Below are 72089 nucleotides of genomic sequence, written 5' to 3' on the forward strand. Positions count from 1 at the left end.
TTGACACTTTTAGCTCCTCACATCACCTTAAAAAGATGTTCAACTCTGAATCCGGCTACTCTGTTGCCATATCCAGAGACTCAGTCCCAGTCACAAGAACCTCATGATTGTATATTCCTTACTGAGGAACAGACAAAGGGTTGTGTCAACTTGCAAGATACACCCCTCTCAAATGTTGATGGGGAACTGTGGGTTGATGGGACTCTTTTGAAATGACCAGATGGCGCAACATCAGCTGCATATGCAATCAAAACACTTCATACGATAGTTGAGACAGCTCGTATCCCACAGAAGTCAGCTCAGGCAGCTGAGCTAATAGCATTGACAAAAGCGTGTGAACTTAGTACTGACTTGTCTGTGAACATCTATACTGATAGCCACTATGCTTTTGGAGTGGCTCATGATTTTGGGATGCTCTGGAAGGAAAGAGGCTTTCTTACATCCCATGGGACGCAAATAGTGCATGGAGAGTTGGTACACAATCTCCTGACTGCCTGGACATATCCAAAGAAAATAGCGATTGTTAAGGGTAGCGCACATATGAAGGTGACAGACAGAATAGGACAAGGCAATGCATTTGCAGATCGCATAGCCCGTGAGACTGCAATGCAGTGAAGCACCACATCTATGTATGTGGTGAAGTCACTGGCTGAACGTTGGCATGATGCTAGGCAGGAAGTGCTTGATATGCAGCGATCTGCTTCTGCAGAAGAACTTGAACAATGGTCTATGGAGGGAACATTGAATGAGGGGGGCTGATGGAGAAATAAAGACATGACTAAGTGGAGACTGCACACAGCCTACTTACATCCTATGATTCATATGGCACATGGGCCAGCACATGTTGGAACATCCTCAATAACGAAGTTGCTTACTCAAGTTTGGGAGCATTCAGAGATTGCTGGCATAGCTAAGAAAATAGTACAGTCTTGCTTGATTTGTCTCCAGTACAATCCTGGAAAAGGGACACAAACTCCAACAGGAGGGTTTGCTATACCAACTGCACCTTTTGAAGTTCTACAAATGGATTACATCCAGCTTGAACGTTGTAACAATCTGAAATATGTACTAGTAGTGGTATGTGCCTTCAGTAAGTGAATAGAGGCGTACTCTACGAAAGACACTTGAGCTCCTACTACAGCAAAGGTGCTTTTAAAAGAATTTTTCCCCAGATTTGATGTTTGCAAACTTTTGTGGAGTGAGAGCGGACCCCATTTCATTGGGCAAGTTGTTGAGTATGTCCTGAAAGGATTAGGGATTAAGCAGAAGTTTCATGCTGCTTTTCAACCACAATCAGCAGGGCTAGTGGAACACGTGTCCAGGGATGCCGAAGATAGCGAAGATAGCAGATAATCGAAAGAAGATGCATCGCGGAACACGTAACTACATTGACCACAGTCCAAAGGGGCGATACCGCTGGTGTGTGAGTAGTGTGCAACCCCACCCCCAATTGTAATGTTAAAGCTCCCTCGAGCAGTTGGCTGACGAGCCTGGGACCCCGCACCTGCGTGCCTGAGTGGTACTAAACCTGGCAGATATTTGGCAGCCACCGGCAACCCTAGAACACGGCCTATCCCTGCTGACGAGGGGTGATACCCCGAAACACGTGTCCAGGGATGGCGAAGATAGCGAAGATAGCAGATAATCGAAAGAAGATGCATCGCGGAACACGTAACTACATTGACCACTGTCCTTAGGGGCGATACCGCTGGTGTGTGAGTAGTGTGCGACCCCACCCCCAATTGTAATGTTAAAGCTCCCTCGAGCGGTTGGCTGACGAGCCTGGGACCTCACACCTGCGCGCCTGAGTGGTACTAAACCTGGCAGATATTTGGCAGCCACCGGCAACCCTAGAACACGGCCTATCCCTGCTGACGAGGGGTGATACCCCGAAACACGTGTCCAGGGATGGCGAAGATAGCAAAGATAGCAGATAATCGAAAGAAGATGCATCGCGGAACACGTAACTACATTGACCACTGTCCTTAGGGGCGATACCGCTGGTGTGTGAGTAGTGTGCGACCCCACCCCCAATTGTAATGTTAAAGCTCCCTCGAGCGGTTGGCTGACGAGCCTGGGACCTCACACCTGCGCGCCTGAGTGGTACTAAACCTGGCAGATATTTGGCAGCCACCGGCAACCCCAGAACACGGCCTATCCCTGCTGACGAGGGGTAATACCCGAAACACGTGTCCAGGGATGGCGAAGATAGCGAAGATAGCAGATAATCGAAAGAAGATTCATCGCGGAACACGTAACTACATTGACCACAGTCCTTAGGGGCGATACCGCTGGTGTGTGAGTAGTGTGCGACCCCACCCCCAATTGTAGTGGAACGGTACAACTTTAATCTTAAGATTAAGCTAGCTAAGAATCAGGCTTCTACATCCTTGAAATGGCCTGACACACTACCCTTGGCATTATTGTCCATTAGATCAGTACCACATTCCTGATCTGGCCTCACACCATATGAGGTGGTATTTAGCAGGCCTATGAATATTTGGGGATTCCTAAACCACGCCCGATACATGATGTACCTTGTATTTTGATGTGTGACTACTGATCACATTTGAATGACAGCTTGCTTTCTTTTCATCAACAGGTTAAAGAAGCTCTTCCTGACAGATCTGAAGGTGAAGGTCACAAGTTGCGGCCCGGTGACCATGTGATGACCAAGGTGTTTCAGAGGTCGTACAGCCTAGAGCCCAGGTGGCGTGGACCAGAGCAGGTTTCCTGGCGACGAGAACTGCAGTCCGAGTGACAAACAGGAGGAACTAGATTCACTCTACACACTGCAAGCGAGTGCCGTCTGCCCTGGTAGAACCTGCTGCGCTTGTCGACTATCGACTGCTCCTGGACACAGAGAGAAGCCATGCTACATCACCTGAAGAACCTGAGGGAGTCTTCCTGGACCACACGATCCCTGGTACATTCCGATACCAGCTGCGACCCCAGAGAGAAACTCTATAGCTGAAAAAGACTGGTTGAGCATCCGTCCTGGGTTAATGAGAAACTTAGCTGAAGGGGGGGGGGGATCTTTTGCGTGGTGAGACCCGTCAACCGCCAGTGAAGAAACCAACGTCTGCCCAGGACTTTAGAGCTCCATCTGCTTTGTTGTTTCAGCATTAAGAGACTATGCATGTAAAAAAGAACTTGACTGCTGCAAGAATCTGTGACAAAAAGATTATGTGCATTGTTTGGTTTACTGTCAGTGTGATCATTATGGCAGTAATTACTTGGGTTGTAGAGCAACTGGCTCCTGCTTGACGAATACTTACTGCCACTACTCCAGCACCCATTGAGCATCACTACTTTTCTCTCCCCTATCATGAGCAGAAACATTGACAATCCTATCTGAATAATACGCTCATCCAGATGATACACCACACACATACTGTTACGAACATTACCAACTGTTGGGTGTGTGGAATGATGCCTGCTCATCAGAAAAAGGGAGGAACACCTTTCATTCCTTTGCCATTCTCACACAATGGTTCTTGTTGGGCCTGGTTTGCACTACTTTGGGCCACCCATGTCGCTAACTTCATTGATTTTGGTGTGGGAGGCCTGAATTATCAGTGGAATAAAGCGTGCTATCCTGATGATGATGGAGATCCGCAGGCCAAAGGAACTGTATGGGAGATGGACGAGTATCGTAAAGGAAACTATTCCACACGCTATGTTTTTACGAACATTCAAACTGCTAAGGGCAATGGACCATTTGTTATAGCTGTGACTAGAGCCCGTGTAGATTTGTGTGTAAACAGTGTTGGTAGAATTCCTGTAGGGAAAAGTGATTGTACTTTGGTCTTAAATATAACAGGAGTGAATAACAGCAGCTTCACATCGTCACATAACACCTATTTTATATGTGGGAACAAGGAGTACTATAATTTACCTGTTGGCTGGTCAGGAACATTTTATGTGTCCTTTTTATTACCACCTGTGTTTCTGGCACCTGCATCATATGACAGAGACTTCAAATTGTTTCTAAAAGCAGATTTAAGAGGACAGCAAACCACAATGAGGTGGATCAGACTGACACCGCACTGCAACAATATGTTGATTTTAATTTGGGGCTGTTCTACTTTGTTGGTGCTGCCTTGAACAGTAGGAAAATCAGACGTTTGACACGTGTCGTACACCAACCAGACAGCTATGGCACTTGGAAATATCAGAGAGGAACTACAGATTGTGAGCATTGTGGCACTCCAAAACCGTATGGTCCTGGACGTAGTCTTGGCTCATCGAGGTGGTGTGTGTCGCATCATCGGTAATAGTAGTTGCTGCGTGTACATTCCAGACCATGCTCCTTCGGTTTTTGATGCGATTTCTAAAATGCATAAGATTGCTGCTGCGATTCATCCTGATACCGGAACGTGGACTTTGGCCAGTTGGTTATGGACATTGTTTACTACTTGGGGCTGGAAATTGTTGACAATATTGTGTGTATTACTTACAATCCTGCTGACATGCTGTTTATGTATACGATGTGGAACGGTGCTTTGCTCCCTCTATATCACTGCTTGTACACCCAGCAGACATGATCTTAAACAAATGAATACCCAACGTATACTAAACAAAGAAGTTGATGAAATGATGCAGATCGATGTACATGATGTATACCTAGACTCTTCTAGATCATAAATGTCTTCAGCTAATGCTAAAAGAGCCTGCTGTGGAAATCGCTGTTAGCATTTAGCTGAAGCCATCTTGTTTCCGGCAGCCATCTTGACTGACCATGTGCTTGCCATGTGCTTCTTCCGTCTTCGCTGTAGATGACCCTTGTGCTTTGCTAGAGGACTGTCTATACTTATCCCTTGCTACACTGCACATGCTCAGAAGAAGTCTGTAGCTGCCCATACAGCCGCCCCTGTCTGTTACTGTCAGGCTGTTTTTACTGATGTCACCAACTCCCTTGCCCCTCCTACTTTTTTTGACTGAGCATTTTCTGTATGTCTATATATGTAGAAAGCTATTCCTATGTGTACATGTACCGACTCTTTTGAGCCCCTGTGTGGGTATAAAAGACCCATTATTCTTCTACTCCTTGTGCTACTTCATACACTGCTGAAGGGTGTTGTATGGATGTAGTTCCACCTCATGAGGTTTAATAAATTGTTCAATTGTATTTTCAGCTTCCGTGCCAATCTCTAGTTATCGGTCTGAGGGCTAGTGCTCAGAAGGGCGAACCCTTAGCACAGGTAGGCCTTGCGGAGGTATACTTTTACATAGTGAGTTTTCCTGCTTTGATTGTGCTAAGATGTTCTTGCACTCGAACCTTAATTTTACAAGAAGTCAGACCTATGTAATGCAATCCGCATTGGCAAGTCAGTCTGTAAATCACATTCACTGAATTACAGTTGCTGAACTTATTTAGCTATTTTTGCTCCCAATCTGGCCATTCTATATATGGACAACATTGAAACATCTTGTATCTTGAACACCTAAAATCCTTTCCAGAGTGGCATAGCCCTGTGGAAACGATATATAGATGATATTTTTCTACTATGGACTGACTCTACAGACTCACTCACCCACCTTCTACACTGGCTCAACAACAACAGTGGGGGGCTTGAATACACGCTCTCCATGAGCAAAGACTCAATACCATTCCTTGATCTCGAAATTAAACACACAGATGGCTGTCTCACCACAAGTCTCCACCTTAAACCCACTGAGCGCAATACTTTGTTAACCTACAGCAGCCATCATCCCCGTGCCTTGAGAGACTCCCTCCCCTTTTCACAGTTCCTACGCATCCGAAGGAATTGTTACTTTAAGGAAGATTATTTTAAGGAGGCCAAAATTCTCAGTAATAAACTCAGGAACAGAGGGTACCTGAAAAAACTGGCACGCCGCTCTCTCAAAAGAGGTTGGTACTGCCCCTGTGAGGTCTTGTTAGAACCCAAGCCCAAAAAGAACCAAGACAGACTCATATGTGTGACTACTTTTTCACCAGCCTCAAACTCTATAAGGAAAAGCATACTGAAACACTGGCCAGTACTGAATGCAGGGGAACTACGATTAGAACGCCCCATGTTCGCCTTGAAACGAGCCAAAAATATCAAAGACCACCTGGTACGAGCGTCCCTCCGACAACCCACATCCAAAGTTACGCTAAATGATGAATGGGGACTATACGCACTGACTGGTCACACGAAATGTGGTAATTGTATAGCCTGTGACTCAACTATTGAAGGAAAAACCTTTTCATTTGGCTCAATCAAGTTTGCAAGAAAACATTTTACTAATTGTAATTCGTCAAATGTGGTGTATGCAATCTTTTGCCCATGCATGAAAATCTATATAGGTCAAACCACCCAGAAAATAAAGCTTTGCATTGGGCAGCACCAAAGCAGGATAAAATGCAACACGGAAAACTCCCCCATGGTGGAACACTTTATGGAAAAGGCACACAATGAAAGAGACTTGACTTAGACAATTATCACACAGATCAAACCACCACCACGAGGTGCGGATGTGTCACAACTACTAAACAAGGAGGGGCTTAATTGGATACTAAGGACCAACAGTATCAGCATGGGACTCAATCGCCTAGAGGATTGGACAACCCTCCTCTAATTGTATGTGTAAACATCCCAACGATATGTCCGGATAGAAATTACTGTGTCAATGAGATCATCTGTCTCCATCTCTGGATAGAAATTATTGATTCAATGGGCTCTTCGGTTTTCCTTTTTTTTCAAATTGCTGAATTGTCAAAATTTGAATGTACATTGTTAATAATTTTTGAGAATTTTTTACTGTCTTTCACGTCACCAACACCACTATGTCACTACCTCTTATTCTCCACTCCAAGATGGCCTTCCTACTACTGAGTTACCTTACTACCATTCCATTATGGCCGCCACACATCTAGTGCTAGTCCTTCCTTTATTTTACCAGGCCGCATGCCCCATGCTAGCGTTATAAGCGGCTCTCACAGTACGACTCAACAGCGATCCCCGCCAGAGATGCCGCGTCTTGCGATCCTGCAACCGGTACAACTGTAAGTACACCGCCCTACCCTAACCCGCTAAGTCTCGCTCCCGCCCAACTGTCACATAATCTGAATTGTGCCCGTGCTTCTCTTCCCCAGTGAGCCGGGATCTGGATGGTCTCCTTGAAAAACACACGGGATATCCTGAAAATTACGCGCCACAGATGGTAATGCTACTTCGCTCATTATCTCACGCCTACTCAGCCCTAACTGCACCGGACTAATGAATGCATCCTTTCCCATAGGTCCGACTCCAAAACGTCCATCCTGACCTGAGTTAGCCCCCCGTTTTAAGGATCAGCCTTGATAAATCCTATCTCTTTTCTAATGTCACTACGCCATTTACACAATTCATTCAATGTATAGATAAAATTGAGTACCCAGCACCGCTAAGTCTTCACTAATGCGCCGGTCAATTCTGACGCTCCTACCTCAATTCTAAATACTCTCCCGCACTGCGCCATATGTAACTAATTGTTTTTAAATTCGTCAATTCTCTGAATTGTTTTCCTTATTGTTTCAAAGATGAGCCTTGCCCTTTAACTCTTTCCCCGCGGGGCTAATTCCCCTGCGGTGCGTGGGAGCTGCGCGCTCGCGCTGCACAGTGGAGCTGTGCTGATGACGAGCTGAGCTCGTCACGACTCCGCCCACCCAATGGAACGACCCGCACAGGAGGGGAATTATCCCCGCGTGGGCATTCTGCAGCAGTTATGACGAGCTCAGCTCGTCATGAGCACAGCTCCACTGTGCCTGATGACGAGCTGAGCTTGTCATGAGCACCGAAAGGGTTAAGTACACACCTTTCGCACTGCGCCGTCGACTTTCCAAGGTGGTAGCTCTCCTTCTACTTTCGCCGCCTACGTCGAGCACCGATCACAGTCTCTAGACAACCCAAATTCACTATCTTAATTAAGGTTGCTGCACCGCTGTTCACTGCACAGCATGCCAACTTTGGTCTAGTACTAAGCATGTCAGCAATGAACGGTCCTTGTGGTGCGAACAGCAAACCTGTTGCCATTTATTATCACTACATGTATTCATGTCACGCTTGTTCTCCCTAAACATGCCTGGCCGTGTAATCACATTGTTTTGTCCCTTCTCTCCCTCATTTTTTCCCATTTAATGGTTGGTGTCGCAAGGAGAGTGCAATGAAAAGTGACGCATCGCTATTTTGACGCAGCGATGCGTCACTTTTCATAAATGAGGCCCACAGTCTCTAGACAACCCAACTTCACTATCTTAATTAAGGTTGCTGCACCGCTGTTCACTGCACAGCATGTCAACTTTGGTCTAGTACTAATGATGTCAGCAATGTGGTGCGAACAGCAAACCTGTTGCCATTTATTATCACTACATGTAATAATGTCTTGCTTGTTCTCCCTAAACATGCCTGGCCGCGTAATCACATTGTTTTTTCCCTTCTGTCCTTCATTTTTTCCCCTTTAATGGTTTCTGTATGTAGTATGAAAGGCAACTGTTTATAATTCCAAGACAAACATGATTTATATATTTGTCCTGAAGATGATGCCATGTATCTTAGTTTTAGGCATCGAAACGTCGTCGACATAATAGGATCATATGTACTTAATATGCTTGTGAATGCTATGTTCAATGGTCACTCAAAATTATAATCAAGTCTGTTCACTGATCATAAGTATACAGACCGATTTGTTCGCTCTTGCCTATATTTGTTGTTTTGTCTTGTTCACTGTAGGTCATGGGTTTTGCCCCCTTGACATTACTTTTTGATTGTGTGCATCGGTAAAATACATTCCTGTCCGGCTGGACAAAGGACATAAATACTATCCAGTTTGTGTCTATTCTTATCCTGATCTCCTAAACTACTAGGGTCCACTGTTTTTTGTAAGAACTTAATGAATAGCTGGCCATGGGTAAAGATAAGAATATCTTCCCTATATTGATCCTGCAGATAATAAAACAATTGAGAAAGTGCCTACTAATGCCAGATCTTTTGTATGAACAGAGGATGACAGGTGCCTGAGATGGTATAGTCAGCTCGGAACATTACTTCACGTACTACGGGGTTGTTTGCAACGGGTTTGAATATGGATTGGTCAACGTATTACAAGAGTGACCCTGTTAGGGATAGGGACAGACCATACAGCACTGAAATATGCACAGCTGTTTTCTAATACAGCTCTAATAGTGGCAAGAAGAGATACTGTGGGACTTTGGGGTAGTAGGACACCTCTCACTAATTGAAAAATTGTTCTTGAATATTGTTGGACTTGGCCATCTCTGCATGGTCATCCCTAAATGTTTTGCCTTCACACTTCCTATTTACTTAATTTTGTGTTCATTGACATTAGGACTCTACACTTTAACACTGCTGACTTTGCTAACGTGTGCTGTCTCCCTAAAACATGATATAATTGGCTTACACCTGATTGGCATATTAAATTAACTTATATGCAGGGCCACCAGATTCTGCGATTTTTGCATAGTTATAGATTTGCTGCATTTGCCCCAAAATCCATCATCTGCTGCATTATCTGCAGATTTTGCCCCCCCCCAAAAAAATTGTTTCTTGCTCCAACAGTTCACAGGTAGTAAAAGAGCAGTGACATGTGTTGCCACTCTGTAGAAATGCCTTTGCAAATGTTGGCTGATCACCTTTGTGTAGCTTATTGCTATATTTGAGTGTTAAACTAGTATTAATGAGGCACAACAAATGCCCAGACAGTGTTAACTAGTTTAAAAAGGACTAAATAATGAAGTGATACTATCACAATATGTGCCGCATAATGCCACTTAATTTGCCTTTTTTGCTGCATAACTTACTGAACCCTGCTGTGCAATTTGACTTTCCCCTGATGCCTAATTCCAGTGGCCCTGGTTTTTTGTCCCTAGTATATCGTACCACATGCACCCAGGGTGCATAAATTAAATGCAGGACTCATTGTGGCACCCAATTAAGTAGCATTTTAAAACACTTTAAAATGAATTGCCAATCAGACCTGGCAAACTAAACCTTTTGCTAGGTCTGACCCATCTTTTTTAAAGCCCATACACCACCCCTAAGATAGGCCCTAAACAGCCCACAGGGCATGGTGCATTGTTTTTAAAATGTAGAACATGTGTTTTTAAGTTTTATATGTCTTGGCAGTGAAAAACTTGTACATTAGGTTTTTACAACTGGGCGGCCTATCTTTTTCATTTCATGTCATTGGGTACCTTGTTACATTTAATATGTGCTAACTTTTGATTTGGAATATATAGGGAAGTCAAGTTTGGACTCAAATTAATTGTAATTCAAACTCCTCTTTAGTGGCAAGGTCAAATTTTAAGTCACAACTCTGAAAATGGCAATCCTAGAAAGTTGGCATTTTCTTGTCCTAACCATTTGATGTCTGGTGCCTGTGTTCTGGGTCATATGACTGTGAATAGCTTGGCAGTTGCAGTAGCAGCTGATGTAAGATAAATGTGGTGGAGCGGGGGGGGGCAGCGCAGAGAGGGTGACCACGGGGGAAGAGGCAAGAGGGAGGGGGCAGTGCTAGGTGTCTAAAATCATTTAAAAAAATAAAACGTACCTGCCAGTCTTCCGCTCGACATGCTGCTACACGGGCTTCTCCTTTTGGCACAGGCTTAAGCTCCTAGCTTCAACCGCGGCCAATCCCGACGCTATGAGAGCAGCCTAGGGATTGGCTGGTTTTGCGCTCCATCGGGAGCCTAGAGCTTTGCCTGCCGATCTCTCCACCCAGCAATGCAGTTGGGTTGGAGAGATGTCAGTGCGTATGAGGGTTTGGCTGGCCTGAGAGGACTGGCCAAACCCTCATGCGCACTGACAGCAGGGCCCACCACTCCTCCTCGTCTGCTGCAATGCTGTGGCCCCACCCCCCAAGACTCAGCCGCAGGACGAAAAATAAAATGATCTGCATTAAGATCATTTTATTTTTCGTTTGACTCTGCGGGCAGTGGGGCGACGCTCCTTCGCCATAGCGGAGGAGCCGCCCCTGGGCAGTTGGGGTTTGTGTATTCCTCCCAGACAGTGAGACAAAGGGGGACTAGGTGTTGGCAGGATATGTGGTGTGGAGCTGTTTCCTGTCCCATTTACAGTTCAGAGGACAGCCTCCAGCAGTCACACAAAGGCATCGGTAACCAGTCTTTTGTCACCAAAGACTACTTGGAGTCTTGACAGGGGAAAGGAAGAACTTTCCAGAATCAGATGTGGGTTTAGCCAGGATGTTCCCCCACTTCAGATGCTGGCACCAGGTATAAATATTCGACCCTCTTGAGCCACTCTTTTTTTTTTTTTAATATTTTTATTTGCATTTTTATCATAACTCAACATTACAGTCATGTAGTCAGCAGTACATATACTTCTACTCCCACACCCACCGATCACAAAGTTATAACCCTCTGTCACAATACTTAACACACTGGTTCAACGTCTACAGATTCAAAGTACAATCATCTCTTTGTGTCCCACCCGGAGTCCTCCTGTAGGTGCTCTAGTGACCGAATAGCCAGATATTTAAGTCCCCCCCCCCCCATAAACCCCCGTCCAATCCATGGTAGTGCCACCACTTGGCCCAGACCCTATGAAATTTCTTCGGGCACCCACTTGCTTTATAAGTCACTCTCTCGGCTGCCATGTAAAGGTCCAACCCTCTTCTCCATTCCTCTAATCCTGGCGACCCCGGCGACCCCCAGTACTTCGCTATATCTCTTTTCGCTACCACTAGTGCTAGTACCAGGAAGGTGAGGAGTGGACGCGGTAGGTCCACGTCATTGGTCATACCCAGTAGTGCAAGCTTGGGTTCCTGTTGGAGCGGGACCCCCAAAACCTCCCCCAGTTCTGTGAAGATGCGTGCCCAGTAATTTTGTATCATGTCGCATGTCCAGATGGTGTGATAAAAGTCTCCACCATCTTGGCGGCATCTAAGACATTTTGTGTCTTCTATTTTCCCCATTCTATGGAGTCGTCCCCTATCGTAATAGGTTCTGTGAAGCACATTAAATTGAATAAGGCGTAGTCTGGACTTAATTGCCACCTCCCGGGGATGCATTAGTACTATGTCCCAGTCTAGGTCATCCATACTTCCCACCTCCGTTTCCCATGTCTGTCTAAGCTTTGCCAGATCACCTAGCATATTGTTAGTTAAGGTTTTGTATGTGAGGGAGACCGCCTTCACTTGGATTCGGTCTTGGAGGAGCCGTCCCTCCAGAGGTGCATATTCTGGGATGTCGCTTAGTTGGATATTCTGGGCCTTCCAAGCATGTCGCAGCTGCGTATATTTAAAGAGCTGTGAGTGATGAAGCCCAAATTCCGACTTTAGGACCATAAAGGATTTCAGTTCCCCTTTGGCAATCACGTCCCCTATGGTGGAAATAGCTATGTCATCCCATCTTCGGAAGCCACATCATTTATTTAGCTCTGTTAACCACTGACAATGCCATATCGGTGTTTGCCTGGTGGGCTTCTTCTCCCATCCCATGCGTTTGGTGGCCTTAGTCCATGCAAGTAGCGTAATAACCGTCGCTAGGAGGAGCGGTACCCGTCTAGTGCCCCCATAAAGATAGTATAATAAGTTCTGTGATGACATTTTAAGCCTTTCTAAGGCATAAGTGGGATGATCTGCCGGGGCATGTAGCCAATCGTTAATTGATACCATGTGTTCCACCCAGTAGTAGGCCTCCAGGTTAGGGAGTGAGATCCCCCCACTGTATTGGTGTCTTTGGAGAGTAGTCAGGGCCACTCTAGGTTGCTTACATAGCCAGAGAAAAGCTCTCAGATCCGAGTGAATTTTAGCTATCAACGTTGCCGGAAGCAGATAGTATTTGTTCTGTAAGGCATATAGATACTTGGGTAGGATAATCATCTTATACATGGCCGCTCGACCTAGAAGCGTAAGTGGGAGCTGTCTCCAGCGGTCCATATCCGCCGTGGAATTCATTATGATCCGCTCCAAGTTTTTTTGGAATGATAGTGTCTTATCAAGGGTGATGATTATCCCAAGATACTGGAAGCCCTCCACCGTCGTCAGTAGTTGCCCCGGCAGCCTCCCCCAGCGGCCTCGTCCCCCTGGGTCATACAGGATCGATTTGTGCCAATTTATTGTGTATCCCGCTTGCCCACCGTATTGCCCTAATTCCCGGAATAGCTCCGGGACAGTGGTCTCTGGTTTTGTAATATACAAGAGTATATCATCCGCATAGAGGGATATCTTTTCTTGTGCGGGGTCTGTGTCAGTTCTCCTAAAACCGGAGATGCCTGCATTTTGTCGGATCTTGGCTGCAAGTATCTCAATAGTGAGTGCAAAGAGGAGGGGGGACAGAGGGCAGCCCTGACGGGTTCCTCTCTGGATCTGGAATTCACGCGACAGCCTCCCATTCACCCTCACCCTGGCTCTTGGTCCAGTGTAGAGGAGCTGGACCCACCTCTGGAACCTAGGGCCAAAACCAAACTTTTGCAAAACAGCATGTAGAAACAGCCAGTGAACTGCGTCGAAGGCTTTTTCAGCGTCAAGGGAGAGAAACAAGTGTGGTTCTTCTCTTCCCCGCACTTCCTGCAGCCAATTGTGGGTACGTCGAAGGTTCAGTCTAGTTGCTCTGTCCGGCAGAAAACCCGTTTGGTCCAGATGTACAAGGTCTGGGATCACCGATCTCAGGCGGAGCGCCAAGATAGTCGCTAGGAGTTTCACCTCCGTGTTCAGGAGGGAAATGGGGCGGTAGGACGCACAGTCCTCTCGCGGTTTACCCTCTTTATGTATTGGGACGATTATCGCCAGGGAGAGGTCTCGGGGGAGCCCCCCCTCCTGGTAGGCCCCGGCGAAGAGACCCTTCAAGTGGCGAGCCAAGAGGTCCACCGTACGCTTAAAAAATTCCGCCGGGTAACCATTTGGTCCAGGTGTTTTACCCGGTCTCAATCTGGCTAAGGCTCCCGATATGTCATCTACCATCATTTCAGCCTCCAATGCCAGAAGGGCCTCAGGAGACAGCAGGGGCAGGTCCGTCAGCACCATATATTGTAGAGCTTCCTCACATGTCCCCAGATCCCTGGCTGCGTAGAAGAGTTCATAATGTGTAGCGAATGTCTCAGCAATTTGTGCATCAAAACTAACAAGCATCCCATCTGCATTCCTAATGTGATCCACCCATCTAGTTGCACGCTCCTTTTTACTTAGCCACGCTAGTAGTTTGCCTGACTTATCCCCCACGTCATAGAGGCGGTGGAGGGTGGCTAGGGATTGAGTTTTAGCCTCATTTGTCACCAATTCCCTATATTGTTTCTGGTTATTAATCAATCTTCTAAGAGTCTCAGCATTTTTCAAACTCTGGTATTCCCTCTCCACGCCCAGGACAGTCTGTTCCAGTGCAGTGACCTCAGATTGGAGTTTTATTCTTTCCTCCCCCAATCTACTTTGTATTCTGTCCCACATTACCGGTTTCAGAGCTTCCCAGAAGGTGACCCCCGACTCCACTGTTCCCTTGTTTTCAGCAAAATAGACCTGTATATCTGCTCTCAGGCCTCTCAGAAAAGTCGCATTTTGAAGATCCCAGGCTGCGAGGCACCAAGTGGTCCCCACAGTACCCCGAGTTCATCCCACCCTTACTAACAAAAGGGAATGGTCAGAGATGCCCCTAGCTTTATAGTCTGCAGTGTCGTCCACTGTCAAGTACTGTCTAGACATAAATATATAGTCCAATCTCGAGAATACCTTATGTGCTCCTGAGTAGTATGAGTAGGCCGTCTGAGTAGGGTGCAACCATCTCAGACATCCGGGAGCCCTATATTGCCAATCTGTTGGGATAGGGTGGTCCGGTTCCCTCCCCTAGCCGCTGTCCCAGATCGGTCCTGCCCTATATCCATTACGTCGTTGAAATCTCCTCCTAAGATTTGAATGGTGTCATCTGTTTCCAGGAGTATGTGAGCGAGAGCCTTGAGCGCATTTGCCTGCAACTTGGGTGGTGCATATACGGAAATGATCGTGTATGTGCGTCTATTCCATGTCCCCTGGACCCCAACATAAGTCCCCAAAGGATCTATCCAGGTGCGTGTAGTACAGAATGGGGTAGTTGTCTTTATAATGACAGCTACCCCTCTCGAATCAGACGTGTAGCCCGCATGAGCCAGAACTTTGTGGCGACCCCTGGCTATGAAGGCACAGTTAGTTCCCTTATGATGGGTTTCCTGCAGGAGGGTTATATCCGTATCTAGTCTTTTAAGGTAGGAGTTCACTAGACCTCTTTTAATTTTAGAACTCAGCCCGTTCACATTCCACGACAGGACACTAACCCCCTATCGCACTCCTGTGACGCAGCTACATCACTTGCCATTCGAGATGTGGATACTTCAGTGTGGTCGGTCTCTGGTGTGGATGCATAGTGTGAAGCACTGAGGCACATGACTGAATTATTCCGACTGCTACCCCCTCTCCCCAACTCACCTCCCCTCCCAAACCTGAGGTAACCTGGAACTCCCCTTCACCACCCCCACCCCACCTCCCTCCCCTTCCAGTCCCATCCCCTCGCAAGGTAGAACTGTCAGTAGGAGAAGGTCTGTCGCCCTCCCGTGCATCCCCCCCTTCAGCCTGCTCTAACCAACTCCTCCAAGAGCATGCAACACTACTTCCCCCAAACAAGCTCTAGTTTCAAAATTGACGAAGTCGTGAAATTGAGAACGAAAACCAGTAAAGAACAATAAGTATAAGTATAAAAGGGCGTGTCAACTTGTGTGCTCCCCATCGACGAGCTGCAGTCTCTATAGCCTGGCCCGCCATTTTTCATGAGTGGGAGTCCTGAGTGTCTGATCGAGGGACACTATTCCGCCCGATGCGTCATGTTCCAGATCTCGGATCACCTCTGCCAATGGGTGAACGGAGTGCGACCCCCCTCCTCTTCTTCTCCCCCCGAAGTACGGCTCCCAACATCGTCATCCTCCTCTCCCTCTGAGCGGGCATGTCCTCATAGACAGTTGAATCTGGATCCCGCCGTGTCTCTCCTTCCAGGCGAGGCCGAACATCCATGCAGTCTACCCCCTGAGCTATGTCCCTGATAAGGTGTCGCCGGGGTTTGTCTCTTTGCCCTTTGGGACTTCAGTCTCTGTGCCTTTAGTAGTACCCAGTGGGGCCTGTGGAGCGGCGACCTGTCTGCCATTCCGCGCCCAACGGTCTCCCTGCTATGGAATATAGGGCGTTCTTCCAGCCATTGCCAGGCATCTTCCGGATGGTTAAAGAAGTGTGTCTTTTCCTTGTAAATCACCTTCAGCTTCGCCGGGAAGAGGAGCATATAGGAGATATTCATGTCTCTCAGTTTCGCCTTCACCGCGTCAAAGGAGCGGTGTTGTTTCTGCACCTCTTAGCTGTAATCCGGGAATATCATAATGTTCGTGTTTTCCAGTCGGATCTCCCCCAACTTTCTGGCCTCTCACAGAATCAGGTCCCGGTCCAACAAGTTGAGGAAGCACGCAATGACCGGTCTAGGTCTCTGGCGGCTTTGCCAAGAGGGCCCTGTGCGCCCTTTCGATGATAAAGCAAGTCGAGAACTGCACCGCCGGGAAGGTTTTGATCAGCCAGGAGTGGAGGAATGCTGCCATGTTTGTCCCTTCAATTTCCTCTCTAAAACCTACGAAGCGCAGGTTGTTGCGTCTCGCCCTATTTTCGGCATCGTCCACCTTCCACAACAGTTGGCGATGGGATGGCTTCAGTTCCGCCATGTCTTTTCTCAGGGTGGAGATCGAAGCTTCCACCTCGCCTATCCGTGTCTCAGCAGTAGTTACCCTTTCCGTTAACTTTCGGAAGTCTTGCCTCAGCAGTGTCACCTCCGACCCCACCTCGCCAATTTTGACTTCTAGGGCAGCCCGAGACTCCGGGATGTCAGTCCGCGGCGCCTGGTTGGCTCCCATTAGCAGGTCAGTATCAGAGCGCACGCCGGGGGCAGCGGAGAGGGCATCCGCCGACTGTCTTGTCGCAGGAAGTTATCCATGGGCCCCTGTTTGGAGGTTTTGGGGATTGTATCCTTCTTCCCCATGGCTGGTATTACCGTGAAGCCATTCTCGCGGGGAAACTCGCTTTTCACGCCACCTCTGTCGCTCGGGCCACGATCAGAGGTCAGCGAGCTCCTCAGTCTGCCACTGGGGAGGGCAGTCCGGCCACTCCGCACAGCCGTTGCCGGAGGGCCAAGCGCGTCCTCTGCTCGTCCCCTAGGGGCCTCGGTTCATGTAGTCTGCTGTGTTCCGGCTAGGACTTCGATGCCTGTGCCGGCCCAGTGTCACAGACTGCACCAAAAGCCCCACTGGGTGTCCGGGTCCTGCCGCTCCGTCGCAGGGTCTGGTTAATGCAGGATGTATTTTCCCCCCTCGGCCCTAGGACCGTATGTCTGACCTCCAAGATGACCAGGTGGCTCTCTCGGGGGGGCAAGGGCTGCCCAGTAGGGTGCGGGGTGGAGGGGACACCACAGGTAGACCTCGGTTCGAGCAGGATCGATGCGGGGCCGGGGAAAGCCCAGACAGCAACACCAGGCAGGTGGTTGTGGGACGCCTTTAGGTCCAGAGGGGGTGCGCTCAGCTGCGGGGCCGGGATCAGCTCCAGAACGCACTCGAGCTTCACATCGTGGCTCCGGCCTCCATATTGGTAAAGTGCTCGTGCCCTGCCAGGAGCCCAGACGCCTCAAGAGGGGTCGTCCCCCGGTTCCGCCCGGCCACGCGGGTCCCGTAGAGTGCCTCCCTCGCTCTCACGTCCCAGGTGGCAGATCAGCGGCAGGACGATCCTCGGGCTCAACCTATCTCCGCATCGCGGCTCCGGCTGCCATCTTAGTGTAGTACGCGGGTTTCGCCGGGGGTTTCGGACGCTGCAATGGGGTTCCCGCCGACAACGTGGGCTCCGCACAATGCCCTACATTCACAACCCCCACAGCGGCAGCCAGCTGCAGGACCTATGGTCCGGACCTCAGTGCAGTCTTCGATCTTCGGTTGCAGCGGCCGCCATCTTGTCGCCGCCGGTCCTCCCGTATCGATGTTACAAGGTCAGCGTTTTGCCGAATACCGTCACGCTAACTTCAATTTCGTGATCCCTACGGGGTCTGGGATCTCTGTACTGACCCTCCCGTGGTTGTGGTGGAGTAGGGCTGAGTAGAAAGTCGGATTTGGATGCAGCTCGCCGGGAGCTCTGGAGAAGCACGTCTTAGCAGGCCATGCTGTTGGCCACACCCCCCCTCTTGAGCCACTCTTGACTACATTCCTGGACCTGTGGACTACAGAGGAAGGACTGTCCTGTTCCCCACAGGGCTGTCCTGCTGCTTAAGGCCTGCCTTGTTTCTCAAAGGACTGCCCTGCTGCTAACAAAGGACTGACCTGCTGCTTGAGGGCTTCCTTTTTCTTCGGAGGACTGCCCTGCTGCTTGAGGCTTGCCCTGCTCCTTGAGAAGGAAGACTGTTCCTGCTCCCTTCTTCCCAGACTATCTAAGTGACTCCAATGGTCAGTTGGCTGACCTCCTGTTCGGAGCTACAGGGAAACAAAAGGCTGCAGAGGCCTTCCTGCAACTGCCCAACTGACCTGTTTCACCTGGACCTGCCTGAGCCCTGCTGGCCTCCCCAGATACTGGACTATTGACTTGTAACAGAGTGTACTCCTCTGGAAGAAATGGAGAAATCCTGAGGTTTTAGCCCTTCGTGACTACGGACGGGCCCGTATGCGTTGAGATTCTGCCACCCATGACAACCGCCAATGCGAACCTCCGGTGAGCTCAACTCTTCGTGTTACAACGACCGCCAGCGATGACCAGCAATGCAAGATCTCCACTTTGCTTTACAGCAATTACTGCCCATGGTAACTGCCAACGCGAAGCTTAGCAATGCCCACCTGCAACACCTGACTGGATCATTATCATTTTCTTCTTAGTCATGTCTTTTTTTGCCCAGAGGCTTCCCGAACAATAACATTTTGTAAAATGTAATAACCATGACAAAACAAAACAAAAATTGCAAAAAGACTAGCGGTCAACAACAGACCTATTGCCTTTACTAATGCTTGTTTAAATTGGCAAAAAGAAAGCTGGATAAATTGAAGAAATTACATATCCCTCAAATAGATATTAAAGGTCGCCTTCATCATTATGCAGTTTTTGTGTATTACTGGAGGGTGATTAATAAGTTGGCAGATGGAGGTTTGGCAGTCAGGGTGAGGGAGTATTTTACTGCGTTGCCTTGACTGAACCTCTGCTTTCCAAATTATGAAATAACCGGCAGTCATTTCTTCAAGCATTGCCAGGAACCGCCGTCACAGCGGATCCTGTCAATGCTTTTTGCAGTCTGATGCACAGCTCCATCAAGCATGAATGAGCCGTGTGACAAACTGTTTTTTTTTATTTTCATTCAAATTCCAATTCATATTGATGGAAAGTCAAGACAGGCTCAATGTCACTCTCATAGCATAGGGCCAGTTGACAGATATTCTTGAGGTACAGTTATGTACATCTTAGTTTTCCGGTGCAATGGAGTGATGTGCTAATGTAGTCTGTATCTGATGGCCTGTGTGATGATTGTTCTCTGTGTAAAGGGATCTTGCATCACAACTTTCTGCATGGTGGCTGTTCTCAGCCTCAATGAGAGGCTTGCAGCCCAGCTACCTGCTGCAGGATGTGTCTGCGTGGAAGAGAAGATTGCACTTGTGATTACTGGGTCTCTTGGTGTGTTGAACCTGTTCCTTGCGTGTGAGAGAAGCTTGCACTACAGCTGACTGTGCTCCTCATTGAGTGTTGGGGGAAACTGCACTGCACCTTAGCTGTGTGTAATGGAAGCTCTCACTGCAGCTACCTATGTTATACCAGTTCTATGTAAGAGCTTCTTGCTCTTCAGATGTCTGTGCAGACTCTGTACTCTGTGTGTAAAGAGATCTTGCATTGCCAGTGCCTGAGTTGTTGCTGTTCCCTGTGTGAATGGAAACGTGCACTGCAGCTGTCGGATTTGTACCTCTTCTCTGTGAGTTAGGGGTACTTATGCTACAGCAGACTTTGTTGTACCCAGTCTCAGTGTGTAAGAGAAGCTTGCACTGCAAGTTCCTATGCTGTGCCTGTTATGTGTGCAATGGAAGTCTGCACTGCATGTGCCTATTCTGTGTCTGCTACCAGTGTGTAATGGAAGTCTGCACTACATCTGCCCATTCTGTGCCTGTTACCTGTGTGTAATGGAAGTCTGCACTACATCTACCCATTCTGTGCCTTTTACCTGTGTGCAGTGGAAGTGTGCCCTGCAGCTGCCAATGTTGTGCCTGTTACCTGTGTGTAATGGAAGTCTGCACTACATCTGCCCATTCTGTGCCTGTTACCTGTGTGTAATGGAAGTTTGCACTACATCTACCCATTCTGTGCCTTTTACCTGTGTGCAGTGGAAGTGTGCCCGGCAGCTGCATGTGCTGTGCCTGTTACCTGTGTGTAATGGAAGTCTGCACTACATCTGCCCATTCTGTGCCTGTTACCTGTGTGTAATGGAAGTCTGCACTACATCTGCCCATTCTGTGCCTGTTACCTGTGTGTAATGGAAGTTTGCACTACATCTACCCATTCTGTGCCTGTTACCTGTGTGTAATGGAAGTCTGCACTACATCTGCCCATTCTGTGCCTGTTACCTGTGTGTAATGGAAGTGTGCACTACATCTGCCCATTCTGTGCCTATTACCTGTGTGTAATGGATGTCTGCACTACATCTGTCTGTTCTGTGCCTGTTACCTGTGTGCAATGGAAGTGGGCCCTGCAGCTGCCTATGCTGTGCCTGTTACCTTTGTGTAATGGAAGTCTGCACTGCATCTGCCTATGCTGTGCCTGTTATCTGTATGTAAGGGAAGTTTGCCCTGCAGCTGCCTGTTCTCTTCCTGTAGGAGACTCTGCCGCTGCATATAAGGTGCCTGATCTTTTCGTGTGCAAGCTGCTTGGATTGCAGTTGAATGGATTGTTGCTGTTCTTGGTGTGGTAGTGACGGCATCTATCTATGCTTTGCCTGTTACCTGTGTGTAATGGAAGTCTGCACTACATCTGCCCATTCTGTGCCTGTTACCTGTGTGTAATGGAAGTGTGCACTACATCTGCCCATTCTGTGCCTATTACCTGTGTGTAATGGATGTCTGCACTACATCTGTCTGTTCTGTGCCTGTTACCTGTGTGCAATGGAAGTGGGCCCTGCAGCTGCCTATGCTGTGCCTGTTACCTTTGTGTAATGGAAGTCTGCACTGCATCTGCCTATGCTGTGCCTGTTATCTGTATGTAAGGGAAGTTTGCCCTGCAGCTGCCTGTTCTCTTCCTGTAGGAGACTCTGCCGCTGCATATAAGGTGCCTGATCTTTTCGTGTGCAAGCTGCTTGGATTGCAGTTGAATGGATTGTTGCTGTTCTTGGTGTGGTAGTGACGGCATCTATCTATGCTTTGCCTGTTACCTGTGTGTAATGGAAGTCTGCACTACATCTGCCCATTCTGTGCCTGTTACCTGTGTGTAATGGAAGTGTGCACTACATCTGCCCATTCTGTGCCTATTACCTGTGTGTAATGGATGTCTGCACTACATCTGTCTGTTCTGTGCCTGTTACCTGTGTGCAATGGAAGTGGGCCCTGCAGCTGCCTATGCTGTGCCTGTTACCTTTGTGTAATGGAAGTCTGCACTGCATCTGCCTATGCTGTGCCTGTTATCTGTATGTAAGGGAAGTTTGCCCTGCAGCTGCCTGTTCTCTTCCTGTAGGAGACTCTGCCGCTGCATATAAGGTGCCTGATCTTTTCGTGTGCAAGCTGCTTGGATTGCAGTTGAATGGATTGTTGCTGTTCTTGGTGTGGTAGTGACGGCATCTATCTATGCTTTGCCTGTTACCCGTGTGTAATGGAAGCTGCTGCTGTAGCTCACTGTGTTGTACTCTATGTGAAAGGGACGCTTGCACTGCAGTTGTGCAGTTGACTGTGCTGGTCCTGGTCGCTTTGTTTCAAGGCGCACAGCAGCCTTCCATGTTGTGCCTATTACCTCTGTAAGGGAAGCTTGCACTGCAGCTTTCTGTGTTGAACTTGTGCCTTGAGTGTAAGTTAGGCGTCCATCCAACCTGTCTCTTCTGTTGTGTTCCCTGTGTGTCTGAAGTCTGCACCGCTGCTGTGCATTTGGTACCTGTTCTGTGGGCCTTGGTTCGGCTCAGGCACACAACTCTTAAAGAAAAAAAAAAAGCTGTTGATGTTGTCAATGCTTGTTCCTAGGGTACTGTCAAGGCGTGTTTTTGTTTACTGTCTATTCTCTCTTAAGACATGGGCACTTGGATGACCTTATGTGTCATTGTCACGTGCTCAAATCACCTTTCAGTGTCTGAAGTTCAGAACAAGAGAAGAATGGACGGGGGCGCGTTTAATAACAGATTAGGCCTCACCCTGCAAAGAACGGGCGGTGTCATTAGAAGCTCTGGTGCCTGGAGGGAAAGCGTCCTCGGGCCGTGCAATCCTATTTTCCACGTTGTCAGCGACGTCCACTGTATCCAAGCGAAAGGAATCCAAACACCGCAGGGGTATATAAGGCCCAGGGCCGGGGCAGGCAGCACATCAGCTCCCAGGATCCGCTCAGCATGAAGGTGCTTCTCATCTCCCTGCTGGCTGCAGCCCTCTGCGCGGGGATAGGTATGAGGTGTGTGTGAGAAGGGGTGAGAGGTGGTATGCTGTGTATGTGACTGGAAGGGTGAGAAGTGTGGTAGGAGATGTGTATGGGGTGTTTGCAAGAGGAGGGGTGAGAGGTGTGAAGATGGTTCCCGTCTCCCTGCTGGCTGCAGCCCTCCGCACGGGGATAGGTATGAGGTGTGTATGAGAAGGGGTGAGACTGAGGTGTGGTATGAGATGGTGGTATGCTGTGTATGTGAGAGGAAGTGTGAGAGAGGTGTGGTAGGAGATGGTGCATGAGTGAGGTGGTATGAGGTGTATTTGGGAGGAAGGGTGAGAGGTGGTATGAGGTGTGTGAGAGGAAGGGTGAGAGGTGGTATGAAGTGTGTGAGAGGAAGGGTGAGAAGTGGTATGAGGTGTGTGAGAGGAAGGGTGAGAGGTGTGGAAGGAGAATGGTCATATTGGGTGTTTGTGCGAGAGAGAGGTGTGGTAGGAGATGTGTATAGGGGTGTTTGCGAGAGGAGGGGTGAGAGGTGTGAAGGTGGTTCTCATCTCCCTTCTGGCTGCAGCCCTCTGTGTGGGGATAGGTATGAGGTGTGTGTGAAAGGAAGTGTGAGAGGAGTGGCATGAGGTGTGTGAGAGGAAGGGTGAGAGGTGGTATGAGGTGTGTGTGAGAGGAAGGATGAGAGGTGTGGTAGGCGATGGTGGTATGGAATACATGTGAGAACACGTGTAGATAGAGGTGAGGTAGGAGAAGGTGGTATGGGGTGTGTGAGAGGAAGTGTGAGAGGAGTGGCATGAGGTGTATGTGAGAGGAAGGGTGAGAGGTGGAATGAGGTGTGTGAGAGGAAGGGTGATAGGTGGTATAAGGTGTGTGTGAGAGGAAGGATGAGAGGTGTGGGAGGAGATGGTAGTATGGGCTGTGTGTGAGAGGAAGGGTAGAGGGTGTGGTAGGAGAATGGTGGTATGGGGTATATGTGAGAGAGAGGTGTGGAGGAGATGTGTATTGGGTGTTTGCGAGAGGAGGAGTGAGAGATGTGGTAGTAGATGGTGGTATGAGGTGTATGTGAGAGGAATGGTGAGAGAGGTGTGGTAGGAGATAGTGGGATGAGGTGTATGTGAGTGGAAGTGTGCAAGAGGTGTGGTACGAGATGGGGTATGGGGTTTGTTTGAGAGGAAGGGTGAGAGGATATGGTGGTATTGGGTGCATGCGAGAGGATGGGTGAGTGATGTGGTAGGGGATAGTGGTATGGGCTGTATGCGAGTGGAAGTGTGCGAGAGGTGTGGTAGGAGATGGGGTTTGTTTGAGAGGAAGGGTGAGAGGATATGGTGGTATTGGGTGTATGCGAGAGGATGGGTGAGTGATGTGGTAGGGGATAGTGGTATGGGCTGTATGTGAGTGGAAGTGTGCGAGAGGTGTGGTAGGAGATGGGGTTTGTTTGAGAGGAAGGGTGAGAGGATATGGTGGTATTGGGTGCATGCGAGAGGATGGGTGAGTGATGTGGTAGGGGATAGTGGTATGGGCTGTATGCGAGTGGAAGTGTGCGAGAGGTGTGGTAGGAGATGGGGTTTGTTTGAGAGGAAGGGTGAGAGGATATGGTGGTATTGGGTGTATGCGAGAGGATGGGTGAGTGATGTGGTAGGGGATAGTGGTATGGGCTGTATGTGAGTGGAAGTGTGCGAGAGGTGTGGTAGGAGATGGGGTTTGTTTGAGAGGAAGGGTGAGAGGATATGGTGGTATTGGGTGCATGCGAGAGGATGGGTGAGTGATGTGGTAGGGGATAGTGGTATGGGCTGTATGCGAGTGGAAGTGTGCGAGAGGTGTGGTAGGAGATGGGGTTTGTTTGAGAGGAAGGGTGAGAGGATATGGTGGTATTGGGTGTATGCGAGAGGATGGGTGAGTGATGTGGTAGGGGATAGTGGTATGGGCTGTATGTGAGTGGAAGTGTGCGAGAGGTGTGGTAGGAGATGGGGTTTGTTTGAGAGGAAGGGTGAGAGGATATGGTGGTATTGGGTGTATGCAAAATGATGGGTGAGTGGTGTGGAACGAGATGGTGGTATTGGTACGAGAAGTAAAGTTGCGTGTCTGTTTAGATGATTTTTTTTCTTTCCAGTGCATTCCTTGCAGTGCTACACATGCGATGGTCAGAATAGCAACAGCAACTGCATGACGACCACCACCTGCTCGTCAAATGCCAACGCCTGTCAAACGACTATTTGGAAGTATGTAGGTAAGTACCGGCTCCTACTGAGATGTGTAATCAGACAGATTCCCTGTGAATGACAGCATGTTAAGTGCACCACCACAGCCTTGGTTCTACACCATGCAGGTGCTATTTTAAATACGGAAATAACAGCGTCTTTCCGGTTTCGAAGCGCTGCAATTTTGGAAGACATTGGGATTTGGTGCTTTTTAGGTCGAGTCTGGGCAGTGCATGCGCTGCTATGCGAGGCATGCTGTATAAGATTAAGGACTTGAAGCCCTGCCCACTCTCCTCCTTTATTCGTCATTGGCTTGTTTCATTGTCCTTCGTAAATGCTGGCTTTTGATTCGTTGATAGGCTTGTTAGACCCTCCTTAGTACCGCTTTGTCTTCATTTGTAACCTCCTATGAGGACTAGCCCTTTTACTTCGGTTATTACACAGTACGTCTTATTTAATCTGTAAGCACTACTTTGTTGAATGAGTTTCTCCTACTGCACGCACCACATGCTTTCCTGCTACATTCAGTGTGCCATGCATGCTTTAACTTTCCAAGCAATAGGTCTCACATTTACAAGTGTTTGAGCTTTTGGCATTGTAAAGCATGTGTTAATTACTCAACAGATAAATGAAAGTTATTGTCATTTACAATACCAATAGTTTAAACACTCGCAGATGCAAGACCTATTGCATTCCAAATGCTTGAGTTTTCAAAAGCATTCGCGTGAGGCTCCCTCTGCTGCAGACAGCTGTCCGGCATGTTTTTAAAAGTCACTTAACAAAATCCTTCTGCTTTTGAAGCTGGCTTGGAATAACAAAGTCTGAGTAAACAGCTCTATCACTTCTGTCACTGACAGGTCACCATGAGGGCCTCTTTCAGCACAAAGGGTATGTGGCCTCATGGCCAGAGCTGCCAATTCTAAAGCTGGGGAACCAGGTTTGAGTCTTGGGGCCTCATTTATGAGGCCTTGCGTGAGTTTTGCGCTACCGATGCGTCACTTTTTGTGACGCATCGGCGGCGTAAAACATGCCTCCTGATGCGCACTATTTACAAAGTGACGCATCTAAGCAGATACGTCACTTTGTAAACCCCTGCGCTACATTATACCTGCGTCAGGTATAATGTATGCAAAGGGGGCGTTCACATGCAAAAAGCCTCGTAATAGTGACGCAGTGAAATTTATGAGATTTCACTGCGTCACTTTTAGGACGCTGTTGCGTCAAAATCTTGCGCCTGCCTCACAGCAGGCGTAAGACTGACGCAAGCCCTTTCACATGAGGCTTTCCCCATGTGAAAGGATGCATTGCTGGAGTTGCGTCACTTTTGTGACACATTCCAGCAATGCGTGACTTTTGCGCTAACAGATACGTCAGAAATACTGACGTATCTGTAACTCCTTGCGCCATGATGCGTCATACTGTAAACATGACGCATCATTGGTCTCGCAAGGAGGGCGCAGTGAAAAGTGACGCATCGCTGTTTTCATGCAGCGATGCGTCACTTTTCATAAATGAGGCCCCAGGTGTTGACCCCACATCCTGTGATTCTGGGTAAAACACGTAATCAACCCGTGCCTAAAGACTTGAATCTGACCTTCTGTAATGTAACCTAGTGCTTGTGTAAAGCACTCTAATGCCGGCCGGTTAAGCTCTATATTACAAAAGGTGGCAGCAGAGAAGTTAAGGGATCTGGGGTTATCTTATGCAAATGCATCCCTTAAAGCATAAATATTACTTTAGCCACCCCCACAGGCTGCTTGCAGTCATTGTGCACTATCAGGATGCTAAGTCAAGACATTTTACAAATTGTATGTGACACTTTTCTTAGAGTGCCCCTACCATATGTTTTACGTTTATTTTATCCATAGCTTCTTTAAAAGCCTTTAGCAGCTAAAAACATTGAAATCACATCTTAACACAGAGAAATAAAAGCATTTATTTATTCATAAAATACATAAAAATGTAAAACAAGAGGTAACATCGCAGGAAAGATTCTGTGTAATATAAAAGAGTTAGTGCTTGCTTTCTGCCTGCGTAAAGAGTTGGCATAGATATCTGATTTGTATTACTCGGACAGCAGGGGCCACAAAAACATACATGTTAAAGAGCTTGTCTCCCTGACAGACAGAAGTCCCATTTACAATTCAGAGCGTTGTTTTGCCATCGTCCTGAAGTACCTTGCACATGCAAGCCAACATTGCGTAGTTTTATTTGAAAAACAAAAAACAACAAGCAATTACAAAGCAATAGGTCTTGCATTACTGAAAGTTTGAGCGATTGCCATTGCATTGTTATTTTCAATGTCAGTAGCTCAAACTTTCAGTAATGTGAGACCCATTGCATTGCAAATGCTTGTTAAATAATTTGCTCAGGATAACAGCGTTTGGTTAAGGTGGAGGATGAGATTGGAAAGTGTGTATCCTTTCAATGTTTTACGCCACGTCACTGGACCTGTAACTTTCTACTTCTTCAAGTGTTAAAGATAATTCTTTTTCATTACATTTTCAAGGAAGAAAGAATAACTTCAAGCGGGTGATCAGTTTTACTCTTTCCCATTCGGCCTCCCACCCCTGATTTATCCCCTCTCCTGGTATCACCTCCCCTCTGGTGTCCCAACCTCTGCTTCTTGGTTCCACCCTCCCATAGCCTGGCTCAATGTTCCCAGACCCCACAGTTGTGCTACCATAATGCACGTCTATAAAGGTTTAGTGCTGGAACTGGAAAAAAATTCTACTGAAACCTAAAAATTGGGGGTCAAGGTGTAATAGAAGAAACGGGGAGTAATCACATGGGGTGGAGTTTAAAAATCAGAGTCTGACAGTCAACTTATACATTTATTTAAAAAAATCTGCTGCAAGGAAATTGCAACAAGGACATATGTTAAAGTATTTCCATTCTAGGGGCCAGATGTACGAAGTGTTTTACCGGTTTGCAACTGGTAAAATGCTTTTTGTCATGTACCAACCCAATTTCGCGAGTCGCAACCTATTAACGACTTGCAAAATAGGATTTGCGAGTCGCTATTAGTAAGGAGCGTGTTAAGGGCATCCCTTCCTAATGGTGAGTCAAATGGCATGAAGGAATGTTTTGCGACCAGGAATGTGGTCGCAAAACATTCGCAGTTACCACCAACTTCAAGTTGGTGGTAACCCATTCGCAAATGGAAAGGGGTCCACAAGGGACCAAAAGTAGCACAGATGGTAATGTGCCTGCTGCAACAAACATTTTGTAATATGAAGATAATAGATTTATTTTTTTATGTAGTTAAGTAAGCGGGCTACTGCTTTGAAACAGAGATCATTTTGTTACATCCATTTCGTAGGTTGCAAGTCTCTAATATAGCAAAGTGCTCTATTTACCAGCATCAAGAAATTGCATGCCAACTGCAAGTAGGGGGTTTAGATCCATATTGCTTTTTTCACAATCTGTTTTTATTGAAAGACGTTTTCCTTTGGGAAGTAATAAAGTCTTCTTAGTACAGTTACCACAATCACTGCGTTAGGTTTTAAATCCTGACTTTGTTTCTCTTGACCATTCACTCTTAACGTATAATATCTACAAGTATGGATTATATGTGATTCCTACTCCTTATAAGTTGTAACCTTTGTCAGCTTATGGAATGCTTCCTGTGCACTGATGAACACACATATGATTTATTGTGCCTCTGTGTGTGATGTAAAGCACTCTGATGCCCTACACTAGGATGAGATAAAAGAATTTTATTTAAGAAATAGTAGGTGCCGTTTACATCAATATTTGTGTAATTACTCATACATACAGATACATCTTACATTCTTACAGTGGAAGCACAATTCTTACATAGGGAGTTGAACTGGTTTCTCCTAAGCACTTTAAAAGTGATAATATGCTGTGCACCTCTGTCTTCTTCCATTGCTTTGACCTCTAGGTGTTAGGCTCCAGATAGCTCCCATCCAGTATTACACTCAGGGCCGTAGCAGGCATCGGGCATTTACCCGGGAGGCTGGAAGGGTGGGAGCCAGTTTTGGAGTGCTGGGGGCACGATTTGTTAAGCAGCAGTGCTTCACACTTTCTCCCTCCCCACCCAGCAGGGCTGCTTTGGGTTCCCAGCCTGACCCTGATTACACTCAGACAAAACGAGGGCTGATAGCCCTTTAAATTAGGCTTTTCTTTTGGGGACAGCTGGATGTGTAAATAAGAAAGCCCCCCCTTGCTGCCTGCATGTTTCTGCTCCGAATGGAATGCAGACAGTGCGCAGGTGCTGCTGAATTATGTCCTGAAGTCGGAAAATGACACCAGCTCAAATTCAGCATGGTTCGCGTCATCAGGTGGACTCCAGATTCAGTCAGAAATAGCTCCGGATCCAGGATCCAACACAATCCCTCTACTTTCCTGCATTGGGTAGGTTGTGTCTCACTGCGGGTCTGTAAATGACTGGCCCTGATCATCCTCCCATTTAAGTTAGTAACGTTCCCTGCCTTGAGTGTCATTGCGTGAGGGCAACGTGTACAGTCTGGGTATGGTGTGGGCCTTGCAGGACTGAGGAGCTTGTCGACTCGAACTAAGTTGGTGGCCGCCTCCTAGATTTGTTGGGTCATGACCAATGGAGTAGTCAGAAAATTATAATAGCCCCCACTTTGAACTAAAACACTGATGACACCAAGCAAATGAAGCAAGTGAGCTAAACCCTCTCTAGAACAGCTTCCTGGTCTTTTCCATCCATGCATCGATTCATTCATTGTTTTATACTTCTGTCCACCTTCCATTTATCTTTACATTTTGTCATTCATTCCTTCCCCATCCATCCATCCATCCATCTATTCACCCATCCACTCTGCGATCCATCCATCTAGCCACTCTGCCATCCATTAATCAAGCTATCCATCCATTCCGCTTGCCATCTACTCAACTCTGCCATTCATCCATCAATCCTTCAACTGTGACATCCATTCATCCACTCTGCAATTTATCAATCCACTCTTCCATTCATCCATCCGTCCATCTATCCACTCTGCCAACTCTCCATCCATTCACCCACTCTGACATCCATATATCCACTCTGCCATCCATCCATCCACTCTGCCAGCAACACATCCATCCATCCAACCTTCTTCTGTCCACTTTGCTATCCATCCTTCCATCAACTCTTCCATCATCCCATTCTACATTCCATCCACCCACCCACTCTGCCATTCATCCACCCATTCATCCACTCTGCCTTCCATCACACTACTTTGCCACTTTGCCATCCATTTATCCACTCTGCAACCCATCCATTTACTCATCCATTTAACCACCCATCTATCCACTCTGCCACCCATCCATTCTGCACTCCATCCATCCATCCATCCATCCACTCTACCATTCATCCATACACTGTGCCATTCATCCACCCATTCATCCATCTACTCAGCGATCCATCCACTCATTCCCCCTGCCATCCAGCCACACACCCACTCACTCTGCCATTCATTCATCAATCCATCCACTCTGCCATCCATTCATCAATCCATCCTCTCTGCCATGCATCAATCTACCATTCTGCCATCCATTCGTCAATTCTGCCTATATCAATCCACTCATTCACCCTGCCATCCAGCCACCCATCCACTCACTCTGCCATTCATTCATCAATCCATCCAATCTGCCATCCATCCATCCACTCTGCCATTCATCAATCTACCATTCTGTCATCCATCCATCCATTCATCAACTCTGCCTATATCCATCCACTCTGCCATCCAGACATCCATCCATTCACCCACCCACCCAGCACCTGTTCACCGACCTATACATTCACTCATCCATCCATCAGTTTCCTCTGCCATCCTTTCACCTGTCCATGCACTCATCCATCCACCCATCCCTTTACTTTGCCACCCTTCAACCTCTTCCTCCAGCTATCATTCACACATCCTTTCACTCACTCGTTCAGCCACATTCTCATTCATCCACTCACTCATTCATCCATACTTCCTTCTGTTTACCTTTACTTCCAATATTCCATCTTTCTTTCCCTGTTGTATTTACCCCACTCTAGTTTTTCCTAGCTTCTTCTGCTCTTCTATTGGCGCTGTATTCCAGCGTTAAAGATGACCGTTTGTTGCAGACCAAAGAGGTCTCTAAAGAACCCCACCCACACCGCAGCTGCTAAAACGGGGGCTCCATGACCCCCAGGGTTGCATCTGTGTGTAGTGAGCCCTTTCTGACTCCTATAGGCCGAATTCATATTTCAAACTCTAAAAATACTTTATTTCCCCTTTGTAGAAGAGACTGCCCATCTTTTTACATCTAGCCTCCTGCCAATTCTGGAATTACTTCCTTGCCTAATTGTGACCCAAGTTCAGGGTTTCCAAAGATAATCATATGAGTAGAGGGGATTCTGGTGAGACCCAATCTGGTCCCAAACTCCAAGAAGGGCCCGCATTGTTGCATACCTGGACATATTGCTTGGTCTCTCGTTGGAAGGCAACAAGGGACTTCCCAAGGACGTCTTCCCACCAATGTATGGTCCAGGAAGCACCAATGATTTTCATGTTTCTGTCTTGAACCATGTGACTAGCTAGTGGAGATGTGCCACCTGCTAATATAGTACCAAGTTGGTGTGCTCAAGACTCCTCTATCCCTCTCCCAGACTTCTCACCTTCAGTACTTCCTCGAAAAAACATGTGTTTTTGTGCTCCAGTTGATTTATATACTTGTGTTCAATCCATATGGGTATTGTTTGGAATTGGAAGATCATTCGGGGAAGTAGCTATCCTCCCTAATCGGGAAAGGGACTAATTGCACCAGTGCTGTAAGTCGTTTCTGATCGATTGGGCTATCTGGAGGAACTGAGCAAAACATATGCTAGATATGGTTCGGGTTCCCCGAATTCCCCAGTATCTTTTGGATGAAGTGCTAGACTTAAAGGTAGAGGGATGAGTGAGTCATCCTATTCAATCACCGATATGTTCAGACTTGGGGCCTCTTACTTACGCTTGTTCAGCTTAAAGTGAGGCACCGCAGATAATCGGTTTAGTTTCTCCAGAAGAGGCTGGGGCTAGTTCACTGGGTCCCCTAGCACTTTGACGATATAATCTGAAAATAGTGTTACTTTGAACTAACCTATCCGCAATTTCACTACTTGATGGGTGTATTTATGCAGATCATTGAGCTAAGGGACCCACATAGAACATGAACATTAATGGCGGTCTGGTTCCAAGTCTGGTAGGAGTCTTTTCTGTGTCCCTGCTACTTACGCTTTCCCTGGCCGAAGGGAAGGTGTAGCTGACTATGGTCGTGCTTATGAAACTCCGACTTAGTCCTCTCTCATGTTAGGCAATCTCCAAGAGGAGCCAAATTAACGTATCAAATGCCTTTTCATCATCTAAGGATAGTAGCAACACCTCCTTATTTTTAGGTTTTGCCTGCACAGTACTTGCGCTGTCCTTGTGAAATCTTTAGTTTTTTTTATATAAACTAAAAAGGGGCTTACATCCCACTCCCTCTCTTTCCTGGCTTTTCATTGGTTCCTGTGCATGTCACTTACTTTTCCTCCATTTATATTGGCATTAGCATATTTTCCTGTATTTACCCATGCTTGTTCCTCGTCTGCTTCTCTTATCCAGTTCTTGTAGCCGAAATACTGTTAACATCTGCTTTGGTGGAACTATTTTTTCATAAAGATTTGCCTCTTTTTACTTTTTAGGTCTCGCCTGAGCCAGCGCATGCGTTGCAATGGCGAGACATTTAGTAGCTGCTTCAAAAAGCGCTACCTTGCTGGCCACCAACTTGCTAGAACGCGCACAAGCGCGTGCGACGTGCACAGCACTTTTTCTGGTCGCGCGTGCGCACAACTTGCATCACCACTCGTGTTTTTTTTTATTTCTCCACGGCCAATGCTTGTTTTTATTTCACCCAGTACTCTCACAGGCAAGCACACTCCTTCCTGTACTCTCTCGAAAGGAAGTTGGTCTTGCACTTTTGTTCGGTCTAATTAATGTTAAGTATGGTATTTACCTTCCACCACTCTCAATGTTTACCAGCCGCACTGTAATTAACACTGTGAAATAGTGAAAAATAACGTCCGCTTCCTGTAACTCAGGTACAGTCCCTGTCGCACCATTCTTACGTGCCACCTATTATAGGCAACTACATGTGTTCATCCATGGCTCGAGACTTGACTCTCGGACCCAGCGCCTTCATCTCCAGCACGCCTTATTATAATTCCACAAAAGATGGGGGCCTCCTATTCTTAACTCACTCCAGGCTGCCAGACGTGATCACCGAGTCGATAGGAAGGTAAGATGAAACACACCCCTGACTGATGTCACAATGTGCAGGCATTGCGTGAAATACACTGAGGTCCTGATGTTTCGTTCTAGCTGCTCCCTGAAAGGGTTACACAGGAAGAGTTCCCGGGCAGCCTCCCCACAGTGTCACCCATTCAGCGGGAATTGAATGATAACTTTTGTATTGGGGCTGCAAGACTCGCCTCGGCGTGTTTGTTCACGTGGGATCCCCCGCCCGCCTTGGCCGTGGGAAGCCAAGCCCCCGCCTCCTGTTGTAGAGCAGCAGTGCCGTCTCTGGTGTGTCCCTGCCTCCCCATCTCACACGCCTCTCCCACGGTGGGAGCGCGCCATGGATGGGGGTGGGACAGCAGCCGCCGCTTCCTGCACCAACGGCCGTGCATCTTCCTGTGTGCCAGGGCCTGGTGGCCAGGGAGCCAGCTGCAGGGTTCAAACAGGTCAGTACCTGTGGGGCACCGCCATCCCCTGATCTTACTCCCTGCTCGAGCGGTGCCCCTCCTTGGCTATGCTGGCTTCTAGCCTCACTCCCCTGCGTACTGCAGGTGCAACGTGACTCCAAGTCACCCCCGATGCTGCTGTGTCGTAGGCACTCTGGTAGCAGTGTACTTTCTGCCGTTTACTTGTGCACTTTTATGGCAGACAGGATCCAGGGTCAACTCTGATTGTTTTCCCACCCCTTCCCCTGAGCTGCCTCTCAATTTCCTGGGGATTCTATGCTGCAGGTGGTGAGGTGTTTCGAGTGATTTGCATGCCTTAAGCCACGTTGGTTTGGATGAAATGAAAATAGTTGAAATGCTAATGAGCTCTTCCTACGGGTGACGCGTACGTTGAGCAGTGCGGGGAAGGAGCAGGAGTTGGCTGTGTTGCGTTCACACTGATGAATTGTCAAGTGCCAATTCACCGCACTCGTGTTACCACTGAAAGGTTTTTCCGTTGAAATCCGCATTTCTGCAAAACCTGGCTTCCTATTTATAGCTCTCCCACTGTCAGCAGGTCTCTTTGAGATCGTGGGTTAGGGGGTCATTGGTGTATTTGTAGCGCTCGATAACATGTGACTTCCTTGCTGGTCTCTGTCTAATCTGTGGTGGAACTATGATTATTGTTCCCATTTACTGGATCTGGAGCAGAGCTCTTTGGTTCCCTTTAGCTTCTGCCCCGTTATGGCCTGTACCTATATATGGGAGAAGGCAGATGACAACTGGTTTCAGCCATCGGCAGCGGCCTTCAATAGATTTCGTGATTACTGTTATCTGTGAATTTTGTGATTACTGTTATCTCTTACCTACTCTCTAATCTACAGAAGCTTCTATGATGCTGATTTCTTCTTTCTAGTATATGCCAGAACGCGCTGGTGCCTGATATCCTTCTTGAAATCCATTTGTGTTCCCCTGCTAAAAGTCTATGTATTATTGCTCACTGGTCCTTCTTCTCTTCTATCTAAGGGTCGAACCTGCGTGAGTTGCATGTGCTTGAAAGACACTATTGCGTACAATAAGGTGCTTGAAGCTCCCCCATTGCTTACCAGTGGTTGGCTTAAGTGGCACACTTCTTTGTAGTCTCCTAATTAGCCAGCTTGTGCTTTGGGGTCATGTCCTGTTCTGTGGAGCATGCACCAAACTCAGATTTATTGACCTTAATTAGTGGCCCTCTGCTGGTCGCGCTTTAATTCAGGCACTCATTTAATTTTCCGTTTTACTTTAATCTCTCCAACCCTGCCCTCATTACACCTTTCCCATAACTCGTAGGCTTGTTACATGGAAAAAAAGTTATACAAAATTAGCACTAGGCTAGTGGTGCATTATAACGCCTGACGATACGTCTCCCAAGAGAGTTCCCTCGACGTATATATCCAACTTCATTTCACACTGAGTGCTCACAGTTAGTACAACATATATATCCAACTTCATTCGACATATTGTCAAAAGTGACGTATTGTCCCTAAAGCTCACAACAGTGACATGCCCATAAGAATTATAATTCACAATCAACTTTGCTGTAGAATGTCTATTTCCAATTGGCTTTATCAAATGCTCTTTAAGAGAAAAAAATCCCACACCAAATCTGCTTGTGGTAAATATAAAACAGGGCCTTTTTTATATGGATTGCGTAGTTCAAATTTGAAAGTCTCTTCCTTTCTCTCGGTCAGACTGGGCTATAAGGCAATCATGTAGAACCCGAAGAGCTTGTCTGACAGATCGACGACTTTTTTTTTGTTTTTTAGTTGTCTGTGAGCTGATTTATGGTCTGATGACCAGTTTTATTTTACTATTAATTTCCCTGATATTACAACAAACATTGCCGTCAGGAAGCACAGATCCATACAGTCTCCCAAATCTTGCTAAACACCTAAACTGCTTCTCTTTACAACTTTAAATGAAAATTACCTTAATCACTCACCACGTTCTCACCATTTTTGCCAGTCGTTCTGCCTCTATCACTACCTAGGCATAGCCAATAGGTCTCGCCTTTGGTACCTTATAAGTGTTTAGCCAAGCATCAGTTGTTGTTGCACCAAGAATATTGTGTTGCATAACTAAATACTTATAAGGTCCCAAAAGCGAGACCTATTGGCTATGCCAATGCTTGTTTGTCTTGCAGCAGATTTATATAGCAACTTATCACCGGGAGAGATTAAGTGATTTGCCCAGAATCACAGGATATTGTGGCACTGAGGCTCTCTGCTCTCGAGTCAGCAGCTCTGGCTGCTGTGTCATATCCTCTCCACTCCCGTATTACTTGTCAGGGAGCTCTTTGCTTCGCCAGGGACAATGATTGATAAAAACAGCTTTTTATTCAACACATATGTGAAACAGATGCATTACCAATGCCTGTTCTTGTTTGCAGAGTCCATAATGTAAGCTACAAAGCCCCAAGGAAAACCTTTTAAGTCTGTCTTACCTTCCATGAAGCAAAGGTCACAAGTTATTACAAATAATCCTCAGGAAATATAAGGCCACAAGGGTGCAGAGGCTATCTCAAGATGTACAAGAGTGTGAGAAGGTGGCAGAATGGTGGCTTAGCACAGTACAAGCCAGGAAATAATTTTGCCAAACAATCTTGTAAAATTGAGGGCAACTAATGTTTGTGGGAGAGTGTATTTAAATGTACCAAACTTATATTGAGCCCCAGTTCTCACTGCTGTACTGCTCTAGCAAGCAGTGTTGGGTTGTGTGGAAGATGTGCCTTTAATGTAACATAACAGAAGTCATTGTATAACATCCAGTTTCTTATGGTAGCCTGATGCTTCATTTTTAAAGCATTTTACTTATCATTACCCCCACCACAACTTACTAATACTCCCAATCACATCAGCCATCATATGGATAGCCATCGCAAACAATCTCTCAAAGATCTTTGCACTCATTTTACCTTCCACCCATCACTGTGCTTCTCAGATGCATTCTTATTTACGCTACGCACCAACTATATGTTTTCTTCACTGGGAATCCAATACCCTAGAACCACTCCTAATACATTTACCGCTTCCATTTGACAATATCCACCAAAGTGACTGCTCTGCAAACTGGATCAACTCGACATTCCTACTACTGGACCTTGTTCTCCACCCCTGCTGCAATACCAGACGAAGCTGCATCCTGAGAAATGTCCAGCCAGTCACCAGTATTATCAACCACATCTTGCACATCCAAGAAAAAGAAAAGCAAAACACCCCTACCCTCACTGTACAATATATCAGGCCATTATCTAGACTAGCTTTAGTATCAATAAAATAATCTTAAAATAACCAACCTAAAAACCCACCTACAAGGATTCTCCTACAAAATATAGATAATAAGAATCCAGTAATGCCTCCCTATCGGCCAGGCCAACTGGACAAAGTTACAGAATGGCCGACGGAGATCATAGAACCAGGCATAACAACAGCAAGTGTCAATAGGTGCCTCCTAGCCCCACAGCAATATCTATCATCGGAAGGATACACCCAATCACTTACCTCACCCCCTTTCTGTTCAAAACAGCAATCATGTCATGAATGCTGATCAGTGCCAAATCATTTAATTTACATATTTCATTCACAAGACCTTTGGTGTACCAGACCAACACATAAAATTACACAGCAGATAGTACAAAGGTTTGTCATGTAGAATACAAAAGTAGTCATAGTGGTAGTGCAAATCACTAAGCAAAAGCAGAAATCACATCTACATCCTACAAGCGTACCTCAAGCCAAACGTTATTTGTCGCAAAAACACAGCTCGGCGATATTGTTGCACCCATTATGCATGAAGCAATCCCTGGTGGATACCTAACCCTCTTCAGAAACCAACCAAATGAAAGGGTCCTGGAAGAATTGCATTGGTCCTTAAAAATACACTATCCAGACCCAACCCTAAAGGCTATCTTGGAATGAGAACTTCTGCTCCTTCAGTGGGGTTGATAAACCAGCATTACACCAGACATCATACCTATTCACTGCCATCAAAGCTTGTGACTGCAACAAATTGGTCACTGGACTCACCTGTTTACTATTACTATCAATACTATTTTTGCTGCAAGAAGTCTAATTTCAATCCCAGGAAACAACTGCACTATATGGAGTGACCTCCAACTCATCTAGTCCATGCTCAACCTCCCTTTGACATAACATGCATCTACAGATCCTGCACAGCCATGACTGAGACTGTGGATACATTTCGACCTAAATTCATTACAACAAGAACTCTCCACTTCCTTTCCCAGTACCCCAAAATTTAATTTAAACAACACACCTACTAGTTAACTGCTGGGTACAACCTAACAGAAGTAAGGTAGGTGGTTCAACTAAGTTACAAAATGTAAAAATGCAGAAACCAGATCCCTTGAAAGAGCGTGAAGTAAAAATCATGACCTCAGCAATAACCTTAAATCTACAAAAGCAGTACAGATTGTACTGAATCACCATCTAAGGGCCTGATTCCGATGTCGTTCAGAAGGCTTCCAAATTGGATTTGGCTTTCCCAGATCCGATTCGTAGCCCTTATTTCTGACTGAATCGTACACAGGTCCAAACGCCCAAGTACAATGCGAAGATCATAATCGTCAACCGAATCGTTTCCGGGCGCATCGACTTGGTCAGCAAGACGAAACGGCTATCGGAATTTTACTTTGGGGGCCGTTGCAGGCCCCCTTCACCTGAGGTCCTCCGAATCAGTCAAGGGGGTGGGGGTGCCATTGGGTCCCCTGATCTAAGCATGCACAGTGTGGCGGACGTCATGGGGTGCCCGACACATGGTGTATGCTTTTCCCCACCCACCACTTTGTTGCTAAGGGAGCCTGTATACGTGTCTGTAACCAGAATCCTATAGAGTTCAATGGTAGTCCGAGCGAACCGAGTCCGTATGCATATGAACGCATCGTACTGGCTCCTTCAGACTCCCAGAGCAGGTTTCGCTCGGCAAGCCCTCCGAGCTGTATGGAGGGCTTTCCTAGCGAGATCGGAATCAGTACCTAAAAGTCCAAAAGATCCCACTACATCTAATGCATTGTTGATGCTACATCCACCAACCATCGAAAGATTCGGTAACTCAGTCTTTACCTTAACAAGCATGAAACACTCTCGGGTACTTCACAGTGGCTGAGCGAAATACTTCCTTGAAAAAGCTGCTAACTTTGAATCTTACTTTCTCTATTACGCAGGTAAGAAAGTCTCTTACTGCCTTCCTAGACACAAAGGGCTTCCTTGAACTTGCCATCCAAATTCTGCTCTTTCAGTCTACCAACAGAAAAAGAAACACATAATCTAACAAAAGCCCAAGGCATGGCAGGCTTCCTAGTAGACCCTTTCCCTCCAACCTTTTTTAGAACCATTCACCTAGAATCCTCTGCTGTCATACCAGTGGGGGAGCTCATGACATGCTGTAGGTATGCAGACAATGATCCTATCAATTTAAAACTGGGACAACCTTTGAAAACCTTCACACCTTGGGCCGATGACTGTGGAGCAATGGATTCCAAAGAATCACCACAAACTTAACTGTTCAAAATAGGAATACTCAGCTGTGGATGCTAGCATAATTATAATATTGTCTTGGCACTTTGTGAAATCCAGACCCAATTCACCCTGACACCACTACTATGACTGTTTTTAGGTCTCGCCTACGCAGCGCGCATGCGCTGCATAGGCAAAAAGACCTTTAGCAATCGCTATGGCTTTTCAGCCAAAAACTTGCACGTGTTCCATTGCCTTCAATGGCAACGCATGCACCTGTGGCGATTTATTTGCGGGAGCGCGTGGCGCCATATGGTAGAAATGATCGCTCCCAGCGCTGCTTGCTCTCGCAAGTGAAACGCTTTCAAGTGAGGCCTGGGCCCCGGGGGTACGTCATGTGCGCGCACGCTTGTTCTTGCAAGGAGGCAGAAAGCTCGTTTTAGAGTGGCAAGCCTACCACGTCCAGCACGGAGGATGGCTATCTCATCAGCAAACAGCATGCAGATTTGCAACGTCCGACCTCTGAACACCGCGTGACGTTTTGCTTCCTATATCAAGAAAAGTCCCTGGCTGCCGGGCATTTGAAGGGTTAAAGTCCCAACAAGCGCAGTATGATTACTCTGCAATCACACGCAGACTTCCGCCCCGAACAGCTTCTAACACAACCTCCTGGAAGCTGGCCCGCTGCCCAGGCACCCACCTCCCTGCGAGCCAAGCAGCACCAACACTTACCAACTCTACCTGCGGCCCCAGTCTTCCAGTATCGTGTGGGCAGCTTGAGCCTTCTTCTGCAGAGAAAAAACCCCAAAACCCCCCAAAAAAGAAGCCTGCTCAGCGTCACACTTCTGATGCTGCACTAGAAGAAAGACAAGCGCTGCGCTGCTACACATGCTGGCGTTTTCCGCACCCTCGGGTACTCATCTATCTATAGGAAGGCTCATTTGCCAAGAGCATTGGCCAAACTCCAAATGAAGGAACGCGCAAAGCGTTTAAGCGCCTCGTCGGAGTAGTAAGTGCTACCTACATTCAATTACAATACAATACATGTTCATGAATTGCAGCAGAGTTAAACGTGGAATTAAAAGTAATGTAATCGTCTGGCAGGAGACGTGATTTGAAAGGCCATACAGCCAAGGTCCATAAGAAGCCCCCCTGCACCCCATTTGTTCACGGCAGAGTGTGCGTTTCCGCCCCTTAGGCGACGATTCATTCACCCCTTTCATTTTTCAACCCCCAACGTGTTTTTCAATTACCAAGGCAGGAGAGCATTCACAGCGAGAAAGCGAGCAATCGCCTATGTGGGCTCCAGCGCCTTGCGTGGTCATGTGAATGCTGAGCTTCAAGCTTCCCTTGACTCACTCCCTCTCTCTCTCCCCCCCTCTCTCCCCCACCTCTTACCCTAAGCTTATAACACAAAACAGGAACATGTGTCATAAATGGGCACTGTGGTTACTAATTAAACAGGCTGGGCAAGGGCTGGCCTTAATTCAATGTATTGTGCATTGTAAAGCGCCATGTGGTGCCAAAGGCGTTCCCAGGCGCTGGAGTGCATCGGTACAGTAAGTAGTAAATACATTTTCAACAGAGGGCATCCTGCCTTTGCGTGTCGGGTAAATGTTGGTACAAGCAGATCAGTAAATTTAAATTAACCAGAATTTGAAAACGCTAGGTGCCAGGGGCCCAAAAGAGGCACTTTGCCCAAGCTTGGTCTCAAATCCGAGTTTAGAATAATAGTAACAATAGTGATAAAAATAATATAATGCATTATGTCATACTTTATCATTGGCATATCTGCCTGCTACAATAAAAACCCTCTGTTTACACAAATCAACAACACTCCTTTCATCACCTCAGAAGGTTCAAAGGCAAGAAATGTGGTGCAGCGGCATGAGCGGCTGACTCCAAAGCGTAGGGCTCAGGCTCCATCCCCGGCGGCATCTCAGCACCTTGTGACTCTGGGCAATAACTTGCTCAATCTCCCTGTCGGCTGCCAGCGCCTTGAGACCCATCTGGGTGTTTAGTTTGCGTTTTACAAATACCTGATACATGCAGATACAAGAACCCTGCCATATGACCAAACACTAACAGCGCTGCTTCACCCAATGAGAGATGGTCATTGTTTTTACACTTTGTAACACCGGGGCATTGATAGCACCAACATTAGTACTTTTTCAACACCCAAATGCAGCATTAAGCGTCCGAAAGCTGACCAGTCCCATTTTGTAAAGGGCTTTTCACTGAGCTGCAGCACACCCGCTGCAATTTTAGTAACTTTTGAACCCTCTGAACTAGAATTTTTTTTTTTTTTTATTGCAGTGGCAGATGATGGATTATGTGGCAAATGCGGCAAATCTATAATTATGCGAAAATCGCCGCAGCCACACAATCGCATATTTCCAGTTGCCCTGACTATGGTGCTATGATGGTAGCATGCATAAAGCAAGCTGCAAGTTGCATGTTTTATGGACTGTGGTGCCATGATAGTAGCATGCATGAAGCAAGTTGCATGTTTTATGGACTGTGTTCCTCTGCTGGTTCTGCCCATGCCAGGGGGCGCTGGGATCCCACAGGAGATCCGCATGGATCACGCAGGGTGAGAGGGTAGTGTCTCTGGCGTTAGGGTGACACACTATCAATGGGTTGACCAGTTTTCACCGGGGTGGGTGTGTGGAAATGAGACAGCATTAGTGAATGCGGCCCTCAAGTGCATGGGCCTAGTGCCGGAGACGCGGTGCCTTGGCTCAGCTTGGCACTGATGGTGAGTGACATGCTGACATCTGTGCAGCCTTTCCTGTGTGTGGCTGCATGACAGCGAGGTGTTCGTGTTTTAACCCCTGTGCTGCCCCTATTCCGGCCGCAGCGCTAAGGGGGAGGCGGGGCCGCGCGGCGCTCCCGTACTCGTGATGGAACCGCTCCGTCACGGCCCGCGGCTGAGATTTGCTTGTGACGGAACGGTTCCGTCACGGCCATGCCCGCTCTTTAGAACGTCAGCGCAGGCGCAGAATTCGCGCCGCGCAGGTGCGGTGAGCGGGCCGTGACGGAACCGTTCCGTCGCCAGCACAGCCCACCCGAGGCTCGTGACGGAACCGTTCCGTCACGAGCATGGGAGGGGTTAAGTGGGTTGTGTTATAAGGGTGGCTGCAATGTGGGGTTGTTTGCAAGTATGGAAGGATCCAGTGAGGTAGAGGGAGAGCTAGGAACCACCCTGTCTGACAGACTAGATAGGCAGATGCTGTGTCACTGACTGATGCCTTATTACAATGACCGCTCCTATTTCACAGAATAATAGGCCAAGGGGTAGAATCTAGGATAGTCTTGTCATGAGGACCGAGCCGTAAGGAAGGAGGGGAGAAAGGGGGTAACCATGGGGCAACAAACATTTTTTGTTGTGGCATGAAATCACAGAAGAAAATGTGCCCAACAAAAGTAATAGTGAAGTAGCACCTCCCCAAACATAGCTTTGACAACCAATGACAGACCGCTCTCACATCAAGGCAAACAACTACATCTCTTGAACAACTTTAATCAAACCCTTCACCCTATTTGTGACTTTTCAGTGCCATGCAACAGAACAAGCTTTCCAGGGTTTGAAGATGGAGCCTCCTAACTTAAAGAAGCATTGGCATAGCCAATAGGTCGCGCCTTTGGGACATTATAAGTGTTTAGCCATGCAACAGTTGATGTTGCACCAAGGATATTGTGCTGCATAATTAAATATTTATAAGGTCCCAAAGGCGAGACCTTTTGGCTATGCCAATGCTTGTTATACCCAGTTTGGGAAATTATATAGTACCATATGATACAATAAGATAATGATGCTTAAAATATAGCATATATAATAACACAATATAGCATAGTTCAATAAAACAATTCCATTGATGTTTGGGCAGTGATGTGATGCAGAGCAGACAGAGCATTGGTCTGTGTCTGAAACTGGAATATTTGGTACTAAATTCCCTGTGTGAATACTTAATCCCATGAGAACTTGCATGAATGTATCTCTAAACTCCAGGCATTTTTTTGAAATGTGAGGTGGTTCAGATCTGCTAATCTACATCTGGCTAAAGTTAGCAACCACAAATGTGGAAATTAACAGTTCACATCTAGCTATGGATCCCCTGATGGTAATGATGGAGAAGAGGATCCGGATATGAAATCTTAGTGGGAGGTGTCTGAATCCCTACCATGAGCGGGTCAGAGCAGTACTAAGAAAGAAAGGCAACGTTCCATGCATGGACACTTGGCTGAGTAAAGTACCTGTAGCAGTTGCTGTAGATCACCATCTCAATGTATGCCCCAGGCAAGAGTCTGTCCACAAAGACCTGTGAACAATTGATTGACCATCAGGATATTGATAACACATATTTTACCCGTCCTCAGGGATTCTGCGCACTGTACCCATGAGCACATCAAGACTCTGAAGTGTGTACTGCACTCTTGGGCATGTAGTCATGTAGCACATTTGGGGCGATATGTATCAAGCAAATTCGCATTCGCAAAGGCCGAAATTCTGCAAATTTCGGCCTTTCCGAATGCGAATTTGCTAAATGGTATGTATTAAACAAAACGTGGTTCAGAATAAGGAATCGCAAAATCTGCAATTCCTTATTTTGCGATTGCATTTAAGGAATCGCAAATTTTGCGATTCCTTAAATGCAATGTAAGAAGCAAAAAAAAATAGCAAATTGGCCTTAAGGAATCGCAACTTACCACCAACTTCTAGTTGGTGGTAAGTTGCGAATTCCTTCCCAATTAATTTTTTTTTCATTTTTCAAAGTGCCATGTGACGCACAGACATGCCCTTAGGGCATGTATGTGCGCCACATGTGCACCCATGCAGATTTCAGGGGTGCAACAGGGTGTCCTTTGGACACCCCTGCACCCTTGAAAATATTCATAATTTGCGATTAGCAAATTGCGAATCGCAAATTTCCCCTTCCTTCCTATGGGCCCATAGAAATGAATGGAAAATTATTCCATTTTGCGATGCCTAAATAGCGATTCCTTAAAAATCGCTATTTAGGAATCGCAAAACGGAATGTTGATACATATCGCCCTTGGATTTCATAATTTCACCCTGAGAGTCAGTTTCTTAATAATTCGGTTTATGCTATGGAAGTTCTGGGGTGGGTGGGTTGTGGACGTCAACAGGTTGCATTGCTATGTATCGATTCAAGAAGACCATTTGCTTGTCATTGTTTCTAATGAAATATCAGGAAACATATATTTGATTTGAGAAAAATCAACAACAAGCGCATATGATAGAACGCATGGTAGCCTTGCATCCCTAATCCTAATGGAGTGCGACAAACCAGTTTATTGGAGATGCTGTGCGACAGACGCAAACCTGGGAACAGAGACACTGGTGCACTGTACATTTGAGTTGTTTCAAATGCTGTTTATAGGCCCTGGTCTTGAGTGGGTTGGAGGAGTAGGTGCGGTTTATCATAGTTGATGAAATCCGATTTATCAGGCTTTAGGAGAGTAACATTACGTGCTTACTGCAACCAAGCCTGCATGTCACAGCAAATATTGCATTGTACTCCCATGTTACGTTCTGTCAGGTACAGGTTTGACCTGCTGCGATTGAATGAAAGGGGAGGAGTTAACCTTTCGGTAGTCACCAGGTACCGTAAATACCCAACTCGGAATTTTGACTTCTGCTCGAGCAGGGGTTTGCAAAAGGGCCCGAAAACCCCGACCAACTGAGAAAAAACAGTCTTTCATGTTTTCACTTTTTTCTTGAAGGCAAACGTGCCTAAATCGATACTAGCTATATGTGTTACAATCCACAAATCCATTTGTGTATCTAAATTCAACTTCATTGTGCAAATAAATGCATTTGTGAGGACAATCTTTTTGCCCCTGCGGTTCAAGGCAGGACTGTCACCCAGATTGTCAACTCATTCAGCAGGGGGCCTCTTATCGTCTTGCATTACATTGACCAGGAGAAGTGTTGTTCCTCGCAACAAGCTTTGCTTGGTTGCTCCAGAGCTGGCAGCTCACTTCTCACCTGTTGCTGTTGCAAATACGGATGTGCATTTTACATGAGGCGTTACCGATCTGACTTGGTGGTAAACTCTGTGGGGCAGATCTACAAGAAACTGCTGTAGCCGCAAGCCCTTTGGCTGCGCCACGCTGCGGCACTTTCAGAGCACAGGAATGCGACATCTCTACAATGATATGTCGCATTCCTGTGCTCTCCCCTGGCACAGAAACAGCTGCCATGCCTCGGCGAAGGCACCGTGGCACCATGGTGCAAGGATACCTGCGCCATGAGGAGGTTGCTCTTATGAAGGAAGGGGCCCCTTTCTGCACAAAAGCAATCACTGCAGGCATTTTCCTCTTTCAATGCGTGCTGTAGAATGCAGCACGCATTGAAAGAGGAAATAAACGAGGAGAAATGAAAAGATTTCTCCTCGTTTCGCGCAGCAACCTGACGCATTTCCAGGTTTACGATTTCTCGTAAATCCTGAAATGCATCAGTGGGTATGGGTGTTGCGTGGGAGCACCCACAGCAACACCCATGTCCCGCCCCTAACACGTAAAGTGTTGCAAGAACAGGGGTGATATTTACAAGCACAGGTTAAGTCACGAAGGGTGACTTACCTGTGCTTGTAAATATCCTTTAGCAGGCTGCGCCACCTGTGCATCACGCAACGTGATGCACCGGCGGCGCATGGGGCCTGTAAATCTGCCCTGAATAGCGGTCCTTGGTGCGTTTCAGGTGGAAGGTAACTATGATGTCGCGAAGCTCTGCGTCTACAATTACTGCTCCTGAACATCCTGTTTCTCTTTGGTTGCAGTGGGGACGTCAATTACCAAGAGCTGTAGCTCATCCTGTACTGCAAGTAATACTACTGTAGCTGGGATCGGTACTACCACCAGCTGCTGCAGCGACAGCTTGTGCAACATCAGCGGAGCGACCAGCGTGAAGATGAGCTACCTGCTTCTGGCCGCCTGCATGGGCTTCCTTGGCCTTCTATTGAGAGACAAGCTGTAGGCCAAGGAAAGAAAGGTGAGATCTGCGGGTATGTCGGAATAGAGACAATATACATGTGGAGTTAAGAATAGTAAATGTATACGTGCCTAGATATTCTTGCTGTCACAATATTGTGGCAGTGGATGTTCTGGTTGCAATATATATATATATAAATATATATATATATATATATCCATCCATCCATCCATCCATCCATCCATCCATGCATTAAGTTCACATCCCGCTGCACCTCGGTTCCGGGTGCAGAACTCCAGCAGTGCTTTGCTTCTTTTTGGGGCTTGCACTTTGCTTACTATTTTCCTGTGAGTGCACTCGTATTTGGTGGTTAAGATGTAACACATATATTTATTTATTTAAGAATAGTGCATTTACACTTATTTATTTATACTCACTTACACAATATTCTTGTCTGTGATATTTCACAGTTATTTGTATTGTCAACATGCTTATATGTGGTGTTAAGAACAGTAAACTTCTACTTGCCAGTATATACCTACCTTCAGGATAATGTGTCACTCCATATTCAGATTACAATATTTTAAAGGATGGTATGTTTAGCATCAAAGATTGTAGGTGAAGTTAAGAATGCAAATCCATGAACCAATTATCACTTGAATGTAGTTACCATGGCGATATTTGATATTCTGGGAACCATATTTTTGCCGGATGATATTACATGCATGATATTCTGGTAGAATAGAGTGAAATATGAGTGCTATCCAATTGGCCTTTTTCACAACGGGTTATTTCTCATTCTTAACTTCAGACTTGGTTCTGCCAATGACCGATTATCACACGTGCTGGGTATGGGCTGGCAGTTGTAGGGCATGCGTAGTTGCTCTGTAATCCTAATCAGGGATGTTGAGCCAAATTGCAGGTGGGTATCATGTTTCACAAATGTCTGAATGATCTACTGGGCCCCTGGGGCGAGTTGTGGTGCTGATGCTGTGCAAAGAGGAGAGAGCATGTAAGAGCATTTCAGCTTTCTATAAAAGGGTGAATTACTATCTCTACAAGAAACACCTCATGATAGAGTAACACCTGGATGCTGTACCACCCCTTCAGGTGTTTCTAGCTTAAGTCTTTCTCACCCAGGCCTCTCTCCCACCCGCAGCCCTGCCGCTCCCCTTACAGGCCAACCTCCCCTTTAAACCTCAACCTTCACCAATGTCCTGTACACAGTAAACCCCTTAATGTATCCACTACCTGCCCTTCTCTCCTTTTCCTTTGCTTTGTGTCTGGTCCACACAGTGTGAGCCCCGTTCATCCATGAAAGTAGGAAATGGGTCTGGTACACTTGTCACTGGAGGTTGTGGGGTCCACCGTGAAAACTATGCATTACTGGGGTTACCGTGATGCGGGCGTGTTTAAGACTTTGCACTCAGTGGTTCATGTAACAGAAGACTAGAGTGTATATGACAAACTATTCAAGTTTAGCGCTCTAAATTGTCCTATTCTTTTCTCCCTAGAGTGGACGGAGAGCACTATGCAAGCGGGCCCCATTTCCCGCAGCTTTTCTAACTGATTTGCGAGTAGTGCTGAAATGGACAGCACCCGAAAAGGACATTATATAGCTGTGATGTGTGCATAATTAAATAAAACATTCACACATCTCAGTGAGTGCCTAATACTTTATTGCCTCAATTAATTTATTACCATTACATTTACATCGTGGAACATTACAATGCAGGACCGCACTGGGAGGGTCGGATTTCCTTTACATTGTGGCCCTTCAGTTTGCAGGTAAGTACATTTTGTGTGGTTTTAAATGACCTCATCTTCATTGTGTGTGTTTGTGTACATCCAAGGGCGTAGCTTGGTCAATGGGATTAGGGTGGGGAATGGGGGAGGGGGAGCTTCAGATTTTCCAACAGTGAAGCTGGGAAATCTTGTGAAAAACATTTACATGAGAAGCAAGACATGAGGGGGGCTTAAGGGGCAGTGGAAAGAGAGAAAAGAGCGGATTGTTAGGAGCACTTAATACACAACATTTTTCAAACTAATCAAAACTTTTAAGGCATTCAAAACAGAGTCGTGCAAGAGAGTGTGTCACTGTGTATTTTGTGCCAGAGTGGATATGTAAAAATCCAAGGTGAAATCCGATTGACACTTTATCATACCTGACTGAAAGCGCTCTTGTACCCAACTATTTACAACAAAATACATTTTAAAGGGGTGCATAACACCCCAAACACCCCCTGAAGCTACACCCCTGTGTATATCAATCTATCTATCTATACATATATAGACATACACACACACCTATATATAAATATACATTATATATATATATAATATGTATATACTATATTTTCGGCTAAATATAATATTTCCTACAGTTAGGCAAGGTAATAATATTTTAGCTTGCATAAAAAAAATGCTAGAAATTCACTGAAAAAACTAAGTTTAAAGTGATATTACAACTAGGTCTTCTGATAATGCAAAAACGAATATTTAAAAAACAAAACATAGTAGTTATGCTTCCCTAATTTAACTAAAACTTGCCCTTACGCGAGCATCCTGTATAGCCAGTGGATTGAGTGTTACAATTTACACATATAGGTAATATGGTTTAGGAGTGGTCCACTACATTTGACAACTTTAGTAACAAACAGGTTTTCTAATGTTCTCTGGTGGTCCCATCAGGAACGGACTAAGAATTTTGGATTTGCCTCATGCTTTACACTTAAGGAAGTTTTTGTTTCTGTGCAGCACATATAAGTGGAAATGACATGGTTACTTGTGGCAACCAATATGTTAATGACGTGCAAAATACTGTGCTCTCATGTCCAGTACATTATATCCACTTGAAGAATGTAATTCAAGAAAAGAAAGTGTAAATTGTTTCTTGTCAAAAATAGTTCACACAAAAGAAGTGCTGAGAATTTTACGAAATAATCTATCCGATGACGAGAAGAAAAGGTGGATTGTTGCGGGTTGTCCTATGGATCAAGAGGCATTTGGAAGTCACCTGATCATAAGTATGTTCTGCCAGATGGCATTTTGAGTCCTATGGTTAGGTTTTTCATGGAGCTACACATGGTGTACGTGATGCCAGTTTGCACATTTTTTCAGAGCTGCAGCTGAAGATTTTTGTCAGTGTTGTGTTACTTGTCAGCTGTTAAATGCTGGCAAAAAGGCTAGTGACTTTAAGTCATATTGGTCTGTTGCATGGCCCTTTACCAGAATGCAGTTCAACTTCATCGAAGTACCCAAGTGTAATAATTAAAGTTGCATTCATTTCATTTCATGAGAATTTTGTGCCCCACTTGGAAAATAGATCAGCATTTCCATTGTAGTTACCGACCAGAAACATCCAGAGTGGTTGAGAGAATAAATGCTACTCTCAAATCAAGGCTATCAAAGATTTTCAATTTGACGTTGTAAACAATTGGGTCATTGGCTGAGGGGGGGTGGAAACCCTAACCAGGCAACATTCACAATCCTTACCAGGGTGAACCACAAAAGTCACTAAATTAACCTGTGCTAGCCCTCTGGTAGCTTGTCACAAAGCAGTCAGGCTTAACATAGAGGCAACGTGTAAAGTAATTACGCAGCACACAAACGATAATTGCACAAAAACATATCACATGAAAATTCTTAAACCAATTTAGAAAAATAGAGTGCATTTTAATGAATAAAATGATGCAAGATACAAGAATGACAATACTCCAATCAGGAGAACTTGAGGTATGCCATTTTAAAGTATTAGGTGGATATAGTGCCTAAAAGAACAAAACTTCACTTGTGGTTGTGCTAGACCAAGGGGAAGTTACAAATTCAACCGGATTGCGACGGAGCACTGGCTGGATAGAGGTTAGACCCGCTGAAAAAGGTACCTTGTGAAAGCCCTGCACAAAGTATTCCAATCGGGGTGGAGGAGGCCATGAGGCAGTAGTGAGAGCATCATAGATTGCCACTGAAGCACCAAGATCCCGTCGAATGTTGCAAATGGTTGTTGCTGGAGTTTCACATTGGTGGTCACTGAAATCTGTGGTTGCGGCAGCATGAAGTGTATATCTCGCGTTGCTGGAAGTCTCTGTAGCACGAAGAGTGTGGTTCATTGGAGCTTCGTGTTGGCAGTCGTCACGGACAGGAGAGTCTCGACCTGAACTGGCCCATTTGCTGTTATGAAGAGCCCAAAACTTCAGGTTTTCATTGATGCCAACTAAGGGTCTAGAACCTGTGGAGGCACCTCTTGGGAATGAGGAACTCAATCCAGTAGAGACCAGCAGGGCTCAGACAGGTCCAGGTGCAAGGCCAGGTAGGTCCAGTACAGCAGGTCAGATCCGGGAGCTCTCTGGAGCTTGTTGTATCCCTGTAACTCAGACAGGAGGTCAGCCAACTGACCCTTGGAGAAAATATTAGGTAGCTGGAGATGAAAGGAACAGGTCCAGTCTTTCTTCTGAGGCATCAGGGCAGGTCTCAAGCAGAAAGGCAGCCCACTGGGGGCCAAGACGGCCCTCAAGGAGCAGGGCAGTCCTCTGGTGAACAAGGCAGGTCTCACACAGCAGGGCAATCCTCCGGGGAACAAGGCAATTCTTCTTCTGTAATGTCCATAGTGTACTGAAGAGTGGCACTGGAGGTTCAATATTTATTCCTGGTGCCAGTATTTGAAATGGGGGGATTCCCTATACGACCCACACATCTGGTTCTGAAAAGTTCTTCCCTTCAATTATCAAGGCTGGAAGAAGTCTGGGGTGACAAAAGACTAGTGTCAGGTTCTTTTGTGTGTGCTGCAGGCAAGTCCATAGATGGGTAAGTGGAACAATTGACAGGTCCGTCCTCAGCCATCCTGCCCACACCTACTACTCTTTTGTGTCACTGTCTAGAGGGAATACACAACCCCAACAGCAGAGCCATTCACAGTCATGCGACCCAGGATGCCGGCAAAATGTGTACATGGTTAGGAGAACAAAATATCAACTTTCTAACAGTGTATTTTCAAAATTGTGGCTTAAAATCCAACATTAAAGAGGATCTTAAATTGTAATTCATGTAAGTCTAAACACCATATTTCTATCTCCTCTCCATCCAAAGTTATCACTTGTCAAATGTATTAAGGTAGCCCAGTGTTAGTCAATGGGAGAGATAGGCTTTACAACTGTGAAAACAAATGTAGGAGTTTTTCACTGTCAGGACATGTAAAATATAAGTACACATGTCCTAATTTTTAAATACAATCCACCCATCCCTGTGAGCCTTTAAGGCCTACCTTAGGGGTAGCTTATATGCATTAAAAATAAAAATAAAGTTTAGGCTTGGTAAAAAGCGTCTTTTGCCTGGTCAAAATTACAATTTAAAACTGCCCCACAGGCTGTAGTGGCAGGCTTGAGATATGTTTCAAAAACCTATTTTAGTGGGTGGGACAATGATTGCCACAGGACTAATAGTAGCATTTCATTTACAGGCCCTGGACACATGCAGTCCCATATACTGTGGACTTACAAGTCAATTAAATCTGCCAATTAGGTCTTGGGCAATTTTACTATATTTTAGGGAGAGAGCACATGGCTTCCAGCACAGGTGAGCTCTGGTGAAGTGCACAAAGTCCTAATGCCACAAAACAGGTTCAGCAACAGCGGTCAATAATCTGGGGGAGACCCTGTAAAAAGGGCCAGGTCCAACATTACCACCCTCCAGCCAAAAGCTAGGGTAGACTAATCAGTACCTTGATGGACGTCCCTGCTTAGGCGATAGAACATGGACAATAGCCCACTTTTGCAGAGGCACTTGTCAGTTCTATGCTCATCCAAGCCTAACTTAACTGTATTCCCCTAGAATTATCCTCTGGGGCCACTACACTAGCCCATGGGGAACCCGGAACCCTTCTACTCATCCTTGGATCACATCTGTGAAGCTCCTGAGCTTAATTTCCTCACAGATGCATCCCAATGGGCAGATAGTATCACAATGGTCAACAAGGTGATATGTCCCATTCCATCCCATGGGTCAGACTTCTGTCCCCAATCCAGGTAAAGCTCTACCCATAGAAAGAACAACCAGCAGAGACTATTGACAGCTGTTAGTGTCAAGAGCCAGGCCTCAGGCCATCCACTGCCAGGTAGAGGCTCCATGCAGGATCTTTTGGCAGACCTCATGCCCATTCTTGGGGTTGGCAAGGTGTTCCCTACTGGCTCCTGATGGTTCTCTGACCTATTTGGCTTCTCAGAGTGTGGGGGGGCAAAAACCGCGGGTGTTAGGCATTATACTTCCACTATTTTTCCCACCTGTACAGGGGTGGTATTTTGAGAGTGGCCTGTACCCTGAGGCCCAACAGGAGCCTGACGTGCAAAGACTTCTGGAGGGGGGAGGCAAACACCACCCCCATCAAGGATGACACACTCTGTGTGGGTCTTGCTGTAGTCTGCCTCGTGCAGGTCTCTGATCCTCTCTCTATGACAGCACAGGGAGCACTGGCAGATCAGAAGTGGCCTAACCTGGGTCAATCTTGAGATGCTTTGGTTTTCAGAGCTGGCAACCCCTGATGCACTCTCCCCCAATGTGGAATGTTTTCACCTCTTGCCCTCCATTTGGGTCTCTGTACTCCCAGAAACCACAGCTTTCAGGGTGCCTTGGGCTGCCATCCCTCCCAGCTCCTGAGACACTCATGCAGAATGAAATCAATTGGTATCTGGGGTGTAACTATGATCCTTCAATGTCCCACTCCCCTACTCTATTCCAGGAACACTAGAGCCATTGGGTGGAAGTAGTGCTGCCCATGGACCTGAGTTACACTACACATCTGTCCAGTGTATACTTCTCTGGGGCAACCAGCTTTTCCACCACCATGGTCTGACTGGAACATATATCCCTTAGGGCAGTGACAGGCATCCCATTAACTTTTACTTGATGGAAGTGATGGTTCCCACCCTCTGGATTCACAGGTTTACCCTTGAAATCCACCTCTCAGCTAAGGGACACCAGGGCATTGTTCTCCCTCTGCTCCTGGGGACAACTTATCCCTAAGGCCACACTGGCCACCCTTGTGGAGCTCCCACCTGTACATGGTCTCTTGGTAAAGACAACGTCCCCTTGCTTGTGCCTCATCTGGGAGCAATCAAAGCACTGGTGTTGAAAATGGGGCACCCTGGTAAGCCACCCACAAAACATCCCACCTATTCTTAGAAGGGGCATGGGAGCCCTTCCCCACACACTAATTTGAGACCTGTCTGGGTCGTTGTGGAGCTCCCCCTCACTCTACTGGGGAACCCAGAAGCACCCTCTTCAGGGTCACACTCAGGTGCCTTCTTGTGGACCCTAGTGCTCAGCCATAGGTCCACATTCTTAGCTAGCTCCCTAAGATCAGCGAGCTTGCTATAAATGAGGTGTTGGCATAGCTCTGGAAAACTGTGACTGAACAAGTGTTCTCTTTATAACAGACTGTAAAGCTCCTTATTAGTTTTAACCTCACTACTCTTCACCCAGCCATCCAGTGCCTAACAAAAGTAGTCCATGAAATCCAACCAGGATTGTTGAGACAGTTTCTATCTGTCCCTGAACCTCACCTATTATATTGAGGGGTGAGGCCATATTTTCTGGCAAAAGCTGCTTTCATTAGGGGATAACTTTTCCTGTCACCCTTCCCTAGGGCTGGCAGTGAATCCCTCCCTTCAGTTGGAATGTGCCTCCAGAGACTATCCCCCAATCCTACTCAGGGACCCTGTGCATTTCTAGAGCAACCTCGTACGCCTCAAACTACTTGTCAATGTCATCCCCAACAACAAATTGGGCACAAGATTTTTGGGAATGTAGAGCCTCCTGTCTCCATTGGACACTGTGCAGATGCTGCCACCATTACTACTGGACTCCGAGATGCTGCATCTTCACATCATGTTCCTTTAGCCTCCTTCATGAGCCCACAAAGTTTCTTTTTCTCCCAAACTAGCCTTCTTTCATATAGGGGTCTCTCTGCCTCAGCCATCTCCTGGGCTCTTTCTGCCTCAGCCCTTGTCACTTTTGTAGCTAGTTCCAGCTGAGACAGCTGCAGCATGAACACCCTTCTGACTTTTCTGTCCTCCAGGGGCATGGGGTGAGAGGATGCACTGTTTCCTGTGCTGGACCCAGTAGGGTTTCTCTTTTTGTGGGTCTCCCACTCTCTTCTGGTTCTGGAGCCAGGGGCAGATGATTTTCCTCTCGTTTTACCTCTGGAGTTATTGCAAAGAATTCCTACTAGGGCTCTATTTTATGATTCTCCTCATTCATTTTATCACCCCTCCCCCCATCATCATCCTGCTCCTGTGTTGTAGATAGTATCGGGTGGGCCTCCTCCAAGTCCTTGAGGGCTTTCCGGAGGTCTGGTGTCTTTGAGCTCCTAGTTACTTGTAGCACCCTCACCCTTCAAAATCCTTTCAACTCAACCACAGTGTACCTTTCAAGGTTACTGAAATCCAGTTCCATCTTTGGAAAAAGCAAAAGAGGGCAATCAAGGAGAACTGGAAAAAATAATCAAATCTGGTATCATGCTATCTATATGGGATTTAAGTGGTGCACAAATACACTGAGTGGCACTGCACAAACTCATGTACTGGATCCCACAGCTGAAAACCAATGTAAGACATTGGGTTATTGGTTGAGGGTGTGGAAATCCCACTCAGGCAACAACCACAATCCTTGACAGGGTGAACCACAAAAGTCACTAAAATAATCTGTGCTTAACCTTCTGGTATCTTGGAACAAAGCCGTCAGAAATAACTTAAAGGTAAAGTGTAAAGTATTTATGCAGCACACAAACAGCAATAAAGTAAAAACACAACACAAGAAAAATCCCAGACCAAGTAAAAAAAATTAGAGTACATTTATAAAACATAAAATGACACCAGAATTTCAAAAATCTAATCAGGAGAATCAGAGATATGCAATTTCAAAGTTTTAGGTACACATAGCGCCTAATAGCACAAAGCGCCACTCATGGTCATCTGGTTGTGCTAGACCAGGGAAACGTCACAAGTTCAGACCGACCGTGATGGAACGCTTGTTGAAAACTTGGACCAGGTTAGTCCCGCCCAAAAATTATCTTCTCAAAGTCTGTCACAAAGAGTTCTGTTTGCGGTGGTGGAGGCCGTGAGGAGCAGGGAGAGCATCACAATGGTCATCGCTGTAGCATGAAGAGCAGTACTGGTGTGGCGGACAGTCATCTTACAAACATCCTTTTGGGTGTTTCAGAAAGTCATTGCTGGAGCTCTGCGTTGGCGGTCACCGAAGGCTGTTGTTGTAGTGCGAAGTGCATATCTCGCATTGCTGGTGGTCACTGTAGTGTGGAAAGTCAGGCTCTCTGGAGCTTTGCTTTAGTGATCATCGCGGGTGGCAGAGTCTTGGCGCCTTTTCCCCAATTACAAAGAACCCTACATTTTAGGATTTCATCTTTAATTCACAGGAGGAGCTCAACAATGCCAGCCAAGGGTCCAGGACTTGGGGAGGCATACCAGCAGAAGCCATCATAGCTTAGCATGCCAATTTGCATGGCCAAGTAGGTTTAGTGCAGCAGGTCAGCTGGGCAGTTACAGGAAGGCCTCTGGAGCTTGTTGTGTCCCTGTTGCTCAGACATGAGGTCAGCCAACTAACCCTTTGAGTCATTCAGGAAGCATGGCATAAATGGAGCAAGTGCAGTCTTCCCTCTCAGAGAGCAGGCAGGCCTCATGTAGCAGGGCAGACATCTGGGGGTCAAGGCAGTCCTCAAGCAGCAGGGCAGTCCTCTGGCAGCAGCAGGGCATTCCTCTGGGGAACAAGGCTGTCCTCAAGCAGTTCTGTGGGGAACATGGCAATCCTTCTTCTGTAATGTCCACAGGTGTAGGAGCGCACTGAAGAGTGGCTCTGGAGGTCCAATATTTATACCTGGTGCCAGCCTTTCAAGTGATGGGAAACCCTATGCTACCCACACATCTGGTTCTGGAAGGTTCTCCCCTTCCCTTGTCAAAGCTCCAAGAAGTCTGCGGTGACAAACGACTAGTCTCTGGTTCCTTTGTGTATGATGGAAGAGACCCCTTTTATGTGAAAGTGGGGCAAGGCACAGCTCCACCCCCAGCATTCCTCGTAGGATGGCCCTTCCAGCCCATACTTAGTCCCCTTTTGTGTCACTGTCTGGAGGCAATATACAAACCGCAACAGCAGAGCCATTAAATGTCATGAGACCCAGGATACTGGAAGAAGGTACAATGGTGGAACAAGAAAATTCTAACTTTCTAATAGTGCCATTTTTAGAACTGCAAATTACAATCCAAATTTACTATTAATTAGGGTTTTAAATTACGATTAGTTTGAGTCTAAACAGCATATTTTTTTCTGCTCTCAATCCAAAGTTATATCTTTTTAAATGTAATATAGTGGAGAAGTGTGGCTCAAATGGTTAGAGCGGCAGACCCTGATGCAGAGGTCTGGTCTGGGACCAGGGTTCAATACCCGCCTTGGCGGGTCTTGGGCTCAATTTCCTCGGACCTGACAATTCTCGCCTCGGTGCCTATTCTAATCATGGGTCCCACTCTGCGACTCTGGGCAATAGCTTGCTTAATCTCCACAATGGCCCCAAAAGCGCTGGGATGCCTGGGACACTCACAGGGAAAACCAGGAAGGGTTCCTAAGCGGTATACGGACAGCGCCGGGACACTACCTCAGGGAAGTAGCTGTGCGCTCTATAAATACCGGTACATTTACATATGAAAACCCAGTGTTAGTCATTGGGAGAAATAGACCTCACAACAATGAAAAATGAATTTAGGAGCTTTTTACTGTCAGGACACGTAAAACGTAAGTACACGTCCTACTTTTTAAATACAATGCACGCTGCCCTATGAGTCTTTTGGGTCTAACTTATGGGGTGATATGTACATATTAAAAAAAAGGAAAGTTTAAGCCTGGCGAAAGGATTATTTTGCCAGGTCAAAATGGCAATTTAAAACTGCACTACCGGCTGCAGTGGCAGACCTGAGACACATTTTAAAAGGCTGCTTTATTGGGTGGCAGAATGAGTGCTGCAGGCCCACTAGTAGCATTTATTGTACAAGCCCTGGGTACCTGAAGCACAATTTACTGTTACTGTTAATGTTACTGGGATTTATAAATCACGCAAATACCCGGAGGTGTCTTGGCTCTGAGGACATTAGTAGACCTGCTCGGGTGTCTAGTTCTGGAACAACCAGGTTTTCAGTCCTTTCCTGAAGGAGGAGAGGGAACTCGCAGTTCACACAGGGAATGTAAATCAAGTCTGCCAATTAGGTGTAGGCCAATTTTACCATGTTTTATGGAGAGAGCACCTTAGCACTGGTTAGCAGTGGTAAAGTGCACATAGTCCTAATGCAACAAAAACAAAACAGGTTCAACTGCAATAGCAGGCAACAAGTCCAACAGATGTCTCTGAAATGGCCAGATGTTTTGTCATTAGCATTAAGGAGTGTGAGAAGCACACCTAATAAAATGACTGAATTCTCATGGGAAGAGGGATGTGAGTTCCTGGTTTTCCTGCTGCAGCACTTGTGAAGATTTCTTTTTTTAAATATTTCTTTTTATTGAAAACATAGCAAAGCATGTACAGTACATAAGAATGCAATGACTCTATGAGGGCCGATCATCATATCATCAAACATTACAACAAACAGTACAGTGATGGGGGAAGGGGGGAAGGAGAAGATATCATAGAAATTCTGCGGTAAATTATCTATAACAATAAGGGGTCAGGGGGAAAGTGGAACATCAAGGACCGCATCCACAGGTGGTACACATATGTCTCCTCTCTATCGGTTCCAAGGGCCCTAAACCTTATGCCATTTCCGGGGGCGACCTCGAGCCAAGTACACTGTTTTTTCCCAGAACATACACCAATCCATGTTTTCTACCCACACCTCAAGAGTAGGAGGCCTCTGGGACCCCCACAACTGTGCGATGTTTCATTTGGCAATCATGCCCCCCAGCGTCACGCACCGAGTCTGTGCCACATTATGATCAGTGGGTTCCCAAACATTTAACAAGCAGCGTCTGGCCTCCGGTAGGAGAGCCACGCCCGTGACCTCCTGCATAACCTCATGAACCTTACTCCAATAGTCAACCACTGCCTGACATTCCCAGATGATATGGAGGAACGTCCCCAACTGTCCGCAACCCCGCTGACACAGACCCTCCTCAGAAAAGCCCATCCGGACCAGACGGAGACCCGTGACATATACCCTATGCAATATTTTGAGCTGGACCAATCTTAGTCGAGCTGGAATCGCGACCTCCTTCGGTGAGGAGATCGCCGACTGCCAGTCTTCATCATCAAGCTCAAGGCCGTCTCGTGTCCATTGATCACGCAGTTGCAATAGGAGGTCTGCCCTATGATTAATCAGTTTCTTGTATACCAGGGAGATGGTACTATCAGGCATGTGGCCATCCAAGACACGATCCTCTAATGAGGTAGACTCTGGTATCTCCTCCCCCTCCGGGAAAACGGACAGTAACGCATGCCGAACCTGAGCATAACGGAAGTACTCCGTCTCTCCCAATTCAAACTCGGTTTGCAAGGCTGCGAACGATTTCACCTGTCCCTTCACCCACAGGTCTCCCACCTTGGAGATGCCAATGAGATCCCACTTGTCAAACCCTTTAGTGTTCCACAGTTTACCAAACTTGTCAGAGCCGAAAAGCGGGGAAGCCAAAGTCAGACGGTCTTTCAACCCCAACAACCGTCCTGGTTGGCCCTGTCAAAGTCGTCAGCACAGATTTAAAGTACAACGCTGTGTGTGTGTTGGACTTGTAAAGCGCACAGCTGCCCGTAAGCGTCCCGGCGCTGGAGACCGCTGGGGAAACCATTCTGGCTTATCCTGTGAGATGGTCCCTTCTGGGTATCTCCAAGGTGAAACCAGGCATCCCCGGCGTCTGTGGGGGGCCGTTGTAGAGATGAGGCAAGCTTAATGCCCAGAGTTGCCGAGTGTGATCCCTGGTTAGAGTAGGCACCGAGGCGAGAATTGTCGAGTCCGCTGACCCTGGTCCACGACCCTGCCGCGTCGGGAATTGAACCCTGGTCCCGGGCCGTTCTCTGCTTCCGGGTCTGCCGACTCTAACCAGTGAGCCACACCACTCCGCTCTATAATAATTGCCACCAGGAAGTAACCACCTATACATGGCGAAACCAGGATTTAACTCAGGGCCGTACATACCATGATTAATGGCTCCCAACTGCGAAGCCCAATAATATCTCTTAATATCAGGGAGAGCGATGCCTCCATCATACTACGGAAACATTAATTTAGCCAGCGCAATACGTGGTCTACCATCCCACAACATCTTCCGCTGTAGATCCTCCACCAAGCAAAAGTAACAAGCTGGGACTATATCAAGCGTGTTCTGAAGGGCATATAGAAAGCGAGGGAGTGAAATCATTTTGAAAAGAGCCGCTCGCCCCAGCATTGACAGTGGAAGTTTCCGCCAGCCCGCAACATCTCGCCTTAGTTGAGCCAAAGGAGTGAGAAGGTTCCTCTCATATCGAACCGCGGGGTCCATCGAAACATAAATTCCGAGATATTTGAACCCTTCTTGTGCTATTTGGATAGGACAGTTACGCGGTAGGGTCGGCGTCTCGCCAATAAGAACGTATAGATAGGATTTCGCCCAGTTAATGACCAAACCTGAGTTTCTACCAAAGGAGAGCAGAACATCACAGAGCACCATTAAAGATTTCCTGGAGGAGGTCAAATACAGTAAGATGTCGTCTGCATATAATGAGATACGATCTTCAAACTGCGGAGACCAATTAATACCCCTCATCGAGTGTTCCCAGCGGATCCAAGCCGTGAGAGGCTCAAGGGCCAACGCGAATAAAAGTGGAGATAGCGGACAACCCTGGCGAGTACCCCGCCCGAGACAAAACGGCTCCGAGACGCGACCATTAACCACTATCTGGGCCAGAGGGTCTGCATAAAGAAGACGCACACAGCTAATGAATTCTGAACCGAAACCAAATTTAGCTAGCACCGCCCACAAATACAGCCATTCAACAGTATCAAACGCCATCGTGACATCTAATGACGCCAAAATGGCCGGTTCACGCAGCGTTGGGGCCCTCGCGAGCGCCCCGTGCAGGCGCCTAAGGTTCAACGCCGTATTCCTGTGCGGGATAAAGCCAGATTGATCTGGATGAACCAGATCACTAATAACCTTTATCAGTCTATTAGCCAACAACTTAGCAAGAATCTTAGGTTCTGAATTTAACAATGAGATCGGCCGATACGAAGCACACCTATTCCTCGGTTTTCCTTCCTTAGGAATTACAACTATTGATGCCAATCTCTGGTCACGTGGGAGGAGACCACGATCTCGGGACTCCAAGAACATGTCTCTTAAATACGGAGCAATCCTATCTGAAGCTTGTAAAGCTCAATCGGGAGACCGTTGGGACCCATCGCCTTGCCAGAGTTCAGGGAGCGCATTGCTAACGCTACCTCATCAACGCTACCATCCATAAGGTCCCGGTCCGTCTCAGACAGGCACAGGGGACCGCAATATCTCGTAACAACAAACATGAGTCCTCCTCCGGTCTATCCGACACGGAAGAGTACACCGAGCGAAAATGATCAGCGAAGCATACCACTATCTCTTGCGGGTCGGTGATCAGAGCCCCACCCTCTATCTCGATTTCCGGTACCACACAACTAGCCCTGTCCCTTCTATCCAACCATGCAATTAATTTGCCAGCCTTGTCCCCAACGTCATAAAGACGCCCCTGTTGTTCCTGACTAAGGGCCTTCGCACCACCCGTTACTAACATTCTATAGTCCAGCTGCTTCAGATGTAAGACATGCAGTCTAGAGCGGGTAACCTCTTGCTCCAATTCCAATTCCAAATCAGCTATCTCCGTCTCTATCTTTACCACATCCTCTTCTTTCTGTTTTTTAACACCAGCTATTAAAGAGAAAGCCTGACCCCTAATGACTGTCTTGAAAGCCTCCCACAACGATATCAAGGAAGAAACCGAACCCTCATTCTCCCGGAAATAATGTTCCAATGCCTTAACTAGTGCCCTGCGAGTTTTAGGATTACGAAGATACCAAGGGTTAATAGGAGCTATCCTCCCCTCAGAACACGACGACAATTCAAATCGAAACAAAAGCGGGGAGTGATCGGAAATGCCCCGAGCCATATGCCTGTCCTCCGCAACATAGGATGCCTGTGCAGCTGGCACTAACACATAGTCTATCCTGGAGAGACTACCATGGGTGCCAGAATGAAAAGTATACTGCTGTTTAGTAGTGTGAAGCAATCTCCAGCAGTCCACCAAACCCATCGTGTCAATGAAGTCAGGCAGCCAGCTATGGGCCCCCCTGAGATCCCTCGGTGGATGCCTATCTAACATACCAGAGACCACTGCATTAATATCACCACCCAGAATCAGGAGCCCCCCGGGAGTTCCAGTAGGACCCGCCCCAGGTCAGCAAAGGTAGTAGACTGGAGGCCAGGCGGAACATAAATAGACACCAGAGAAAGTATGTGGCCCTCCCACCAACGCGTTACAGCAACATAGCGCCCTCTCTCATCAAGGACCGCTGACTCCACCTCAAATGGAAGAGAGTTCTTAAGGAGAATTCCAACCCCCCGGGATCCGGAAGAAAACCCAGCATGAGCCACCACACGATATCCCTTTCTATTCATGGCGTGACATGTATTACCAACCAAGTGGGTTTCTTGAAGTAAAACCACATCCGGAGAGTGTCGTTTCAGGAGTTGCAACACCACCCCACGTTTAATCTTGTCTCCCAACCCATTACCATTCCAGCTCATCAACCTCAACCCCCTACCCCCATCATAAAACAGAAAGAGAACCCACCCCCTCTCCGAGTCTATCACCTCAATCAAAATGTCTTGCAATAAAGCGCCTTGCTGAATAACGAAACTGAAAAACAACACTCTCCCACCACCCCCTCCCCAACCACCCGTTACAATACCCCCCACCCTGCATCCCTGCTTCAGACTATATAGCCACCCCAACTCGCAGTGTGCCTCTCACCCCCATATCAAACTAAACTACAAAAAGTTAAGCTGAGGAGGAGAGAGACCCTCTGGTAACCCAATGACCCCCCCATGCCATCTGCGTGAAAATACACATAGAAATTAGAACCACCACAATTAAGCATACCCTAGCGACCCCAGGAGCCAGACAATTGATAATTAATCCTACTCCATATTTCCACCCTCAGCCCCACCAGATTGACTCCCCGGATCTTGCTGGGCCGGCAAAGTGTCTAACCAGTCAGCCACCACTTCGGGCTTGTTGAAGAAATAGGTCTGTTCGCCGTGTTCGGTCCTTAACTTGGCCGGGAAAAGCATGGCATATTTGAGACCCATATCGCGAAGTCTTTTCCTCACCCCCAGAAAACGGAGTCTTTGTTTTTGAACCGCTTGAGTGAAATCCGGATAAAAGATGACAGATGAGTTCTCGAACTTCAAGGGCCCACCTGCTCGAGAGGCCTGGAGAATAGCGTCTCTATCCCGAAAGTTAAAGATCCGCGCTATAATAGGCCTTGGCGGGGCGCCCACTTTTGGTCTTACACCCGGGACCCTGTGGGCTCGCTCCACGGTGAAGAATTTACTCAGTCCCTTGGGCTTTAGCTGGTTGATGATAAGGTCTTCAACAAAAAGATCAGCCGCTTGCTCCTCCGCCTTTTCCGGAACACCAATTAGACGGACATTATTCCTTCGGGCCCTCCCTTCAAAGTCTTCAAGGCGACGGACTACAATATCATTCGAGGTCCTCAAGTTTCGGACCTCGATCTGCAGATCGACGACATCATCCGTTAGACTCAATGAATGTCTTAACATCTAATGATTTGACCTTCTCATTTGTCTTTGTAAGGTCAGTGCGAATCAGATTCACATCAATAGCCACCATATCCAACTTATGAGCCAGGGTCTGGAAGGCGGGGGGGGGGGGAGCATGGCGGTCGGAAGCTAACGGCCGCAGGCGGAGCTTCCGGGATGTGTGGCGTGCGTGAACTACGCTGAGGTGTCAGCTGACTCTGCAGACTCTGCTGCCGACTTCGCTCCATTCCGCTTCGCTGCAACCTCCACTGCTGCGCCGCCTCGGAGGAGCATGAAGCCGGGGGCTTAGCAAGCGTTGAGGAAACCTTTACCGACTCAATTTATCTTGCATGACCGGTTAGACCCGCGATTTGTGACCCACGGCTAACTCCGGTTAAATTCGCGGCTCCTGTGGGGGGTTTTTTCCTGGCGTTTACTCAGGAACACACCGCTCGGAGCTGAGCAGGGCAGCGCCCTTTTCATCTCGCCGCTGTTTTCTTTCTTTTTTTTCGCTGCTCAGCCGCTCAGACATCACATACCTCAATGGTGAGCGAGAGATTTGGCAAGGGAATCAACCATAGCGGGGAAACAGCGGTGGAGCAGTCAGGGTGCCGCATCTTGGAAGCCGTGAGGAAATGGAGGAAGCAAGCGCTTAATACCCTCGGGAGGGGGGGGGCACCACGAGGTAACAGCGCATCATTAGCAATTCCAGCGGATCCTGTGTCCAGAGGGAGTGAGGTAGGAGAGGGAGAGGGAGAAGGGTTCAGTGGGAGTAAAGTGTGGGGGCATTGGACACCAGGGGCAAGAGAATCGGACTGGGGCGCCTTTGGGGGCCTGTAGGGAGGCAAGACCCGATCCGCAACAACGAGGGGATTTGACGGTATCGACAAGAGATTTACAACTTCAGAGGCAAATCAAGAGGCTATTCAGGCATCATGTGATCTTTTGTCATCTAAAGTCGAGGAGATTTCATTAAGGACGGATGCTCTAGAGGCTGAGATACTGAAAATAAAGGAATCTATAAAGACCTCCTCTTCCACGTTGAATAAGGTGATCCGGCAAAACCAGGAGCTACAAGATGACATTGAGCAGCTTGAGAATCATTCCAGGAAAAATAATCTGAAACTATTGAATATTCCAGAGGACATTGAGGGGAGCGATATTAAGAACTTTGTTGTCTCTCTCTTAAAAACACACATATTAAAAAGCTCAGATGAAGATCTGGATTTGTCATCAGACATCCAAAGAGTCCATCGAGACCCGTATAGAAGAGCTCCTGGAAAAGACCGTCCCAGGAAAATACTGGTTAACTTCTTTATTTTTATTTTTTTTAAGTATTTTTATTGCGGAAAGTATAGAAAATACAATTGAGTAAGTCTACCCACAGGCACTGATAGATGAGAAATAAACAAAATGATCATACAGGATAATACACAGACATGTAGCCCGCAGCCCGGAGGCCAGGCGGCGTAAAGTCAGAAAGTGCCAAAAATATAAAAGCATAAATGTTTGCATTAAATAAATGTGGATCGCTAGTATCCGCTGTTTTTCCCCCTCGTCTTTTGTTGACCCCGTCTCTTATCTTCCTTTATATTTCTTTTTTGATAAAACTACATTCTAACATGTAACAACAAAACAATTCCCCCCCATACTTGGCATCGCTAGTAAAACTCGTGTAAATAGTTTGGTTACCTCCTTACGGCCCGTTTGGGTACAGACATCACAGTCAGAAGCAAACCTCCGGGAATCAAGGCAAATCACATAAAAGTACAATAGGGAACATTCGTACGCGTCCAATAGGGCACTACCCCAAAACAAGTCCCTCCTCCCTGCCTCCCGCTACATCCTCCTCGGATCCAGACTCCTCAGGGATAAACAGTTCAGCACTGGTGGCATCCGAGTCCTCGCTGGGCAATCCCTCAGCACACATCACCCTCCATGCTAATAAGTCCTCCTGGAGCCTTTCATCTCGGCGTGTGCGCTGCATGTGTGTTTCCTCAGCCAAGGACCATTCCCTAACATCCTTAAGCCACAGGGATAACTCAGAGGCCCTCTGCCCCATCCAAGTGATAGCCATGCACCGCCTCGCCCACACCAGCAGCAACTGCAGCAACTTATAGGATAATTCCTCTTTTTGGGCTTGGGGACCAGGGCCAAGAGACAATGAAGCGGAGTCAGGGCAATCCGGAGGCCCGCGACACGGCTAATGCGCTCCACCACCTCCTTCCAGAAGCTACCGACCAGCGGGCACTCCCAGGCCAAATGTAAGAATCCGGCTCTCCCCGCCCCACATCTAGGGCAGTTGTCCCGTCTATCTTCAGAGATACGGTGCAGGGAGACCGGGGTCATGTGTAGAGTATTTTGTAAAGCGCACAGCTGCCCCAATGGGGCGTCCTGGCGCTGTATAACGCTGTGGAACCCTTCCTGGCTCTCCCTGTGAGATGCCCCTCCTGGGCACCCCCAAGGTGAAGCCAGGCATCCCAGTGTTGTAGGGGCCGTTGTGGAGATTAAGCAAGCTATTGCTCAGAGTTGCATCGTGGGACCCATGATTAGAGTAGGCGCCGAGGCGAGAATTATCGAGTCCGCGGACATTGAGCCCAAGACCCTGCCGCGTTGGGACTTGAACCCTGGTCCCGGGCCTGATCTCTGCTTCAGAGTCTGCCGCTCTAACCAGTGAGCCACACTTCTCCACTGTAAGTGTGATGTACAAAATTAAAGTGGATCAGTTTAAACCGCGCATTGCACAACACTTTCCGAGTCAGGAGTCCAATACGCTTGCGCTGTCCCGGCTCTAGAGCAATCCCCAGGTCCGCCTCCCAGGCCGCCCAGGACGGCGCAACCGGCAGGGCGGAATCCCGTTGCATGGCCGAGTACAGTAATGTGATCCGCCGCTTCCCCCTGCCGCAGGAAAGAAGGATGTTGAGGGTGTGGGTCAACGGGGGTGCCTCTGGGAACTGGGGCCAAGTTGCCTTTGCCATCTCCTGGAGTCCCCTATAGTGCAGGTATTGTCCCCTGCTCAGGTCAAAGGCTTCCGTAGCCCGTTCAAAGGACACAAAGGAGTCGTCTGGGTAAAGGTCTGTCAGAGTCTCACATCCGCCATCCCGCCAGTCCCGGAAGGACATATTCTCCTCCATAAGTGTCACCGGGGCCAAAATCCACACCGGCAGCTCCCTGTGAAAGGGGGCCCGCCGCAAGATTTTCTCAACAAACCGCTGCCAGACCCCTGCGGCATGTCGCACTACATAGGGCAGGGCCTCGTCTGCTCCCCGTCCCTTCATCAGAGCCACCTGCAGCGGTTTCTCGTCCGCCCTGCCTGCCAGGAGCCGCAGTTCCCAATTGTCCGTGCCCGCGAACCACCTCGCGGCTGGCAGGAGCTGTGCTGCGTAATAATAGAGGTCAAACCTCGGAGCCTCCAGGCCTCCCTCCTCCCAGCTCCGGACCACGGTATGCAGGGCGACTCTACTGCGCCCGCCACTGGTTAACTTCTTAACGTATTCCCTCAAAGAGAGGATTCTATCTCTTGCCCTTAAAGCCGGTCAACTAAAATGCAACTTGACTTCTGCCCAATTCTCCTTTTACATTCGGTCAGATGTGTCCCATCGAACAGCTACAAGACAATGGGAATTGGGCAAAAGGATGACCATATTGAACCAATTGGGTGCCAAGACTCAACTTAGATTTCCGGCATCCTTACGTATCATGTGGGATAATCACATGTACAATATGCGTCTTGTAGAGGAGGTAGATGCCCTAATCAACAAGATTAAAAGGAGGGGTGGGGGAGAGGAGGATGAAAATTTTGGCATTGGAGGATGAGCGGTGTGTAAAGTATAGTAAAACTCAAAACTCAAAAACTTAAAACTTAAAACTTAATCGATGAGTATTGGTTTGGGTAAAAATATATCGGATCTGAGGAGGCAGAGAGGGGAAGAGTCGAGGCTGGCACCATTCAGTGGATTAGTCTTATCATATTTTCTTCTTTTTTTTTTCCTCACTTTATTTCTAACTACATTGCATATGGCCACACACCCGGGGAGGGCTCTGACCGAGGGCGCATGCCCAGGGGGAAGGGAGGGCTCCCCAGGGAGGCAGTAGGTAGGGGGGGTCACAGGGGGATAGAAGGGGGGAAGGGGGGAAGGGAGGCGTGGAGCATGGGTGGGGTTGCAGTGGGAAAAAACAAAAAAAAATTCCTTATATCCCGTTTCATCATTTTCAATTATGTTAGCGCTGGCCATCAGACTTAGAAGGGTGCAGTAAATAAATGATTACTATAAAGATAAAGGTTATATCTTGGAATGTGAATGGGCTGTGGTGTAGCAGAAGGGCGCGGCAAGTTATGAAATATCTAGAACAGTCGGCAGCACAAATATTTCTCATACAGGAAACGCACCTAAGCTATTTAGAGACCAAAGATATCTTTGGTAAATTTAAATGGATAGAACATTTTTTCTGCTCACAAAACACGTCACATAACAAGGGGGTTGCTATTCTGATTAGAAAGGGAGACAATAGTGTCATTAAATCTGTTTTAACTGATTGTACTGGTAGGTAGATCCAGGTGAGGGTAGGTTGGGGGGGAGACTGAAATCACACTAGTATCTTATTATGGCCCCAATGTGGACGACCCCTCTTGCCTACTTAAAGTTCAGACTAATTTGATAGAAGTTACAACTCCTGTAAAAGTCGCGGGCGATTTCAATGTACTCCTTAACCCTGCTCGAGACAGATCGAACCATAGAAAGCAGGTGACAGCTCCACACACAAGGCGAGCAATGATCAATATGATCCACGATCTTGGATTGGTTGATATCTGGGAGGCCAAAGGGGGAACGGGATCTGGGTTTACTTATTTTAGCAAAAAACACGGTCATTCATCGAGAATTGAATATGTACTTACGGATAGAGTGGGCTTAGATAAAGTGGGTGATATCTCTGTTCTCCCATGCATCCTCTTGGATCATGCCCCCATAACTTTCTTCTATACAGGAAGTACAGTTAAACCCCCTTTTCGGTGGACGCTAAATAGAGCTATGTTGCAAAATCAAGAGCTAATTAGCAATATTAAGGAGTCCACAACCAAGTTTTTCCTAGATAATGTAGGGTCTACCTCCCCAGAGTACATATGGGATGCCTTCAAGGCCTACATACGCGGAGTATTTTGTAACTTGATCCTATATAGTAACAGAGAAGATAGGCAAGGATTTTAAATATTGGAAACAGAGGCAGCTAGACTTGAGGAAGCAAGATTTTTTTTTTTTTTTTTTTTTTGAAAACCTTTATTGTGACATAAGGCAGATACAATTACGGGCCAGCAAGAACACAGCCGGCCATTATCACAGAGACGGTCAATGCAAATCAATAAGTCAAAACACATACATCCCGCCTCCTAAATTCCACATCAACACCCAGGATACTGTCGCACCATAGTGGCACCAGGATAAGAGAGTTTTTTTTTTTTTTTTTTTTAAAGTTCAGAGATAGAACAGGATCCGATGTCATACAATCTAGTAACACCAGAGGTAGGGGACATCACAAATCAGGATATGCACATTCGGGACCACTGCAGGCGGGGCGCAGGCACTAACGCGCACTAAACAGGATAGACAACAAATAGTACATTACGCCCCCCAATGCAGCACATGCCCGCCGTACCTAAAAAGGAACTATTATAACATCCCCCATACTGGCTTGAGACATAAGAACATCCGGTAAGCCACCTACTACTCGGAATCCCAAAGATAAGAAAAAGAAAGAAAGGAAAGAAAAAGCCAAGCAGAGCAAGAGAGAAAAAGAGGCCCTAGAAACTGAAAAAGGGAAAGAAAAACAGAGAATACCCCCCACCCTGCACCCCTGCCTCCGGCTACGGCCTCCCCCTCAGCAGAGTGCCTGTCGCCCATTTTATGAAACCCGAGATTTAGAGGAGAGAGAAAAGAAACTACCACCCACCTAGACTAAAAGAGGAACCCAAGCGAGGGAAGGAAAAGAAAGGAATGAAAAACGGAGGGGAGCCCTCTGACAGTCCCCCGGCCTCTCCCTCTGCAAATAACATATGCGGACAGGACGTAAAACACCTCCGCTAAAAGCAATACAATAGAACAGTGCACTAGGCACAGGAGCAGCCCAGCATGGCAACAAATAAGACAATATACCACACATCCCTCATAAACCCGCAAGCAGGAAGTATCGAGACAGAGGAAACATCATTTATCCTTGTCCTGTCCTGCGCATATCACGATGGCCCACCAAATTGTCGCACTCCAAATCCGCAATCGTAAGGAATAGGAATATCAGAGCAAACCCAGACAGCAGCAATTCTTTAGTGCTGCGCTGCGATCGGACCTCATCCGAGCCCGCTTCCCGCCAGCGTGATGGACCCAACCTGACGCAACAACATGACTGCCACATCGCAATCGGCAAAGCAGAGCAGGGAAAGATTGTCACAGTGTTAAAACTTGGTTGGAGCAGAACCAGAGATACCAACAGCGTGGCGTGGAAAGAAAGTCCATCGCTCGGTTCCAAGCAGGAGCCCACGGATAGTTCTAGATCACGAATGTCACCAACTGGAGATGGCTCGAGAGCCCGTGTCCCGGATTTCAGGATATCAGTGCCGGCGCCATATTGTCGCGTCTGGGAAAGAAGTGAAGCATACCACTGTGCGCCCACGAACCACCCGGGCTCAGTAGATCCGCCACAAAGACAACATCATCCAGCTTTTCACCCAGTGAACAGGCATCCTGCTCCAAGGTATCGCGAAGGTCAGCTAGGGCAGCAAGGAGATCGCCAAGATGTAGTTCTGCTCCGTGCCCCCTTTTTTGTCAAGCTCCCTTCCTCCATAGGATGCAAATCAGGTCGGGACTCGGTTTCACGGATGCAGCACTCTGCTCCCCTCGCTACGTTCCGAAGAAGCACTATCATAGATCGGGGCCGGGGCACGCGCAGCAGGGCATCAGGCGTCATGGTATCACCAGCAGGGCACCCAAACAGTGGAGACGTGGCCAAAACACAGCCGCCGGGGGAGTCCGCGCTATTAAACGCGGCCGGGCACAAATTCGGGATTCTCCCGTAATTAGCGGGACGGGTCTGACCACGGTCCCCGGCGGCGAGCGAGCAAAGTTCCCAAAAAAGGACAAACGACCCAGGGGAACCATGAAGGGTCGATCTCTAACTCATGCCCCCAATCAGATGAGCGAGCGATCCGAAAATCGGCCGGTCCGATTCAATCCGGAGCCGACCGGCCCCTCACTGCAGCTGGTGGCCGTTGTTGTTCAATTGATGGCCGGTCCTGCAGTCAGACGAGTCCCCGGCCTTCAAGCTGCCTCGGGCCGCAAACGCCGCTGTCCGTTTCTCCCCGTGTGGAGGTGGTACAAACCTCGGGGACGCGCCATTGAGTACCGGAGCTGCTCCTGCGCCCGTGTGTGCCCTTTTTGAATCAGGATATCAGGCAGAAGGCGCCCTCGGGAGGAGATGGTACACGGAGCCGGGGGACTGGGCGGCCATCTTCAACGCCGGCTTGGCTCCTCCCTCCTTGAGGAAGCAAGATTGAACTCTCAACCAGCGGAAACAGCTCAAATCCTCAAGGAACTAGACTGAGTTCGCTCAGAGTACAGAAACAAGCTGGATGAAAAAGTGAAAGCCCAGTGGGAGGTACATAGAATGGAGCACTATGAATACGGGGAAAGGGCAAGTGCTACCCTGGCATGGAAGATAAAAGCCGATAGGGCAAAGAACAACATCAAAAAGTTAATAATTGACGAGGCTGGAACCACGTCAAGTAAACATAAAGATATGCAGCAATGTCTTGTGTCTCTGTTTTCCCAGTTATAAAGAGAAGATGGTACATCAGATATAGATAGCATCCATACATGGTTAAACAATAAAGCTTTACCATTATTAACTAAAGAAAGCCAGGAGATGTTAGAAAGGCCAATCACTGTGGAAGAAATTAGGCTCCACTTCAAAAAGATTAAGAATAACAAGGCAGCAGGGACCAATGCTTTACCCGGGGAGGTGTACAAAGTTCTAGGAGAAGAAATCATACCCAGACTACATGAGCTATTTAATCATGTATATATATTAGAGGGGGGGGTCCCCCCGTCCTGGAAAGAAGCAGCTATTGTGCTTATACTGAAACCTGGAAAGAATCCACTAAAGGCGGATTCCTACAGGCCAATCTCCCTGCTGAACGCTGATTATAAGATCTTCACTAGTATTTTAGCAGGGAGATTGGTCAAAGTAGTACCACAACTAATAGGAATAGATCAGAAAGGTTTTATTCCGGGTCGACACATACAAGAACAAACTTTGCAATTAATAGGTTGCATAGACTGGGCAGTAGCACGGGTAGAGCCTCTCGCAGTGGCCGCGTACGACGCAGCAAAAGCTTTTGACCGCGTCAGCTGGGTCTTTCTTTGGGAAACCCTCAGAGTAATGGGTTTCGGACCAATGTTTATAAAATCTTTAATAAAATGCTATGAGGGGGCTTCGGCCACTATTCTCCTTAACGGGATAATGACAACAAGATTTGAAATTCAGAGAGGCACCCGTCAGGGGTGTCCTATCTCCCCTCTGTTGTTCAATATATACATTGAACCCCTAGCTCAAGCACTTAGATTAGACCCTCAAATCACGCCGTTCTGTGTTCAAGATCTTAATATTAAACTCGCCCTTTACGCAGATGACCTGCTAATTTACACCAGTAACCCTACAGAAGTTTTTCCTAAAGTAGAGAATACCCTATGTGACTTCGGAAGATATTCTGGATATGCAGTAAACCCTTCTAAAACAGAGATAATGTGTTGGAGGATTGAAGGTTGGAACGGGAGAGTCAGCACAGGATTTAAATACCTGGGGATAAATATAGAGCAGGATGTGTCGAATATTCTCTCGACAAACTTAAGGAGAGTCTCAAAAAAGATCGACCACCTTTTCCTTAGGTGGAAAAATGTACTATTGACAATTTATGGCAGAGTGAATATAGTTAAAATGGTTATTTTACCCAAGCTGACCTTTCTTTTCAGTGCCATCCCACTAGGTTTTCCCGGTAAACTTCTAAGTAAAATCCAGAGTAAGATTGGGAGTTTTATTTGGGCCAATAAGACTTCCAGATTGTCCTGTAAGAAACTAAAGAGAAGGTTAATCAAGGGGGGTCTGGCTTTACCCGATGTCCTCTGCTCTGTATATCTTTTCAGTTTAAAAATATTCGCTGTCTACTGGCTAGTCCAACTGACAATAATTGGGAGAGGATTCTGAGAGCCATGGCCAATCAAGAGGGAGGGGGAGTTGGGTTCTTGTACAAATTCGGGGCCCCCAGGTTCTTTAAAAAAAGTCAGTCTGAAGGTGATTAGATCTGCACT

The 72089-nt window shown here is 47.1% G+C and overlaps 1 protein-coding gene across 1 annotated transcript; it reads left to right on the forward strand.

Moving 5' to 3' along the window:
• Positions 1–22494: 22494 nt before the first annotated feature.
• LOC144828466 (lymphocyte antigen 6E-like) lies at positions 22495–47591 on the forward strand. Its single transcript, XM_078686655.1, has 4 exons — positions 22495–22595; positions 24686–24802; positions 45779–45990; positions 47445–47591. The coding sequence occupies exons 1-3, from the start codon at positions 22544–22546 to the stop codon at positions 45973–45975; spliced, it is 366 nt and encodes a 121-aa protein (XP_078542781.1). The 5' UTR covers positions 22495–22543; the 3' UTR covers positions 45976–45990; positions 47445–47591.
• Positions 47592–72089: the final 24498 nt, after the last annotated feature.

The sequence above is a fragment of the Lissotriton helveticus genome, chromosome 4_1, assembly GCF_964261635.1.
Source record: "Lissotriton helveticus chromosome 4_1, aLisHel1.1, whole genome shotgun sequence".
NCBI classification, from domain to species: domain Eukaryota; kingdom Metazoa; phylum Chordata; class Amphibia; order Caudata; family Salamandridae; genus Lissotriton; species Lissotriton helveticus.

What these genes read in the sequence shown, in the direction of transcription:
- LOC144828466 (XM_078686655.1), top strand. Translation starts at nt 22,544, where the DNA reads ATGAAGGTGCTTCTCATCTCCCTGCTGGCTGCAGCCCTCTGCGCGGGG. An exon ending in AGCCCTCTGCGCGGGGATAG is followed by an intron (nt 22,596 to 24,685) that starts GTATGAGGTGTG and finishes TTTTCTTTCCAG; the next exon opens with TGCATTCCTTGCAGTGCTAC. An exon ending in GACTATTTGGAAGTATGTAG is followed by an intron (nt 24,803 to 45,778) that starts GTAAGTACCGGC and finishes CTTTGGTTGCAG; the next exon opens with TGGGGACGTCAATTACCAAG.